Raw genomic sequence first — 51,034 nt, 5'->3', positions numbered from 1 at the left:
ACCCAGAGAAAATCATAATTCAAAAAGACACATTTGGGCTTCCCCGGTGGTCCAGTGGTTAAGAATCCACCTGCCAATGCAGGGGACATTCGATCCCTGGTCCAGGGAGATCCCCCATGCCACGGAGCAACTATGCCTGTGCGCCACAAATACTGACTTGTGCTCTAGAGCCTGGGAGCTGCAATTACTGAGCCCACGCTCTGCAACAAGAGAAGCCACCACAGTGAGAAGCCTGTATCACAATGAAGAGTAACCCCTGATCACAGCTAGAGAAAGCCCAAGTGCAACAGTGAAGACTCAGTGCTGCCTAAAATAAATTAAATATATATATAACTGAAAGTGAAAGCCACTCAGTCGTGTCTGACTGTTTGTGACCCCACGGACTGTACAGTCCATGGAACTGAATAATGGAGTGGGTAGCTGTTCCCTCCTCCAGGGGATCTTCCCAACCCAAGGATCGAATCCAGGTCTCCCACATTGCAGGTGGATTCTTCACCAGCTGAGCCACAAGGGACGCCCAAGAATACTGGAGTGGGTAGCCTCTTCCTTCTCTAGTGGATCTTCCTGACTCAGGAATCGAATTGGGGTCTCCTACATTGCAGGTGGATTCTTTACCAGCTGAGCTTTTTATTGATTTCTCTGTTAGAAAGGAAGTCTGTAACTGGGAAGGTCATTTCTTTCCCTCCTCCAAGGTATGCAATGTGCAGTTTTCGTGGCTGTCCTTTTTTTGGCCACACCACGTGCAAGTGCAGGATCTTAGTTTCCCCCACTAGGGATCAATGAACTTGCACCCTCTGCAGTAGAAGGACTTAAACACTGGACTGCCCAGGATGTCCCCTTTTATGGCTCTCCTTTTAATCGCATTCACAAATTAAATATAGCTCTTATTCTTAGAAGTCTGTAGCATATCCAACCACCTGTTAGAAGCCTACACACCTCCTCTCAATCTTCTCTCCAGGGTCACTCCCCTGGGCAGGAGAGAGGGGAGGGGTTCCTCTCCAGACTGCATTCTCATTCCAGCTCATCATTTCATTCACTCAGCAAACATTTATTGGTGCAAGTACCAGTCATATTGCCAGGCACCAGGCACTGAAAGATGAATAAAACCAAGTCCCTGACCTCAAAGTGCTTACCATCTAATAGAGGAAGTCTGTCATGAATAATTCAGCCTTGCCCAAAGAGAGGCTGGCCTTTGCCCTTGGCTCCTGGGAAGTAACCTCTAAGCCCTTGGAATGTCGTGACTAACAATAATGTCTTTGTTTGCATGGGTATCTTTTGTCTCACCAGATAATCCAACAATGTGACATGTTATCAGCCAGACCTCAGGAGCGGCTGGAGAATGAGGTCGGCCAACCAGGTCTGTATGACCAAGTTCAACAACAAACTTCGGACACCAAGGTACAGGTGATATTCTCTGGCTGGCAATATTCCATGAGTTTTGTCACACAACTACTAGGAAATTTAAAGCTGTCCATGATGCTAATGGGACTTAAATGTTTCATTTCTCTGTGACAAACTGTAACTGGGAGTAAAACAGTTTTCAGTGAGTGTGCGGAGTCTTTCTGGTAAATTACCAAATCAAAGTACAGTCTTGGAGACTATCCTAACTTTGGGAAATAGATACGTAATGGAATGGGGAAGGCACAAAGATGAAAATGGCTAATTGCACCTCCAGAGGTAATGTTCCAAACAGGTATCTGTCTATTCAACATGTGGATAGGTAGGGACTTCCCTGGTGGTCCAGTGGCTAAGACTTCATGTTCCCAACACAAGAGGCCTGAGTTTGATTCCTGGTCAGGGAACTAGACCCTACATGCCACAACTAAAAGTTTGCATGCTACAACTCAAAAGATCCCGTGTGCTACAACTAAGACCTGGAGCAGCCAAAAACACAGATGGGTAGGTATATTCATCAAGTGGATGAAATCAGAGCGAGGAGGGCTGGTTTGGGGGTGGGAAGAAGTATGAAACAAGTGTTTATACTAAACCATAAAGCAGCATGGCTAGAGAGGAGGCAGTAAAAGCGGCAAGGTATCCATTGAGACGAGACAGATTTAACTAAGGCCAGGTCATGAAGAAACTTGCACAGCAGGCCAAGGAGCTTTAAGTGTACCTTGTAGGCCGTGGGAAGTCCTTGAAGTAGCATGATCAGATTTGCATTTTTACAAAGGGTCACTCTGCCAGTTGTTGCGACAGAGACAGATTAGAGCTGAAGGGGAGGTGGGGAAGACTGGTGTCAGGAAAACCAGGTGAGAGACGCTAGCAGTGCTGCAGCGGAGAAATGATGAAGACTCGAATTAAGGCCTGACTACTGATGTGTCAATCTCCCACTCATTTCAAACTCGGCTTGTCCCAAACTGAGCTCATTATCATTCTGCCCCAGAGTCCCTCCCAGTCATGTTCTTCCTGAGATGCTTGTCCTTGTTAATAGCATTTAGGCACCCAAGTTAGGAACTTAAGAATCACTCTGATGATTCCTGTCCATTTCTTTTTGTTTCTTAATGTCTTTATGCATAATTTATGGCAAGACAATTACTCAGTCCTCCTTTTTCACAGATTTGGTATTTGTAAATTTGCCTACTTGCCAAAACTGGAAACCTCCCAAATCAATACTTCACATTTTTTACATTTCATTCACATTGTGTTGTTGTTGTTCAGCCCCTCGGTCATGTTCGACTCTTTTCCGACCCCATGGACTGTAGCACACCAGGCTCCTCTGTCCATGCGATTTCCCAGGCAAGAATACTGGAGTGGGTTGCCATTTCCTCCTCCTCCTGTCCATTTCTTTCATTTCACAGCTAGCGAGTCACCATGTCCTTAAGTCCCACCTCTCTCTCCTTCCATTTCCTCTACAATCTAAATTTGGAGTTAACATTAAAATAACGAGTATGCAATCACAGAAACCAACAACACAACTGTCTTTGAAATGAGTGGCAGGGGGTGATTTCATAATTCAGAGAGAAATATGACCAGGAGACACATTCTATTCAGTGACTGATAAATCATACTGGCTCACTGAAAAATATGAGGGCATATCCCTGAGAAACATCCTTCAAGGTACCATTTAACAGTATCAAATTGTACATGGTGACGTTTGGCTATGGTCTTTGATTCATGCATCTGTCCCCAGAGAGCATTCTTTGAGGGAAGTAGTCCTTCTAGACCTTATTATTTTTGGGCAGAGCCTGGTCAAGTCTCTACTGATACTGGCATGCACAGCTCCTGAAATGATACAGTTGGCTGCTGAAAGCACAAACTAGAGCATCCAGAAGATCATTAAACAGAGACTAAACCTCTAAGCAGCCTACAACATGCTTTTTGGCAAGGGGAACACGATGTTCCTATTACAGAATTGACCTAAATTCAGGAAACAGCTTACTGATGTAGGCATGCTTAAATCTGTGGCCAGCTGGGTCATTATTGGGTAGGGAAGGGGGTTTCTTCCTTCTCCAATTTTACAGTGTCAGCCTGAGTGGCCCTCTAAGAGCCCAACACTGAGGCTAGTTCCAATGGGGCGCTGAATTTGTGTAATTAGGCTCTGCTTAACCACAGCTTCTGCCCAGATCCGTTCCCAGAACTGATCAACACAAAGAAACAACTGCATGTCAGACAAGATCTGACCTGGATCCCTCTGAAAATTTCTCCGCAGGATACTAGTACATTGGAGTGGAACAGTGAAGACCTTTTGTCTACTAAGAGAAGTCCTAGAAAGTGGAAAGCAGTATGGGAAGCAGATTGAGGCCACGGGAAATGGGACATATTTCCTGAACAAAGAGCAGAAACTAACTGGTTGGTGTTAGAGGCCACCTTCCACCCTTGCAGCTGCCACAGAGCTCTTGTCCACAAATCTGAGTGGACCTTGCCTGTTCAAAGTGCTTCATCAGCTCCCTTTTATCCATGATATAAAATCCAAAACCTCTGTAAAACACACCTTAAACACATAGGCCACTTTGGGTCAGGGCCATCTCTTTCCAGCCTCCTTTCCCACAGCCTCCCCAGCCCCACTTTACCCTCGAGCCATGCTGAACCAACTTCAGGCCCCAGAGCAAGTCCTGCTCAGCTTTGGAGGGGTGCAGCTGCATAAACTCCTGCTTCTGCGAGAAACTCCCCCCTCCTTGTCCACAGAGCACATTTCTGTCCCTCCTCTGAGTCTCAGCCCAGCTCTGAAAGCTCCCTCTGCTCCTCCCAGTCTCCCCTGCCCCCCTTTCTGCACTAAAGCTATCATCCCACTATCTAGATGCTGGTGAGTTTATTTTCTCACTGGATCCTGAGCTCAAGGGCAGGGATGAAATCCTGTTCCACACCACAGCCTACTCTACACCCCTGCACCTAGCACAAGGCTTATTTTCTGGAAGGTGTTCAAATGTTGGTGGAAGCAGTGAATGAACTCTATTTGCATTTTATCTCTGGCTGTGTCGAAACCAGAGAAAATCACACTTGTCTTCTCAGAAGAGGGAACATATTCAAATACCAAGAACTGCAGTTCCTGGTAAGACCTTTTAGAAAATGATGTTACCAGCAGCAGCAACTAGAAACTCAGCAGAATGCTTAAGTGCTAAACAGAGTGAAACGGGCCAACACTTGAACAGTCATGGTTTAGGTAGCCTGAAGGAGTGGAGGTGGGGGAGATTCCTGACAGTCTAAAGTTTAAGAACCACAAATAACTTCTCAAGAATGACATATATTTACACTGTGGATCTGTGATACATTTTCACAGGAGTTGCTGCTCAAGCCAAAGACCACCCAATGTGGGAACCTCCCCCTACTGTTAAAGCCAGTATTTCAGATAGGAGACAAGCTCTTTCCAGCTGGAATGGCTTTGGAAGGTCTGCCCTAAAATGAAGTCACTTTGTTCTTGTGACTGTCCACCTCCTCAGCCTTCCTCTGAGCCAACCACCATCCTGTGGCTCCCAGAGGAGGCTGCCCTGCCTAGTTCTCCATGAGGCTCTCCGGGTGCTTGGGGCTCTGGGGAGGGCTCTTCAGCTTGGGGGTAGATAGGTGCTCCAACTCATAGTGTCCATTCTCAGAGGCCCTGGGTGTGAGCTTCCCCATTATGCCCTCCTTCTGGCTCTTCTTGTGCTCAATAATCTGCTGGAGCTGGTAGCCAGCATATTCTGGCTTGGTGGTCAGTGGGCAGGCTGGCACAGCTATGCCAAGAACATCTGACACCATGTAGGGGCGCAGCCAGCCCACCAGAGGAGTGCTTCCAGGGCTGTAGTGGGTCTGCTTGTGGTAGAAGAGAAGCCCATCCACCTACAAGAGAGGAAACCTGGGATGAGAAGGGATTCGGAGGCCCATGTCTCCGGGAGAGCTAGGTACACTGTGGCAGTTCCTATGGTCCAGTTCTTTTTTCCTGGGTCACTGCCAGATGAAAGACAGTCCTCCTTTCTCACACATGCATTTCTCTAAATGAAAAAATGGCCTAGAAAACGAAATTTTAATATATAAAGACATACAAAGTACTTTCCCGTTTACAGGGTGCTTTCCTATCCATTATTTCACCCTCTTGAAGTATGTGTTAGTCACTCAGTTGTGTCCGACTCTTTGCAACCCTATGGACTATAGCCCACCAGGCTCCTCTTTCCATGGAATGTTCCAGGCAAGAATACTGGAGTGGGTAGCCATTCCCTTCTCCAAGGGATCTTCCAGACCCAGGGATGGAATCTGTCTCCTGCACTGCAGGCAGATTTTTTACCATCTGAGCCACCAGGAAAGCCCCATTTCACTCTCTTATCCACCATGAAAGTGTCTGAGAGCTGCTCCGGCTCCAGTTCTGGGGCCTCCCCCAAACACACTGAGGATGAAGGAAAAATCCACCTTGAGCCCAGGTCTTCTCTCCTGATTCCATGTACTTACTACCACCTGGAGGTCCCAGGAGTGGGGGATGTGCCCCACACAGGGAACAAAGCAGGGAAACTGGACAAGCCCCTCCAAGATGCCAGACTGCTGAGTGCAAGGGAAGCAGCCGGTCAAGCAGCCAGCATTTCTGGCTGCCTGAACCTCCCCCTAAATTGTTTGAGAGCTACGTTCTGGGAAACTCAGTTTTTCTCAACGGGAAGACCTCCCACAGTCCCATATTTTCTTTTCTCTGATTCAGTGACTCATCTTTAAAAAGCATTTATTGTCACTGGGGCATAAGGGTTATAAATAAAGATGGTGTTCTTACCACCTTCTTAATTGACTCCCAGAAATGAAGGCAGCTCAGCCTTTGCTATTTCCTTATTCGGGAAGCTGTGATTCTTTTAGCAAGATTATATTCAGTTCAAGCAAATACTTGTGGGTGACTAGGCAGAATTTTAAAGAATATGATGGGCAAAGGAAGTCTGTGTAGAGGGTACGGGCACATTCTGGGGAGGACAAAAGGCCCCAGGGCTGAGCAGACCCTGAGGGCCTGAGACTTTGAGTTGAGCACTAAAGCCCCGGAGGTCCTAGGCAACCTGGGACAAGTTAGTCACTCTGCTGCCCTGCCACTGCTCAGCATGCACTGCCATCCCCGGGGACCATCTGCTGGTCGGAGGAAGGAAGGATTAGGAGTTCAAAGCCCTGCAGTCTGTCAGCCACAGAAGCGCCTTTACATCATCAGCCGTGGCAGTCAAACATGGGGCTGATTCTCACGCTTGTAGCACACAGAGGACAAAAGGACCCAGGAATGGAACCCTCACCTCTCTCTGGGCCTCAGTTTCTCCAGCTGTAAAATGAGGGAGTGAGATGAGCTTTCCTTTCAGGGCCCTTCCAGCTCAGGCCTTCTGACTTATCTGACTCTGAAGGGTCATGAGCACATCCTTTCCCGAGAGTCAGCTTTCAGCCCTTTTTCTGACGCTTTGACTCAGCAAAGTCAGAGGCACTCTTAAGACTCCATGTAGCCGAGTTTCCCTGTGTCCCACAATCACATCAGAGCAATAAAGACAATGGTTTTGTTACCTCAAAAGGGAAGTCCATAGATAGCACCTTACACAGGCTCTCAGGGGTACAAGGGAAATTCTTCAGTCCCACAAATTTAAACTGAAACATAAATTAGAACAAATAATTAGTATATGTTACAAACAACACTGGTTCCGGCAGTTGAAGAGCTAACAATATATCAAAGAAGAAAAATTTAAATCTCACCCTAACCGGCCCCCTCTATCTATCCTCTGAATTACTAGGCATAGAATTCTCAACCTTGTTTTTTACAGGAGAACCATCTGGGAAACTCTTAAAAATTACTGATGCCCAGGCCTCCCCCTGAAATTCTGACTGAACTGCTCTGGGGTGGGACCCAAGCATTTTTGTTTTTTAAACTCTCCAGTTGATTTTAACATATGGTCAAGACTGTGAACAACTACCCTGTACTAGGTGTGGGGATTCTGTTATTCTCCCAACACTATGACAGCTGCCCCAAACATAGGGCTGGTGAAATGCCACAACAGCAAAAAATTTTATACTAAAGCAACATAACAAAGTGATGAGGATTATGACAACCTCTCAGTCAGATTGCTTGGGTCTGAAGTGCATCTCTGTCAATCATGTAATCTACATATGCCTCCATTTTCCTGTCTATAAAAAGCTTCTACTGCGTAGGGCTGTCATGCAGACTCAGTGAGACAGGACACGTAGAGCACACAGAACAGCGTCTCAGAGGAAGCAGCACCCGTGTTCTTCCTGGACTTTATTGATAATGTCACTGGAAGTACTGGCTTCATTTACTGTCCTGTAACTGGTTATCTAGTTGCCTTTAAAAATGCTGTAAGCAACCCAAGCAAATGCCAGTCTATAGAGCTTAACAAATAAAACACAATGAAAATAGCCGTCCTGTGCTTAATCCCTGAGCGAATAGCAAAGACCCTTGGGCTATCATCCTGGACTGTGGGACCTTGAAGGCAGCACCCTCTCTCTGAGCCTGCATCCTCATCTATAAAAAGGGGGAACTCACTAGATGAGGTCACTCTTAGCTCAGATATAAAAGCAGGGGTTCTCAAAGTGTGATCCATGGACCAGCAGTATCAATTTCACTGGGGAACTTGTTAGAAACGCAAACTCTCAGGCTTTACCCCAGACCTACTGAATCAGAAACTCTGGGGGTGAAGCCCAGGAGCTTGAATTTCAACAAGCCTCCAGTGGCTATGGATGCAAGCTACAGTTTGAGACCCACCATGCTAGCATTCTAAACAGCATTATTAATAAAAGACGTTATTAGCACTTTCTATCAACTGCTATTTTTGAGTGCTCACCCTAAGTATTATGCTAGCAAGACTTGCATCATTTACATCATTTGGGTCACAGAACCAAATAGTTAACTTACTGTACCATCTATGTAAGTCAGATCATTGTGCTCTGTAAGGTAGGTGTTATTAACCCTACTAAACTGATGAAGAAATTAAAGCCAAGTGAAGATATTAACTTAACCAAATAATTGTTAAAAGCCAAAACTGGAATCTGGATAACTATTAAGTCCATACTTTTCCCACTATGCCATGCTGCCTCAAAAGGAAAAAATAAAGATAATTTTATCCATAATGATTGAATTCAGACAACAGAGCACTCCAAACTGATCCCCAGAAAGAGCTCTGCAGTCCTAACACCAGGCCTTACTGGATTGAGCTTGGTTTTCTCTCCCAGTCCTTCTTCTTCTGGTAACTTTGAATGCAACCAGTAGAATCGGAAATCAGTCTGCCAAAGAGACAGGGAAAGATGACATAAGGCTCACTGTGTCATGAACAAAATATTGTTTTACGAACAAAAACACCCCATTCTAAAAATCTGCTTGAGGCTCCAAAGGCACAGATGTCCAGTTATAAGATAAATAAGCACTAGACACTGAAAGCGCAACACGATGACAACGGTTAACTTTGCCGTCGGGTATATATAACAGCGGTTGCGAGCTGCTGATCCTAAGAGTTCTCATGGCAAGGAAAAAAAAACTATTTTTTTCTTTTTTGGTGTCTATATGAGCTGATGGGTGTTAACTTACTGTACTATATATGTAAGTCAGATCACTGTGCTGTGCACCTTGAACTTACACAGTGCTGTATGTCAGTTATACTTCAATAAAACTGTGACAAAAACAGTCACCTGAATGATGAAAACCTAAGCCCTCCTCTCATTACCCTCAGTTCTGTTAAAACACTGCTATGAGGTCAGGAAGATGTCATAAAATCTTTGGATATATTTTCCTTAAATCCAAAAGGATTATTAATAGTAGTAATGCCAACATTTATCACTGAAGGCCTACTATGTCTCAGGCTCCATGCTAAGGACCTTACGCACATAATCGTATTAATCATCAACCATCCTCTCCAAATTGTATTGTTACGATCTCCATTTTATGGGTGAGGACTCGGGCGTCACCGGGTGAGATTGCGTCACTCACCCAGGGGCACACAGCATTACCACAGGACCAGGGCTTTGCAACTCCAAAGCACATTGAGTTAACTTTTGTCTTACTTTACCTGAGGGTTATAAACTACTTTGTAGTTGTAACTTCTCATAAACTACTACTTCTGATACATACCCTTCTGTTGATATTTAGGGGCTTTTCTTTTTCTTTTCAAATTTCCAAAAACAAAATAAAAAAACCAGTCTTTTTTCTTTATATTATCAAAATATAGGTGGCTTTAGTTACCAAATTTGTAGGTTGTGAATGTATGTTATGAAACATCCTTCAACAGAATTAAAGAAAAATAGGTTCTGGATTGAATTTGTGAATTCTGAGTTTGGGACTTGGCTCTGCGTTTGGGCAAGGTACTTAACATCTGTGGCTCTCAGCTTTCATATCTAAACGATCAGGAGTAAAAACAATAGTACGTACTTATCTTTCAGAGTTGTTGTAAGGGATTCGGTGAGATCATGCTCACAAAGTGCTTAGCGATGCAGGTCTTGGCTGTTATTTTTTGAATTAGATGCATGTTAAAATTCTGAACTATCACCATCTGGCACGATTTGGAAACCCAGGTTGGGGTAATGGCTAAGGAAAGCAGCAGCCTATGGTGATAACCTGTGATTCGCATGCTTGGGCCTCTGTGAGGATCACTTGGAGGCTTGTTAAAACATAAGCCCCATTCCCATAATTTCTGATTCAACAGGTTGAAGAATTTGCATTCTGAACAACTTTCTGAAGCCACACATTGAGAACTACAATGATAAAACTATTAACAACTGAGAGGGAGCATTAAAAACCCACTACTATAAAACTGGACAGAGCTTGCCAGGAGGCTCAGCGGTGAAGAAGCCAATGCAGGAGACGTGGGTACGACCCCTGAGTTGGGAAGGTCCCCTGGAGGGGGAAATGGCAGCCCACTCCAGTGCGCTTGCCTGGAAAATTCCGAAGAAGCCTGGTGGGCTACAGTCCATGGGGTTGCAAAGAGTTGGACATGACCTGGTGACTAAACAACAACAAATAAAACCGGGACAAGGATGGGGGAGCACAGGAGCAGAGATGGACCCTGCGGGGTGACCTGGCCTCTCTCTTGATGACTGCTTGTTACCTGTAAGTATCACCAATCTGAGAAAAATGTTGTGGGAAGGTGAAACTTGAGGGGAGAATACTGGGTGGGTAGCATTTCCTCACTTGGAAAATCTGCTTCCAGAGCTAGCCCCTCAGGGACTCATGCCCTTATCGTCATACTAAGGCGGCCTTGACATTCAGGGTCAGGATGCGGCTGGCAAGGAGCAGGGGTGGCAGAAGTCTACCTGATGTGCTTACCATTCCACTTTCTCTTCCTGGTGCCGCCTGCACGAGGCAGCATCTCCTCCACCCGCAGCCTTCCCTGCAGCAAGCCTCCCACACTCTGGAGAGAGGGGAGGCTACAGCGTCCACGAAGTCCCAGCCTATCCCTCCACTCTGTTTCTCCTTCCTCCCCTCGAGAATAGCTATGCTCCCTTAGTTCCTCCTACCTCTTTTTAGAAATGAAGCTAATTTAAACACACTCAAAGATGCAAGGAACATTAGGTGATGTTCTTGATATACCACATCCTGTAAACACCAAGAAGCTGGTCACGGACCAAACCCATGTGCTGAGCCACTTTCCTGGGAAAAGAGGAGAAAGCAGGAGAAGACATGAGGAGAGCATCAGTCCTTACCTGGCAGTCATAAAACGGGTGTCCCCGCCAGCACATCACGTCCAGAACGTAGTAGGTCTGGTTCACCTCACTGTAAATGCAGTCCAGGATGGTGTAGTCTGCAGGCAGAAAGTCCGTGCACGGTTCCCATCAGGGCTCCCTCCACCATAATCTAGGGAGCCCCATCTTCGGGGCTTGGGAACTACATCCAACAACCCTCAGTGATCACAGGAAGCCCCAGCACTAAGGCACAAAGTTCTTCACAGCCTTTTCTGGCTGCCTGGTATAGCCCAGAGGTGGCCTGAGGTGTGTCAGCACAGGAGGGGTCAAGGCCATGCCACATGGGATCTCTCAATCTTTAGATAAGGTTTAAGAGAAGCTCAAGTTTGAAGGCAAGTAACTTTCCGTTTTAGTTGACAATTACTTTTGAGTTCCTATCATAGGCACTGCTTTCTGTGGGGAGTATTAACTGTAAGTCATCCCTGCCTTTAGGGAAGTTACAATCCAGTTGAGGAGATAAGGTGATCAAAGAGAAAACCAAGAGCTGCACTGTGTAGCACAAACTAAGAGAAATGAGAGCTCCAGGAAAACGGGACTGGACATCAGGAAATGCTTCACGAACAGACAGGATATGAACAGTCTGGTGGGATCCGAGGACTAAAATAACAGGGCAGGGGACAGGGGAGGGCCCATTTCAGGCCAGAGTGAAAAAAAACAACGGAGGGATCTGGGCTCAGGACAGAGGACAGCAGGAAGCACCAAGGGAGCCTGAGCCGGTAGAGACAAGAGAATTGTGTAGGCCCAGCTCTGCCAACTCCTCGCTGAATGACCGCGGGCAAGTTATTTAACCTTTAGTCTCCTCAGCTGGGCCCAAGTGCAGGGGAGAAGCTAAGGTGAGGACAAAGATAAAGGAGAAAAGGGAATTTGGCAGGAAGCCCCAGCAACAGCTTACTGTATGTTACACTTGGGTCTTCTGAGGGACCTTTCCCCAGAAAATCGCACCTGTCACCTTGTGACGGAAGTCCACGGGGAAGGTGCACTGACTTTAATTCAGGGGTTTAATTCAGCAGGCCTCACAAGTGCCAACTATTCTGCAACTGAGGAGCCCTGACCCTGAAGGAGAGCCCAGTGGGCAGAACAGTATCCTTGTGCAGTTTCAAAGGTGTCCTTTCAAAGTGGGTCTTTAACTCAACTAAGCAAGTAACCAAGCACTGTCTCTTACTGATTATAAAACTTAATAAACAGACATCTTTATGTAGGCACCTTTCTCTGTTGTTGAGTTTCGCCTGTTGCCTCCTGGCAGAAGGGAAGGAAACGTGTTGACACAGTAGCCACTCTTGGTGTAGGCACTGGTAGAACCCTGTGGGGAAACACAGTTCAATCAGGCATCAAGGTCTCCTCCCCTTTTTGCTTCCACACTCTGCACGGGTGCCATCAGGCCAAGGATGGTTCTCACCAAATCCCTCCCACAGCAAAGCATTTCAATCCCTGGGCGGGCACAGCTGCCTGACAGATAAGGAACACAGAGCGTGCAGAGAACCCCTAAAGCTGCAGGCCAGGCCCACTGGCACGGGTGTGGGAGCGGCTACTCACCTGGGAAGCCACGATAAGGGCTCTTTTTCCAACAGGGCACACGACCACAATCCATTCCTGGCCCAAATCTGAAGGGACGTCAATTAACCACTCTGAGAGCATTAACTGGGAACACAAAAAATGGTGTTGAAAGTGAACGAGGCTGATGATCCGACTAGAGAACGGACTTGGGGCGAGAACGGCGACAGGTGAAGACGGGATGAACTGAGAGACAGCACTGACACACACGCTATCGTGTGTAACAGAGACAGCGGTGGGAAGCTGCCGTGGACATTTAACACAGGGAGCCCCACCTGGCGCTGTGATGATCCAAAGGCGCGCAACAGGGGTGGGAGGGAGGCTCACGAGGGAGGGGAGAGAGATATATGTATAATTATGACGATTCGAGTTGCTGTATGGCAGAAACTAACACGACATTGTAAAGCAATTTTCCACAAACTAAACAAACAAACAAAAACAGTCAACAGGAGTGCGCTGCTCCTGTGTTTACAGTGACAAAGAATTTATGTCCTGGGACTTCCCTGGTGGTTCAGTGGCTAAGACTTCTCCTTCCCAATGCAGGAGGTTCAGGTTCAAACCCTGGTTATGGAAGATCCCACAAGATGCAACTAAAGATCCTGCCTGCCACAATTAAGAACTCCAGGCAGCAAATAAATATTCAAAAGAAAAGAAATATATATATATATATATATATGGCTTCCCTGGTGGCTCAGATGGTAAAGAATCTGCTCCAAGGCAGGAGACCCAGGTTCAACTGCTAGGTCAGAAAGATCCCCTGGAACAGGAAATGGCAACCTGCTCCAGTATTCTTGCCTGGAGAATTCCATTGACAGAGGAGACCGAAGGGCTACAGTCCATGGGGCTGCAAAGAGTCGGACATGAGTGAGTGACTAACACTTTCACTTCATGTATATATTATAATAAAAATACATGTAAAAGAATGAGAACAGAAAACGGTGACAGTGGAACCTCCACCTCACTAGCTCTTAGTAATCAACTCATCTCCTGTTCACCTTGAACTTCAATTTCTCGCCTTCATTATCTGCATCCACATACATTCTCACTACCTCACCTACTATACTGGAGGATGCGACCCTCTTTCTTTCCTTACTTTGTCCCCTCAACTACCTTTATCACACCATCATGTTCTAGGGATTATACCTCAGAGATGAATAAAATCCTTTACCTTGAGATGCTCTAAACTAGATCAAGTCCCAAACTACTGACCCAAATACTGCACCAAAAAATGTTAGGAAATCTACCTCAAAAAAAGAAAAAAAAAAAAAAAGGCTGTGGTAAAAGGAATTTGAAAAGATCTGCTTTTCCATGCGGAGAAGGCAATGGCACCCCACTCCAGTACTCTTGCCTGGAAAATCCCATGGATGGAGGAGCCTGGTGGGCTGCAGTCCATAGGGCTGCTAAGGGTCGGACACGACTGAGCGACTTCACTTTCACTTTTCACTTTCATGAACTGGAGAAGGAAATGGCAACCCACTCCAGTGTTCTTGCCTGAAGAATCCCGGGGACGGGGAAGCTGGTGGGCTGCCGTCTATGGGGTCACACTCTTCCATTCATCACTGGTCCCTCCCATCAATACCAAGACTTTGGCCTATCAGGTAATCCCTCCCACTCAATCTATGTCTCTCCCATCTCTCCTTCCCTGTAGGAGGCAAAAATGAAACTTTACACTCTACATTTCTATTAAGCTCTTCCACTTCCTCTAACTATGAACACTTCATATTTCCTGCTGCTGCCTTCCCACCCACTCTGACACCCTCAGTCCAGGTTTCCCACCTCACACCCCTGCCTGACCTCGCTGCAGCCGAGCATCTCTATTCCCGCATCTCCCCCTCCTTCCTCCACTCCTGGTGTGATGCTCCAGTCACATTCTCCTCGACACACGCTTCCTTGGCCCCGTGACACACCACTTTTCTATTTTTCCTCCAAACAGTCCTCCGCACACTCTCCCAAACATGTAAATAATCTTCAGAGGGCTGTTTTAGGTCGCCCTTTTCCTTCCTCTTAGATGCTGTCCCCCGTTGGGGTGAATCTCATCTACTTCTGTAGCTTTACTTGTCATTCCAAAGAAGATGCCTCCTAATTCTCTTCTTTTTCATCTCCAGAATTCTTTCCTTTGCTCCAGTTTTGTATTTCCAGCTGTCCACTTGGTATCTCTTTCTCTGCTGGTCCTCTCTGTACCTTAAACTCAGCATATCCAAAACAGAATTCACTCCCTTCTGTACCCCAAGTACTTCCCATCCCTGAAACACCCACCCTTCTCCTTCTGCATTCTGTGCCCAATTAATAATAACATCACCTCCCTCTGTGTTATTCAACCTTAAACCCAAGGCATAATCAACAATCCCTTAAACAATAGTAGTAATATAACATCAAAAGCACAAATGATGAAACAAAAGATAAGATTACATCAAGCTGTGAAACTTCTGTGCGGCCAAAAATAGCATTAAGAAAGTGAAGACAACCCACATAAAGGAAAATATCTGCAAATCATGTATCTCATACAGAACTTATAAAGACCTCTTACAACTCAATAACAGAAGACAAATAACTCCACTTTTATATGGGCAAAGAATTTGAACAGACATTTCTCCAAAGATACTGGCTAATAAACACATGCAAAGAAGCTCAATATCATTAGTCACTAGAGAAATGCAAATCAAAACTATGCAACACCCACTAGGATGGGTATACTCACAACGCTGGACCATAACAAGTGTTGGCAAATATGCGGAAAAACGAACTCTCACACATCATTGGTGGGAATGTAAAATGGTACAGTCACTTTGGAAAATAGTCCGGCAGTTCCTCAAAAGGCTAAACACAGAGTTATCATACGGCCTAGTGACTCCCTCCCAGGTATATATCCAAGAGAAATGAAAATGTATGTCCTCACAAAAACATGGTAAACAAATATTCATAGCAGCAATATTCATAACAGCCCCAAAGTGGAACAATTCAAACGGCCATCAACTGATGGATGGAAAAACAAACGTGGTATATCTATACAACAGAATATTACTTGAAAAGGAATGAAGTTCGGACACATGCTACAACATAAATGAATCCTTTTGCTAAATGAAAAAAGCCAGACACACTTTTACTGCCCTTAGTAAACTCACCATCAGCTCTTTTAGCAAACCTAGCTCCGTACCACAATCTCTCTCTTCCAGGCTGTTCTACACACTGATGTGGGAGTCATCCCATGAAGTCCCACCTCTGCCCCTAGCTCAAAAATTCTCAGTGCTTCCTCACAGTCTAGGCCAGAGTCTAAATCCCTGTACATATTTCTGCTATATACCTCCCCCAACCCTATGTTGCTCCATCCGCACACACCCTCTGTACATCCCTCCTGAACACATCATATATTCCTCTCCCACCTCTGGGCTCTTGTTCAGCCTTATTGTGCTGCCCGAAACACCCTGAAATGCTCTGTACCTCTGCCTGTCCTACCCACTATTCAAAGCTGTCTTCTCTTTCATTAACCTTTTCCTGATTTTGAAACCTTGCTTCCTTCCCTGCTGGAAGTTAATATCACTTTCTTACTGAAAAAAACATACTCTACACTTACTCTAGAAGTGCACGGGCTATTTCCAGCCCATGTCTACTTTCTGAGCATAGCCTAGCTTAACAAAGAACAGGGCCTTCAACAATGTTTGCTGGGGACTTGCCCAGTGCCCCAGTGGTTAAGAGTCATGCTTCCACTGCACAGGTTTGATCCCTGGTCAGGGAACTAAGATTCCGCATGCACAAGGCTTGCTCCACAGAACTCAACTGTACTTTGTCACAGAAGATGTCGTCTGTGCTATATTTGAGGCAGAGAAAGAGGAGGGGAGTGTGTGCACCCAGGAACCATATTCTGAAAGTAGGAGAGGATGCTGAGGTGACAAGACACTTGGGTTACAGAGAGAAGTATGCAATAGCAGGGTAGACCCCTGGCCCCACTCAGATACATGCCCTACCTCTGCAATACCTGGGTTGCCTAGAGCACTGGACAGTCTCCATGCCTGCCTCCCCTCTGGCACCACAAGCCACAATGGTTTCTCCTCTGGAATCAGCAGGGCACTAAGTGAAGTTTGCTATAGTGTCTGTTATACTGGTCTCAACTTCAGCTGGCTAGCCTGGGGGTGCTGGGCAGTTCCCAGTGTTCAAGGGCAGCTGTACTTCCAACCACCAACCACCTGAATGTAAAGATCCAAGACTAGCATATTAGTCCATCACTTGAGAAAGAAACCTGGGAGGTGGGGTGGGGCACAGTGCTGGGCTGGGCAGGTCTAATCCAAAACATCTGCATAATGACTAGTAAAGAAAGACAAGAATGGAATCAACTAGCTTATCAATAGCTCAGGGGGGTTTTGGCAGCAGGCCAGAAGCCTTTGCTAACAGCATGGGGTGATGATTCTGAAACCCACTATTCAGATTCCATCAGCGACACCCCTCAGCACACAGAGCTGTAAGCCATCTCTTCATCTCAGAAACGTTCTGTACATCAGCACTCTCAATGCAGTTCCTATTCTTCCTATCTCGTTCCTCTCTGTTCATGGTAAGTAAAGCACTCTGACTGCACAGTAAATGGAGCAGGACCAGCTACACCTAATCTTCTCTGGGCCACTTACTTGATTAGCATAGCGCTTTGGTAACTCCTTGCCAGTGTCAATGTCCATTTCCTCATCATCTTTCTTTTCTTCTTCTTCTTCACTCTGCATCCCCGTCCAGTCATCTTCAGCCAGTCTTCTGGCATGGTTCACGTAATCCAGCCGCTTTCTGGGGGGGTGGAGGGGGGCAGGCATAAGGCCAGGTCTTTATGTCTCACAGGAAGACACCCTACAATGTGACAGATGTAATTCAAAGTCTTTAAATTCAGGAGCAATTTGGAAATTGTGGTGGGAGTAAGAGATGATAGAATTTCCTTTGTAAGCCTTAACTAGTGACCACCTCCTCACAGACCTTAAATAGGAAACCCAGTTTGAGCACACTCGGCTTTCTTCAGAGTTTCCTAGGAACAAGCAAAGTACAGTATTTAAAGGAATTTTCAAGTTTTGCTAGTGGCTGATCCCACTCCCTCCCACTCCACCCTAGACGCCCATCTCCATGTAGTTGAGAGCTGACACTTCTCTGCCTGGCAGACTTCAGTCTGAAGGCTCTCAGGGACTGCAAGGAGGAAACCCTGGGATGCAGTGAGAAGTCTGAGACAGGCACAGCCTCTGTGGCTTTCTGAGAATCAGCAATGCATCCCTCCTAACTTTCAAAAAAGACCACTTAGAAGAGCTAAGGAAATCTAATAATAATGTATCAACATTTATTCATCAGCTGTAACAAGTATACTATAAGATGTGGGGAATTCCCTGGCAGTCCAGTGGTTAGGACTCGGCGTGTTCACCACTGTGGGCCTGGGTTCGATCCCAGGTCGGGGAACTAAGACCCTGCAAGCTGCTCAGTGTGACCAAAAAAAAGAGTGAGAGAGAGAAAGGAACTTGATGTCTAAAAGACAGATTTTTCACCATGTACTCTTTTATGTATTGTGAATTTTGAACCATATGAATGTATTATCTATTCCAAACTAATTAATCACAATTAATTAACTGTGGAGGTTATGGAGAAGGAGCAATCTGAGAATGTAATCTGCAAGCAACCCAGAAGCCACAGGGAACCATCTCTGCTACACACATCTAGCAACGAAGCAGTGGGCAAAATGGAGACTGCATCGAAACTGCAGCTGTTGACAGTTTCTCCTAATTCTTCATTCCTTACCTAGAAGAGGCCTGTGCTGCACTGAGAATAAAAGAACAGGCCTCGCCTTCAGCGCGGCCCAGTCTCAAACACTCGCTATCCTATAAACTCTCTTTCCCTGTTTGCTCAGCTTGGCACTGAAGCTGAAGTGTATGGAAGACATTTCCTCAGATTCCCTGTGGAATTATTTGTCTGGAACTCCCAAGGGCTCCACAGAAACATCTGGGCTGAAGGAAGACAGGAAGCCCACACCAAAGCCAGAAGTCAGAGTGCAGGAGAAGCCACACAGGGAATGTGGGGAATCGAAGTCTGGGCGTGACTTTCATAAGCCCTTAAACTGCAAAGCTCAGTACTGCTGCCAGGAAAAAAGAAAAGAAAAAGTTAACCAGATAGTTGAGCTTTTGCTTTCAAACTTCAGTCTCTCCCTACTTCCTCATCTTTTCCCAAGCTCTGGATGTCAAGGATGTCTACCTCTGCCGGGATTTATCCCTCCCGACCTTGTGAGCAAGAACAATCTACAGAAGGTCCACTTTGAAGGGGGTTCTGTAGAGACAAGCCTGGAGCCTCCTCTGTGGTTCACAGCTGCCAGCCTACAGACAGAAGCTAAGGAGTTAAAACCTCTCTTACAATTTCTGCAGTTCCAGTAACTGGCGCCGCCGCTCACTCTGCTCCAAGGAACTGTACTTGGACTTGTACTGGGACAGGCGGGGGTGTGGGGCGGCTGTGCTGTTCAGATCTTGAGACACAGAAAAGCTACCAGCCAGGGCTTGACTCAGTTCTTCCATCTTCCCTACAAAGGAAAACATAAGAAAACGGTTCATTCATTTTGTATCCCCTCCTGGGTACAGGCAGTTATGACGTAACATGATGGCTACATTCCTAAGAAACCTCACTTAATCCAAAATCACAATTATTTCCATCGGGAAAAAAAGGAAATTAAAGGGTGAGCTACATATCAGCAAAAACTTTTTTCCTCAGATATTTTAATAATGATCATTTTGATAGTTCTGAGTGTATAAACTTCAACATCAATCACTAAGCAAATCTACCTGGTGACTGAATCTAATTTTTGCTCTTTGTCATCATTCATCAGGGACCTTGTCACTAATTCCTTCTTACTATCATTGACATTCAGTGATGTGATCAAATATCTAGTTTTTTCCTGAATAGTTCTAAAAATCTGTTTTTTGATAACTAATGTAATCGTCTTTTTAAGACAATTTTTTAAAAAGTAATTTCAGATGCAAGTTTGATGGGCTGTTTAGTTTTCTAATAAACGCCAACTCACATCAAGAAAATCAAGCTCCAGGAGAAGTGCTGGTTCTGAAGCCTTGAGAGGAAGACAAGGAGCCAAAAACCCAAACCTGGCAGTTACTTTCTTGGTCTGCAGTTTGTTCTGTATGTTTGTTTGGGGCAGGCAGAAGCAAAGTTTCAAGGTCACATATGCAGGACTCACTTGGAAAAGAACTAGAATATGGAAGGCCACCTCCCACTTAACACCAGCTGCCCTAAGAGTGTAAAGGACTAACCTGTGGCACATTCGGGAGACAGAGGGTAGATGTCATACTACAGACAGACTACCAAGGGCAACTCTAAAGAATGGGAGTGGAAAGAGACGACTTCACACTTCACTCACCCTTCCCTGAATGAAAGCACGGGGCAGTACTGAAGCTTGTTGCTGTTTAGTCTCTCAGTCAAATCTGACTCTTTGAAACCCTATGGACTCTATGTAGCCCACCAGGCTCCTCTGTCCATGGGATTTCCCAGGCAAGAACACTGGAGTGGGTTGCCACTTCCTGCTCCAGGGGATCTTCCCCACCTAGGGATAGAACCTGAATCTCCTGCTTAGCAGGTGTATTCTTTATTATTGAGCCACCCAAGAAGCCCTACACAGGTGCTTACCCAAGGATTAAATGTGTGCCTCAGGGAATTCCCTGGTAGTCCAAAGGTTAGGACTCTGCTTTCCCTGCCCAGGGCTCAATCCTTGGTCTGGGAACTAAGATCCCACAAGCCGCTACGGCCAGGGGGAAAAAAAGTGTGCCTCAGACTGTAAAAAAAAAAAAAGGAATATTTGGGAGAAACTGGACTCACACAGCTGGGCTGGCCCAACCCTTCAAGTTCTAGTACAAACCAGAGGGCACCACTAGTGCTTAACTCCACCCCAGGCCAGGTCCAGCATCCAAACCAACAGGTTCATTTCAGAGCCTCCATAGTTAAAAATACAACTCTATGGGTCTCTACTTGGCAACGAGTTATTTTCCATTGCACACTTGAACTCAGATTTTATTTCTTAATTTATAGCACTAGGTTTTTTTTTTTTTTTTAATGCATGCCACAGAGTTTGTGGGATCTTAGTTCCTCAACCAGGGATGGAACCCCACTGTGAAAGCACCAAGTCCTAACCACTGGACAGCCAGAGAATTCCCTAGTTTTTTTCTTCTAATTTGAAAGGACATTTTGTGTGTGTGTGGTTAAAAACACATGACATAAAGTTTACCACTTAATCGTTAAGTGTACAATCCAGTTGTGTTAATTACATTCACTGTTGTGCAAGCAATTTCCAGAACTCTCTACCCCTGCAAAATGGAACCTTTATACCCACTAAACATTAATGGAAAAAAAAGCAAAACAAGTTTATGAGTATGGATTTGAGGCGTACTGACACGTGTATGTTATGCAACTGGGGGTGGCCATTCATGGTTGAGGTTAGGTGGTAAGTACTTAGGATTCTAAATTTTATACTATTTTCTGTATTTTTCTATACTTCTGTGTAAGTCTGAACACTTTCATAATAAAAACTTTAAAATATTCATTATGTCTTCGGTTTACCGAAGTAATGACCAAACCAAAAATACATTTATTAGGCCTCATCATGCCTTATCGTGGTGTGGGCTCATGCTCTGCCAAAAACTATAAAATCCTTAAAACTGATGCGTTATATACTGGAGCGGGGCGGCTCCCCTCCGCAGCCCCCCTGCCCCGCCCCGCTCCCCAGTACCAAGCTTTTATGGCTGTCCTTGGCTAGCTCCTGCTCTTTCAACCCATTCTTCGGATGGAGATAACTCGAGGGTTTTGACTTGGCGGTCTCATCCTCCACCTGCATTCATCCTCTAACTCAATTTCCGACCAGCTAAGGCCTCTCCTCCGAGCTCCAGACCCCGCGTGTTCCCCGCCACGGCTCCTTCCTCCTTTCCCTCCCCCTCCGGGGACTCCCGCGTCGAATCCTCCAGCCCAGGATTTGGGCTTCCTCGGCGTCTCCCATTGGGCTTCAGTTCGGGGGCCTCTACCTGCTCCACTCGACAGTCCTCCCCGCCACATCCCCGCACTGTTTTTCTCTATGGACCGAGTGCATGACTCGTCCCTCCCCCACAAAAGTATCCCCGAGGGGTCCTGGCTAGACAGCCGGGAACTTGAGAGTGGAAGCCCGCCCAAGGAGAGGCCCCGGCCTCGCTCGGCACCCCCACCCAGATCATGCCTCGGGAGGCCAGGAGCGTGGAGCCGGCCCGAGGGAGTCACGGCCGGGAGCCTAGGGACAGTCGCGGAGCCGACGAGGCCCAGGCTCGAACTCAGGACTCACCAGGCCGAGGTGACGATTCCACGCGCAGCCTCCACCAGCGCCGGGCCGACCAATCAGCTGCCGTGAGAGAGCCGGCGCCGCCCCCTTGGCAGCCGCCGGGCCCACCCACCTCGCGCTGGTAGTTTCCGGCTCCTCCCGCCGTTGAGAACGCTGGGAGTTACTCTGCGGTTCGGTCACAGGTTTGCGGTTACTTCCGTCCTTAACGGCCGGGTATTTTCCAGTCCGCTTGGATTTGGGGTCCGCCTTCTGCTTTTGTGTTGTGACCCGCCTGCAAGGTGACTTGGCTGGGCCGAGGCCTCACTCCTTGGCACAAGCTGCTCCAGGTTTCTTTGGCTAACAGCAGGAACTCCGATCTCGTGGCGGGGCATTCAAGTTCCTCCAGCGCCTGCGTCCTGTCGCCTCCCCCAGATCCGCACAGTCCTTAAGGGTCCAGCTGCAGTCCGCTCCCACTCCCCTGCCCGTGCTTATACAGGCAATGCAAGTTGCCCTGAATGACTGCCTCCTCCCCACTCGCCCCGCGGATCCCTAAGTCTCAGTTAGTCGTCCCCTCCCCATTTCCTCCTTAGAACACTGGAAACCTTGATTACAGCCCGTTAGTCTGCTGTGAGCTTGGCAATGGTAGGGACCTGGTTTGATTTCTGCCTCCGGCAAACGGCAAGGTACTGGTGAAAGAATGATTGAATTGGTGCTAAGGGGTAGAGGGAAGCAGCTGAGGTTTAGGAAGTTAATCAAACTAGACAACAGCCTTTGTAAACTAGGACTGCAGAGATGCAAAATAGAAATGTGAATAGCCATTTATTGAATACTTACTTTGAGGCGGATACCGTGTTTTACACGCCCTATCTTATTTAAGCTTACAGTAATACAAGGAAGTAGAGACTGAAGCGAGAGAGGTTAAGTAACTCGGTGGAAGTCACGCAGCTTTTGAGCCAAATAGTAAGTTTGCGGCATGGTTGTCTTACAGGGAAGTTGAATATTTCTATACTACAGAAACAGTGTTGGCACATTTTGAGTCCAAGGAATGCCAAGGTGTGGATTTGTTGCATATTATATACACGATTCCATCCTTTTGGAGGTCAGATTGATGGAAGGGCAGAGGGGTCCTGGAAGACCAATTAAAAAAAAATTTTAGAATTTATATAGGTGAGCTTTAAGTTGCAATGATTAGGCTGTGCACTAGGTTATTTGGTGCATTGGCAGATAAAAGCTGACTTATGAGACTGACTTTGACACCAGGATATTAAGTATTTTCTGTCTTGGAACCACAATTCTCTACCCACCACCACGGAGGTCACAGAAAATAAAAGCCCTATACATTGGAGGAAAATAGACTGACATGGACAAATTCATGCACTGAGGTCCAAGAGAACGGCTCCAGTCCATCATTCACACCAGATACATAACTTCCCATGTCACTGAAAAAAACTAAATGGCTCTCAGCCCAGGGGCTCATCTGGGGCCAGTTTACCATAAGGGGAACTATGCTCTACCTGCAACAATGATACCATAACTGTAGACTCTTGCACTCCACAAGGTTGGCCACATACACCTGTATTTAATGTCTTTAAACCAATTTACTTTTTAGAAAAGCCTAGTACTTTAATTGTGCCCATCTTTGCATGATATGTTCCCTTGGTATCTCTAACTTTCTTGAGATCTCTAGTCTTTCTCATTCCATTGTTTTCCTCTATTTCTTTGCATTGGTCACTGAGGAAGGCTTTCTTATCTCTCCTTGCTATTTGGAATTTTGCATTCAAATGGGTATATCTTTCCTTTTCTCCTTTGCCTTTAACTTCTTTTTTCAGGTATTTGTAAGGCCTCCTCAGACAACCATTTTGCCTTTTTGCATTTCTTTTCCTTGGGGATGGTCTTGATCACTGCCTCCTGTACAATGTCACAAACCTCTGTCCATGGTTCTTCAGGCACTCTGTCTATCAATAAAGGACAGAAATGATGTGGACCTAACAGAAGCAGAAATATTAAGAAGAGGTAGCAAGTATACACAGAACAACTATAAAAAAAAGATCTTCATGACCCAGATAACCACGACGGTGTGATCACTCACCTAGATCCAGACATCCTGGAATTCAAAGTCAAGTGGGCCTTAGGAAGCATCACTACAAACAAAGCTAGTGGAGGAGATGGAATTCCAGTTGAGCTATTTCAAATCCTAAAAGATGATTCTGTGAAAGTGCTGCACTCAATATGCCAGAAAATTTGGAAAATTCCGCAGTGGCCACAGAACTGGAAAAGGTCAGTTTTCATTCCAATCCCAAAGAAAGGCAATTCCAAAGAATGCTCAAACTACCACACAGTTGCACTCATCTCACATGCTAACAAAGTAATGCTCAAAATTCTCCAAGCCAGGCTTCAACAGTACGTGAACTGTGAACTTCCAGATGTTCAAGCTTGATTTAGAAAGGCAGAGAAACCAGAGATCAAATTTCTAACATCTGTTGAATCATTGAAAAAGCAAGAGAGTTCCAGAAAAACATCTATTTCTGCTTTATTAACTATGCCAAAGCCTTTGACTGTGTGGATCACAACAAATTGGAAAATTCTTCAAGAGATGGGAATACCAGACCACTTTATCTGCCTCCTGAGAAGTCTGTATGAAGGTCAGGAAGCAACAGTTAGAACTGGACGTGGAACAACAGACTGGTTCCAAATCAGGAAAGGAGTATGTCAAGGCTATATATTGTCACCCTGCTTATTTAACTTACAGGCAGAGTACATCACTCGAAATGCCGGGCTGGATGAAGCACAAACTGGAATCAAGATTGCTGGGCGAAATGTCAATAACCTCAGATACCCAGATGACACCACCCTTATGGCAGAAAGAGAAGAGGAACTAAAGAGCCTCTTGTTGAAAGTGAAAGAGGAGAATGAAAAAGTTGGCTTAAAGCCCAACGTTCAGAAAACTAAGATCATGGCATCTGGTCCCATCACTTCATGGCAAATAGATGAGGAAACAATGGAAACAGTGAGAGACTTTACATTTTGGGGCTGCAAAATCACTGCAGATGGTGAATGCAGCCATGAAATTAAAAGATGCTTGCTCCTTGGAAGAAAAGCTATGACCAACCTACATAGCATATTGAAAAGCAGAGACATTACTTTGCAAAGGTCCATCTAAAGCTATGGTTTTTCCAGTAGTCATGTATGGATGTGAGATTTCGACTATAAAGAAAACCAAGCGCTGAAAAATTGATGCTTTTGAACTGTGGTGTTGGAGAAGACTCTTGAGAGTCCCTTGGACAGCAAGGAGTTCCAACCATTTCATCCTAAAGGAAATCAGTCCTGAATATTCATTAGAAAGACTGATGCTGAAGTGGAAACTCCCATACTTTGGCCACCTGATCCGCAGAACTGACTCTTTGGAAAAGACCCTGATGTTGGGAAAAATTGAAGGCGGGAGAAGGGGACAGCAGAGGATGAGATGGTTGGATGGCATCACCAACTCGATGGACATGAGTCTGAGCAAGCTCCGGGAGTTGGTGATGGACAGGGACTGGTGAGCTGCAGTCCATGGGGTCGCAAAGAGTCAGACATGACTGAGCAACCGAACAACCAGTGGTTAGGACTCTTGAGTTTTGTTTTTTCTATTTTGATTCATTTTTGTTGATTATTTATTGGTTGTGCTGGGTCTTCATCACTGTGAGTGGCGGCAAGTTGTGGCAAGCAGGGGCTGCTCTCATTGCTTTGGCTTCTCGTTGCAGAACTTGCGCTCCAGGGTATACAGCCTCAGTAGCTGCAGTGCACTGGCTTAGTTGCCCTGAGGCATGTGGAATCTTCCCAGTTTAGTCACTCAGTCGTGTCCGACTGTCACTTTTTTTTTTTAACTGAATTGTTCTCCTTTATAAAAATAATGGAACGCTTCACAGATTTGCATGGCATCCTTGCACAGGGGCCATGCTAATCTTCTCTGTATCGTTCCAATTCTAGTATATGTGCTGCCAAAGTGAGCACTTGACTGTCACTCTTTCGTCCCCTTATCCTCCTGCCTTCAGTCTTTCCCAGCATCAGGGTCTTTTCTAGAGAGTCGGCTCTTCACATCAGGTGGCCCAAGTATTGGAACTTCAGCATCTTCCCGGACTGGGGATCAAACTGGCAAGCAGATTCCCAACCACTGGACTACCTGAGAAGTCTGTTAGAACGCTGATCTTTCACCGCCCAGGATCCCATAAGCCTTGAGACATGACGAAAAAAAAAAAAAGCAAATTCTCAGGCCCACTCCAGACCTCTTAAATCAGAAACTCAGAAGGAATGGGAAGCATCTGTTTTCACAAGCTCTCCGAGTGATTCTGATCCTAGCTCATGTTGAGAACTGCTCTAAGCCATAAGTGTATGGAACTTGGAGCCAGCAGCAAGCAAATCCAAGGTGCATATGTTTGTAAATAAGTGACTGGGGTTTCGATAGTGGCTCAGTGGTAAAGAATCCACCTGTCAATACATGAAACATGGGTTCGATCCCTGATCTGGGAAGATCCCATGTGCCATGGAGCAACTGAGCCTGTGGCTACAACTATTGAGCCTGTGCTATGGAACCTGGGAGCCGCAATTACTGAAGCCTGCAGGCTCCAGAGCCTGTGCTCCAACAAGAGAAGCCACAATGCGAAGTCTGTGCACGGAAACTAGATAGTAGCCCTTGCTTGCCACAGCTAAAGAAAAGCGTGAGCAGCAAGGAAGACCCAGCACAGCCAAAATAAATAAAAATATTTTAAAAACTTAAATAACTAGAACTGAAGAAAAAAAAAAAAAGAACCAGAACTGAAACAACTGAAACTGTAAGACTTGTAGAAGAAACCACAAGGGAAAATCTTTATGACATTGAATTTGCCAGTGGTTTCTTGGTTATGACACCAAAAGCACAGGCAACAGAAGAAAAAGGTAGATAAATTGGATTCCATCAAAAGTAAAAACTTCTGTACATCAAAGGACACTATGGGGAATTCCCTGGCAGTCCAGTGATTAGGACTCTGTGCTTCCACTCCCAGGGGCCCAGGTTCAATCCTGGTTGGGGAACTAAGATTCCCTAAAGCCACATGGCATGGCCAAAAAAAAAACCAAACAAACCCAGAAAGCAAAAATAAACAAGGACGTTGTCAAGAGTGAATAGACAACCTACAGAGAAAATTTTGTAAATCAAATATCTGACAAATGGCTAGTATCCAGAATATAAAAAAGAACTACAGCTTAACCAAAAAGACCTAACTTAAAACAGGCAGGAGGGGACTTCCTTGTTGGTACAGTGGGTGAGTCTGCCTGCCGATGCAGGGGACGTGGATTTGGTCCGGGCTCTGGGGAGATACCACGTGCCTCGGACAGCTAAGCCCACGCACCACAACTACTGAAGCCCACGCTCTGGAGCCTACGAGCTGCAGCTTTTGAAGCCAGCAGGCCCTTGAACCAGTGCTCTGAAACAAGAGAAACCACAACTAGAGAGTAGCCCCTTCTCGACACAACTAGAGAAAGCCCGCAAGCAGCAGGGAGAATCCAGCACAGCCATAAAAAAAAAAAAAAAAAAAAAAAAAACACAAAAAACATACAGTAACCCAAGGGAAGAAGCCCAGATCTAAGATTTTCCATTGCCCTCTCCCTGAGGGGTCAGGACAGTATTTTTCTGCTAGCTTCCATGGATGACAATATGCACAGAATGCTGCCACCTAGAGAAGATCACCAGGCCAGAGTCTTTATTGAGGCTCCATTACATAGAAATGGTTAACTCTTAAAATAGGTAGCTAGTTGGAATTTGCTATATGACCCAGGGGGCTCAAACTGGTGCTCTCTGACAACCTAGAGGGATGGGAAGGGGTGGGAGGTGGGAGGGAGGTTCAGGAGAGAAAGGACATATGTATACCCATGGCTGATCCATGTTGAAGTATGGCAGAAATCAACACAACATTGTAAAGCAATTATCCTTCGATTAAAAATAAATTAAAAAATAAATGGTTAACTGTCCACCTCGGGGCAGTTTTCAACCCCTTCAAGACTCCAGCTATTACTCCAAAACTCCCACCCTTCATCATGGTGTGGGTGTGGCTCAGAGCCCCACCCTAACTCACACTGCTGTTATCTGACCGTGCCAAGGGCACCAGGCAAACAAAGACATTCCTATCAGACATGACCAAAGGTTTACGGATTACCTCCCAGAAGAAAGGGTGATGACCTTTTGGGGCAAAGTTGTATTCTTTTTTTCTTTTTTAATATTTGTTTGTTTATTCTGATTTCCCCGGTGGCTCAGACAGTAAAGCGTCTGCCTGCAGTGCGGGAGACCTGGCTTTGATCCCTGAATTGGGAAGAACCCCTGGAGAAGGAAATGGCAACCCACTCCAATATTCTTGCCTGGAAAATTCCATAGACTGAGGAGACTGGTAGGCTACACTCCATGGGGTCACAGAGTTGGACACGACTGAGCGATTTCACTTTTTTTTTGTTTATTTTAGCTGTGGTGGATCTTTATTCGTTGTGACATGTGGATTGTTTTTTGTTTTTTAGTTGCAGTACGAGAACTCTTAGTTGTGGTTCATGGGATTTAGTTTCCTGACTGGGGATTGAACCCAGGGCCCTGGCATTGGGAACACAGAGTGTTAGCCACTGAACCACCATGGAAGTCCCCAAAGTTAAATTCTTTACTACACCCTAATACCAGTGGGAAGTGGCTATGGCAAATGGTGTGGTAACGGTTCAGAATGACCAGACCCTGGGAGACCCATAGTGAGGCCTGTTAGATTCTCCTCTGGGTTGCTCAGCTCCCAAACCCTCAGCTGCTAGTAAGTCCAGAGATGTAAACAGCCAGCTTACTGTAGCCTCTGTCTTCTTCAGATAGGGACCGTGACTTCTCTGTACTAATTTCTCACGAGTTTTGAGAGCACCACGCCTATCACCAGGGCAGGAGCTAAGGAGAGACAAATGAAGGGTGCAAAATTTAAGCAGGTGCTCATTTTTGGGGGTCTAGCAAGTGCCTTGGGTGCCTTCTCCCCTTTAAAAAATATATATTTATATGGCTGCACCAGATCTTAGTTGCAGTATGCGGGATACAGTTCCCTGTTGTTGTTTAGTTGCTAAGTTGTGTCCAGCTCTTTGCGATCCTATGGACCATAGCCCGCCAGGCTCTTCTGTCCATGGGATTTTCCAGGCAAGAATACTGGAGTGGGTTGCCATTTTTCTCTCAAGGGGATTTTCCCAGTCTAGGGATTGAACCTGTGTCTTTTGCTTGGCAGGTGGTTTCTTTACCACTGATCCACATGGGAAGCCCACATTTAAGGCTGAGTTGTGAGGCATGAAGGATCTTAGTTTCCCGACCAGTGATCAAACCTCTGCTCCCTGAATTGGGAGCCCACTAGATCACTAGGCAAGTCCCTCCTTTGCCTCACTTTGATCCAACCCAGCTGGTCACTACAAAGAGGCTAAATTTGAAGCATTTATTAAGCATCTACTGTATGCAAGGCCTCATCCTGGGGCCCATGGTGATGACACAGCTAATTTTCCATCATGCCTGAGCCACACTCTTGGGCAGTCACACTAGCCACAGGCAACTTGAGATTAATATTAAAATACCATGCAAGTTAATTGCTGCTGCTGGGGGATGAGACAAATGCATCTCAGCCAAGCTGCCAGTTTTCACAGCCAAGACCAGCTGACAGCCAGCCAGCCTACCCCCAGACTTAAGAGACAGCATAGTCAAAAGTCAGCAGAGTCATTAATCCAATACACATTCAATCACAGAATCTAAGTGAGCCCAGCAAAGATCTGAAGTGCCAGGTGACCTGCAAATTCATGAGCTAAATCAATGCTTACTGTTTTAACTCTGAGTTTTGGGTTGGGTTTGTTATACACCATTATTGAGGCGATAGACAACTGATACAGAAATTGGCCAGACCAAACCAACACAATAATGTGAAGCAATTATCCTTTGATTTAAAAAAAAAAAAAATTGCTCAGCCCAGAGGTGCATGTGACTAAGTAGGCACAGAACTGGGCAATACCAAAAGCTCTGACCTAAGTACTTACAGAATGAGGCCTGAGCTCTCTTCTTCCCTTTTGTTGCTACTCCTCTGGCTTGTACAGCTCTCAAACCCTCAGTTGCTCTTGACTACTTTGGTCAGAGACATTTTTACCTTGACATAACTCACAGGCCTCAGGCGGAATGGCAGCCTGGGAGCTGCTTTTATCCACAACGTTCCCAGGTCAGCTTGGTCCTATAATTTTTTTTTTTTTTTGGCTACGCCACAGGGCATGTGGGATCTTAACTTCCCAACCAGGGATCGAACCCACAGCCCGTTTTGGAAGCTCAGAAGTCTTAACCACTGGGCTGCCAGGGAAGTCCCGGTCCTATTGTTTTGATTCTTCAGATCCAGCCAGAGTCTCTTGGACATCCCTTGACAGTGAGGCCTGCCCAAGAGTCCATCTGGGCACACAAGCTCATTAGAGGGCTTTCTGATATCGTCACATTATCTTCATTTCACAGATGAGCAAACAAGGCTCTGAGGTGGGAGGAAGCTTGTTTGTGATTAAATGGTCAATAAAAGATGGAGCTTATGTTCTGACCCAACAGATGGGAACAACAATTTCTTAAATATTCCAAGTTAAAATACCATAGTAATTTGAAAAAGGTTGAAGTGTTATTAAGGGCACGTTTTCAAACTTTAACAAAGGTTTTGACTCATCAGTGGATTGTTAAATTAACTTAGTAGGTTGGGATCAGCATTTTAAAAAATTAATAATGACACATATTTTTATAAAACTTTTGTTTCAGTTATCTACATATTAGTACTTAACCCCTCGAGGAAGCTGGCCTAAGTTGTGATGGCACACCAGGCTCCCAGAGGCTGAGGAAAGCTGACCATTCCTTTTTTTAAGTTTCTTTCTTTTCCCCTTGCGATGAGAAATTTTAGCATCTTACCTAGCATGCAGAGTAGGGATCAAACCCAGGCCCCAGCAGTGAAAGTGCTGAGTCCTAACCACTGCCAGGAGGGAATCCCCAAGCTGACCTTTCCTTGATTCACTGAATTTGGGGAAGAAATTATTTTCAGTTCACTGGGCTCTTTGTCCAAGCCTCTTTCTAAGAGAGGTTAGTGTCACTCCTTTTCTCTTTCAGTCACTCTTTGATTAAGAACACTGCTTTTTAAAGCTGTTTCTTTCCCCAAAACTTGCTGCAGGTATAAACGTCAGACTGAGATCACACAAAACTGTAATTTATCTTAGCATAATGCACAATCTTCATAGAAAAGTTGGAAAATACTGAAAAGCACAAAGTAAAAGACTAAAATCCCAACACTACTACTACCCAGAGAATATTTTTTCCATTACTTTGTCTACGCTGATATGTCTTCAAAAAAATGGGACAGTATTAGTACTATTTTACATTTTATTTGTTAACTTTTTGAGTCCTTAAATATCTTGTTAAAATAATTTTTAATAGTTGTGCTTCATCATAAAGATATCCGGTAATTTAATAGTTCCCATTTGGACATATTTTCAGTTCTTCCTTATTATTCTATTTTGGGGGCTTCCCTGGTGGCTCAGACAGTAAAGAATCTGCCTGCAATGCAGGAGACCCAGTTTTGAACCCCGGGTTGGGACGATCCTGGAGAATTCCCCTGGAGAAGGGAATGGCACCCCACTCCAGTATACTTGCCTGGAGAATTCCATGGACAGAGGACCCTGGCGGGCTACAGTCATGGGGTCGCAGAGTTGGACACGACTGCGCAACTTAAACACACACATACATGGTGATGAAGATCCCTGTAATTAATTTTTTGCAAATATCCATAATTTATTTATGCTGAATTCTTAAAAGGGGCAGTTCTAGGTCAGAGGGTATATAATATATGTTTATAAGTTTCTTAATACATGTAAAACCACTCTCCTGAGAGCTTGTACCAATTTGCCCTCCTGGCCCCTGTGTAATAAATTTTTTAAAATTATTTAAATTGGAGGATAATTACTTTACAATATTATGATGGTTTTTGCGATACATCAACATGAATCAGCCACAGATATACATATATCCCCCATCCTGAACCCCTCTCCCACCTCCCTAGTCTTAATATCAATTTTGCCTTATATATTACCACAGAGACATTACTTTATCAACAAAGGTCTGTCTAGTCAAGGCTATGATTTTTCCAGTGGTCACTTATGGATGTGAGAGTTTGACTATAAAGAAAGCTGAGTACCGAAGAATTGATGCTTTTGAACTGTGGAGTTGGAGAAGACTCTTTGAGAGTCCCTTGGACTGCAAGGAGATCCAACCAGTCCATCCTAAAGGAGATCAGTCCTGGGTGTTCATTGGAAGGACTGATGTTGAAGCTGAAACTCCAATACTTTGGCCACCTGATGCGAAGAGCTGATTCATTTGAAAAGACCCTGATGCTGGGAAAGATTGAGGGCAGGAGGAGAAGGGGATGACAGAGGATGAGATGGTTGAATGGCATCACTGACTCGATGGACATGAGTTTGAGTAAGCTCTGGGAGTTGGTGATGGACAGGGAAGCCTGGCATGCTGCGGTTCATGGGGTCACAAAGAGTCGGACATGACTGAGCGACTAAGCTGAACTGAATTACCACAGAATCTTCTTTACTTCTCTATGGTTAACAGATCAGAGACAGAATGCCCATTCTATTTTCTGTAGGTTTCAGTTTCCTGCTTAGCATGCTTGATTCCAAATTCTTGGTCAGTTTCCAGAGGTCTGGATTGTGGCTCTGTTGCCACAGGGTGCAGCAGCAGTCAGTTGGAAAGAGTCAGGAAAATAATAGAGCCATATGATGATAAAATGACCTGATGTACCAGTGAGATGTTATTCTTTCCGAAAAGAAAGAACTATATTGGAAATTTCTCCAAGTCATTGTGTAAAGAAAGACATGTTTCAAAGCTCCACGAAAAATAGGCAAGTAAGTGGGAAGAGAGTAAAGGACTAATCAAAGGCAGCAGAGAGAACATGAAAAATTAAACTTTTTACAAGTTTAATCTGGAGCCATTCTGTCAAACTAGAGGTCACAGATAAGAAAATTTATATTGTAGTTCTTGAGTGTGTTTGGGGATGTTGCTCATTTGGGTGCATCAATTTGTTGCCTGGCAAGTCATAAACTTGTTGTTGCTTAGTTGCTAAGTCGTCTGACTCTTGCCACTTCACGGACTGTAGCCCACCAGGCTCCTCTGTCCATGGAATTCTCCAAGAAAGAATACTGGAGTGGGTTGCCATTTTCTTCTCCAGGGGCACAATTCTTAATCCATTAGGCTTTTTTGTGTAATATGTTTATCCCCCTGCACTTCTGTGACCTGGGGAAAGAGGATGGGAGCTCAGCTCACATGCCAGGAACTTCTGTAATGGCTTTATAGGAATTATGCCATTTATTCCTCTCTATAATTTTTAATGTCAGTACTATTATTACCCATCTCCCTTTTCATTCTTATAAACTGTGGTATGTATATGGTGGTGGTTTAGTCACTAAGTCGTGTCCAACTCTTTATGACCCTATGGACTATAGCCTGCCAGGCTCCTCTGTCCATGGGATTTCCCAGGCAGGAATACTGGAGTGGGTTGCCATTTCCTTCCCCAGGTGTGTATGTGTGTGTGTATAAAACAAAATTTGTCATTTTAGCCATTTTTAAGTGTACAATTCAGTGGCATTATATTTGCAATGTTGTACAACCATTATCACTATCTATTTCCAATTTTTTTTTCATTGTCCCAATCAGAAACTCTGGACCCATTAAATAATAATTTCCCATTCTTCCCCCCCACTCTACATAACCATATTTGTGACAAGGAAAATGGAGGTACATAGAGGCCAAGTAAAATAATCATTACACAGCTAGTTGGGCACAGACCTGGAGGCCTTCTGAATCACTTGTTTTGCAGGGTTTGTTTTTTTTTTTTTGGTTTGTATTTTAAGCCCAAAGTTTCTGGTTACAGGTTCCGCACTTTCTCCCCAAAGAGAGAAGAAATAGCTTTTCTAAAGAATCTTGAATTTTACTCCTAACTTTCTAAACCAAGTTTCCTTCACAAGAACTTTGAAGTTGTATCTGCTTGAGTGATAAGGGCAGGATTCAACTACTCCAAAGGGACCACCAGTCTGCCTTGCCCTGTGGGGTCTAGTGAGAGCTGGAGGGCTGCAGGCGGTTTCTGCCTTTTGGAACCGCCAAATCCTCCCCCGTAAGATCCCTAATTCTAAGAGCCCCGAGGACACTCCTCAAATGGGCAAGAGATTCTGCTCAGCCACCAGAGCTGAGGAGTGGGATTCTTTCTTCTTCCTTTCTTAAAGGAATGGCACTGAAAAGAAAACAGCCTTTGGAGCTGCATGAGCCTAGACCCGAACCCCAGCTTTGGACAAGTTCTCCTCCCAAATTTGTTTGCCAAACTGAAAATGTCTAAATACCACCACCTACCTGTAAGGGTTGTTAGGAAAAGAAATGGCAGCCTAGCATAGACAGGACCTCAATGAATGTTAGTCAAACCTTGGCAACTCAATGCCTGTTTCTTGTTCAATTCAAACCTTTACACCCTGTTGGGGACCAACCATGTTGTCTAGAGCTGCTGCTTCTCTGCTGGCTTGGACACTGAGGTTCAGGAACTCTCTCTAAACCCTGATGTTTCCCAAGGGCTGGCTGTGACAATGTTTGCACTTCTTTTTGTTTGTTTGGACATGCCCTGTGCCATGGGACATCTTTGTTCCTGACCAGGGATTGAACCAGCATCCCCTGCACTGGAAGCACAGTCTTAACCACTGGCTCGCCAGGGAAGTCCCTGTGTAACTCTTTTTAAAATTATTATTTGGAGGCTAATTACAATATTGTATTGGTTTTGCCATATATTGACATGAATCCGCCATGGGTGTACATGTGTTCCCCATCCTGAACCCCCCTCCCACCTCCCTCCCCATCCCATCCCTCTGGGTCATCCCAGTGCACCAGCCCTGAGCACCCTGTATCATACATCGAACCTGGACTGGCGATTCATTACACATATAATAATACACGTTTCAATGCCATTCTCCCAAACCATCCCACCCTCGCCCTCTCCCACAGAGTCCAAAAGACTGTTTAGACATCTGTGTCTCTTTTGCTGTCTCGCATACTGGGTTATCGTTACCATCTTTCTAAATTCCGTATATATGTGTTAGTATACTGTATTGGTGTTTTTCTTTCTGGCTTACTTCACTTTGTATGATAGGCTCCAGTTTCATCCACCTCATTAGAACCGATTCAAATGTATTCTTTTTAATGACTAAAGAATTTACCACAGCTTTCTCATCCATTCATCTGCTGATGGGCATCTAGGTTGCTTCCATGTCCTGGCTATTATAAACAGTGCTGCGATGAACATTGGGGTACATGTGTCTCTTTCAATTCTGGTTTCCTCGGTGTGTATGCCCAGCAGTGGGATTGCTGGGTCATGCTGGGTCATATGGCAATTCTGACTGTTAAAAGCATTCCAGCTCCACCACCTATTGGCTATGCAATCTGGGGTAGTTTGACCCATCTCTGCCTCAGTTCCCTTATTTGAAAAGTAAAGAACTGGGCTCCCCACATCATTGAATTGTTGGATTAAATGGATTGAGATATGTAATGCACTAAGTGTCTGACATACAGTAGAAGCATTTGCTATTATTGTCATCTCCAGTGTCACCTCCTCTTGTTTCTTCACCAAATGTTGCCTTACACCTGGGGAGATGGAGATGGTACAGGTAAAAGCAACCCACTGGTCTTGGCATTCTGTTATTTCCCTTGTAGTGGTAATGAGTAAATTCTTCCTTCCAGTGAGCTGGCTGCATTAGAACAGATCCTCTCCCTTCATGCTCTTCCATTGTCATCAGGCTAGGCTCCCTGACTCCCAATCCATCCTTTGTGTCCCTCAATAAAACCCACTCTAACTGGGGAACTAACCTTTCTCTAAATTAAAGGCTGGGCAGGTAGTGATGGTGGGCAGTGATGGATAATAGCTGTGCAGCTGCTGCTCTGGGCAGGCAGCCCTGGAGCCTCCCGAGGGCTCCACTCCTAAGAACTTTCCAAGACCCTCCTGGGCTACTTCTAACCGCTAGATAAGCTACAGGGTGATTATTTCCTTAGGCAAGCAAACACTTCAGCCCTCTAATATGGTATTTCCTGAGGCTGGAATAGCAACAGGAAGTCCTGTGGGGAAGAGTTCTGCCAAAACACTCATTCTGAGGAAGGATCAGTAAACTGACAAATCTGGTCAGCCCTGTACAACATCCTGCAACCTCCACACGTGGAACCCAGGGCAGGTCTCACCCACAGGCAGCTCGCTGCCGTCACTATTCTTCTGTGGGTTCCTGAATTCAGAGAGACCTATAGATGCGATCCTATGTGACAAACCCAGACAAAAATTTGCACTTAAAAAGCAGTTAGGCCATTTATTGGCATTAGGAGAGCATTCCTTTAAACAAGAGAAAGAGCTCTGAACACTAAAATCTCATCTATTTTATGAAAACTTGAGACCAACCTCTACGACATCTGTACAGTTTAATCACGAACAAGAGCAAGGATTCGAGTTAAATAAATTAAACCACACTGTCCTGTTATAAGAAAATGAAACGAAAGCTGGGGGCGGGGATAGGTCCTCCCCAATCCCAAGTCCTTGCATTCACACCGCAGTATTTCAGGTACAAGAACAAAACAAGTCCCCAGTGCAGCACAAAACCGCTTCCCATTGTTTCTTATGGCAGTCACTGAATTACCAATTGTCCGAAAGCTAAGAAAATTTCGTGGAAAAGGGTGTACCCTTTGGCTCCATGCGTGGCCTGTAGCTGAGGAGGCAAGTTCTTAAGAACCGACGACTGGCTGATACACTCTTGGGCAGATGCGCCTTCACAGACTCTCAGGCTTGTGTCTCAGCTTCCCCATGCAGTCCTGGCGAGGGGAGATGCGCTAGGCGTCCAAATCGAAGTCGTCACGCTCCTCATTGTACTCCAGCACGTGCCGCTTGATCTTGGACGAGTCAACCCAGGTGACAAAGTCCTCCATGCTTCGCGTGACAAGGAAGGCGGGGTCGGTGACCACGTCGGGGCCCACACGCACGTGGCCCTGCTCCACGAATGCCACGGCGGCCTGGAGGTGCTGCGCCATGCGCAGCTTAAGCAGCACAGTGGGCAGGCGGCGGCGGCAAAAGGACGAGGCCGTGACGAAATCGCAGAGCTCCAGCGATCCCCGCGTGGGCACTAGGCCGAGAGCATACAGCTTATCCAGCAGCGCGGCCGAGGAGCGCACGCGAAACGGGTCGCGCTCCGGGAGATCGCGCAGACGCCGGGCCAACTCGCGCACAGCACGGCTCAGCTGGTTGTAGCGCGTATAGTCCTCGCGCCGCTGCAGCCGATAACGCCGCAACACGCGTAGCTCATGCAGGTTGTGATCTGTGACCTCCCAGTTCAGGAAGTCCACCTGCTTGAGCAGCTTCTGCTCGTGAAACTTAAGCTTCCGCACCATGATGGCGGCTCAAACGTTGCCGGACCGGAGGCTCAGCTCGCATTCCGGCTGCAGCGCGACTTCCGCCTCAGTACTGCTAGACCCGGCCGTCTTGGGGACCCTGCGCCAATGAAAGGAAGACTCAGGGCCAGGCCTCCCATTTCCATTGGTCAGGGTGAGGCCACGCCCCGTGTTCGTATCTCGCGTTTCTTCTCCGCGTTCTCTGAGGGAGGCGGAGGGAAGAAACGCCTGGAGAGGCCTGGGATGGGAGGGGCGGCTTCCTAGGCGAGTCTGCGCTGTTTTAAGTTACCTAGTTCCGTAATTATTTCCTCTCGTTTAGGTTTCTGTCATTCAGGGCCTCTCTGGAGAGCCTCTTCCAGAAGAGCTAAAGAGGATAGTTCCGGGAAAGAGGGGTGACCGCCGCGCTAATATGGATATACTGTGCTAACAGACCTTGGCGGGGGTTGGGGTGGGGAGGGGCTGTCCTCCCACCGTGTTGGGGCTTCTCAGAGCCGACAGGGGCTGATCGGATATCCCCACGGCCTACTAACCGCAAGTCCATTTACGAGGCGGGCGGAGCTTTTTCACCCTACCAATTAGGGCTTGAAGCCACTGAACCTATCAGTAGTGATTCCCAGGCTACCTCTGCACGCCCAGAATCAGGATCTACACAGGAGTCACTTGAAAATCTGTATTGTTAACAAGAATGTCAGGTGATTCATAAAATCCAGTAAATTTGAAAAACTTGGATAGTACAAATCCTGCCTCTCTAATCCGAGCTGAAAAGAATTAGCCTGACAGGTTGGATTTCTGGAGTATTTAGTGAACGGACAACACTTTTTCTGCAAATTGTATCTGTTTTAGTTTAGTGTAGCGCTAACAGGACTAACTTCTTTATTTACCCAAGACTTTGACGCCACCTAGCTTCTTTGCCTATAATTTTATTTTTGTACACTTTTCATTGTTTTTTAAAGATACAATATTTGATATGGGCGATACTATATGTAACATATGTGAGATACAAGAATACTTGTGGACCCAACAGCCAGTTTAAGAAAGCATCATCAGGACCTATTCAACCACTCTCCCAGTCAGAGGTAAAAATATCTGCTCTCCTGAATTTAGTGTGTATCTTTGCCTTTTGTTTAAAAAGAAAAACAGTTTTATCATTTTATGCATCCCTAAGTATACTGAGAATTTTCTTACTTGAAGCATAGCCCATGGAACAGCAGAGAGCTGTTGAAAATGCAGAATTTCAGACCCCATTCCGGACTTACAGGATCAGAATCTTCATTTAACCAGATCCCCAGCTAATTTGGGTGCATGATATTTGATATTTCCTGTTGCTTAGATGATATCCTATATGGAATTTTTTAATATTAGCTGCAGTTGCTTTTTAAAAACTGCTGCATTATATTCCATTGTTTTGTTGTTAATTCACTTGCTCAGTTGTGTCCGACTCTTTGCAGCCCCACAGATGGCAGGCTTCCCTGTCCTTCACTATCTCCTTGAGTCTGCCTAAACTCATGTCCATTGAGTTGATGATGCCATCCAATCATCTCATACTCTATTGTTCTCTTCTCCTCCTGCCTTCCTAGCGTCAGCGTCTTTCCCAATGAGTTGGCTCTTCGAATAAGGTGGCCAAAGTATTGGAGCTTCAGAATCAGTCCTTCCAGTTAATATTCAGGGTTGATTTCCTTTAGAATTGACTGGTTTGATCTCCTTGCAGTCCAAGGGACTCTCAAGAGTCTTCTCTAGCATCACAGTTTGAAAGCATCAATTCTTCAGCGCTCAGCCTTCTTTACGGTCCAACTCTCACATCCATATATGACTACTAGAAAAACCATTGTTTGGTTCTATCCAATTTATTAATCCATCTCCTGTTGGATTTTTTTTTTTTTGGAGTGACTATTTTTTAGCAGTGCTACATTCCTATAGGTTTCCTGTTGCACCTATGCAGTAGCTTCTAGTATACATCTTGAATTACTGAGTTGTAAAGGATGCGTGCGGAGGAGGTGATGGCACCCTACTCCAGCACTCTTGCCTGGAACATCCCATGGGCGGAGGAGCCTGGTGGGCCACAGTCCATGGGGTTGCTAAGAGTCGGACACAACTGAAACGACTTAGCAGCAGCAACAGCAGCAGCAGCGGATTCGTGAACATGTAAAGCGCATGCTCAGCTTTACTAGCTGTTGTCAAATTGGTTTCCAAAGGGGCTGTACCAATTTATTTTCCTTTGTCACTACATGAGGGTTCCCTTTGCTCCTCATTCTTGACAGTGCTTGGTTGGTAGACTTTTTAAATATTTGTGAATCTGATGAGTGTGTGATGGTATTTTACTGTGATTTTAATTTACATTTCCTCATGAATAAAGGTTTCATATATGTTTCTTCCTCTGTGGAAAGCCTCTTTGTGTATTTTTCTATTGGTTTGTGGGGTAGGTAGAATAGTGACCCCTCTCCCAAGATGTCCACCCAGAGCCTGTGAATGTCACCTTATAGGAGAAAAGGGATTTTGCAGATGTGATTTAATTAAGGATCTTGAGACAATGACATTGTCCTGGATTAACTGAGTCAGTCTCATTAATCACAAGTGTCCTTAGAAGTGAAAGAGAGAGGCAGAAGAGTCAGGGAGATACGATGATGCATGCAGAAGTCTGAGGTGTGATTTCTGACTTTGAGGATGATTGGGAGCCAGGAGCAGAGGAATGTGGGCAACCTCTAGAAGCTGGAAAAGGCAAAGAAATGGATTTTTTACCTAGAGCCTTCAGGAGGAACATGGCCCTTGCTGACACCTTGATTTGAGCCCAGTGAGATCCAGTTTGGTTTTCTGGTCTCAAACACAGTGAAAGAATAAATCTGTGTTGTTTTAAACCACTAAGTTTGTAGTAATTTGTTGCAGCTGCAATAGGAAACATACAGATTGTTTGTTTGTTTTCTACTTTATTTGAAGGTGTTCTTTGTATATTCTAGATAGTAATCCTTAGCTAGTTATCTATGGTGTGCAAATATCTTTTCCCAGTTTGCACTTCATCCCCACACTTCATATTCCCCCAGCCTCAGTCCCTTCCATCTTCAGCCTTTGTTCAGTGTGTGCGGGAGGACTCTTGGTTAATTCCCTTCTCCCCAGACAATAAACATAATAAATAAGTAAATTATATTTGTTGGCAGGTGATAAGTGTCATATAACAAAATTGAGCAGGATATAGGAGAGCTTGGGGTGAGGATGGGCTGTAATTTTAAACAGGGCATGTGAAGGTAGGTCTTACTGAGAAGGTAATATTTCATGGTGGGTTAGCCATGTGGATATCTAGAGAAAGAGCATTTCAAGAAGAGGAAGCAGTGAGTACAAATGCCTTAAGATAGAAATGTGCCCGGCATCTCAGAAGAGGAATAACAAAGCCATGTTGGCTGCAGCAGAGTGGGCTAGTAAATGAGGAAAGGGGGCTCAGATAACAGAGGCTCCACAGGCTCTCTTAAGGTCTTTGGTTTTTAGGTTGAGTGAGATGAGGACATTGGAGGGTTTTGAACTGAGAACTGACATCTAACTTATGTTTTAAAAGAACCACTCTGACTGCTATGTTGAGAACAGACTGTCAGGAGGCAGAGGTGGAAACATAGAGGCCATTAGGAAGTTGGAGTGATGCAAGTGAGAAGGGTGGTAGCTGGGACCAGGAAAGCAGTTGTGAGATGCCAATGAGAGAGGAGTTCCAGGATAAGGAGAAAGGTCAAAGGATGGCTCCAGTTTTGAACCTAAGCAAGTGGCAGAAAGTACTCATTACCTGAGTTGGGGGATATTGCCAAATAGAACAGATTTGGGTGGCAAGATTAGAAATTTAGCTTTGGACATGTTGGGTTGGAGATGTCTACTAGACATGCAAAGAGAGATGGCAAGGAGAATGACTTGTAAGTCTGGTAAGTCTGGGGTTTTATTTTTTATTTTTATTTTTTGCCAAACCTCGAGGCATGCAGGATCTTAGTTCCCCAACCAGGGATAGAACTTATGCCCCCTGCGTAAGTCCTAACCACTGGACCACCAGGGAGTTCCCTCAGTTTGGTATCAGCCCAGAGAAAGGCCTGGGCTGAAGATTTAAAATTTTGGATACTATTGGCAGAAAGATGGTGTTTGAAGCCATGAGTCTGGGTGAAATTGTCAAAGAAGTGAAAATAGAAAAAGACAAGAGGACCACACTACTAGTATGCACTCTGGTGTCAAGAATTATTGACTTTTTGTCCCTTTCTGGCATTCAAGATGTCGAAGCAAGGTGGGAAATTCTAGATTTCCTTGGGTCTTCCCCTTGGAGCCATGATCAACTGTGCTGACAACACAGGAGCCAAAAATCTGTATATCATCTCTGTGAAGGCAATCAACGAATGACTGAAGAGACTTCCTGCTGCTGGTGTGGGTGACATAGTGATGGCCACAATCAAGAAAGGCAGATCAGAGCTGAGAAAGAACATACATCCAGTGATGGTAATTTGATAATGAAACTCATATAGGAGAAAAGATGGTGTGTTTCTTTATTCTGAAGATAATGCAGGGGTCACAGTAAACAATCCCTGGAGGAGGAAATGGCAGTCCACTCCAATATTCTGTCTGTGCTCGGACAGAGGAGCTTGGCGGGCTACAGTTCATGTGGTCACAAATAGTCTGACACGACTGAGGAACTGAGCACATAGTAAACCGTAAAGGCAGGATGAAAGGTTCTACTGTTATAGGACCAGTTGCAAAGGAGTGTGCAGACCTGTGGCCCGGGATTGCATCCAGTGCTGGCAGCATTGCATGCTTCTTCGATGTATTTGTAAAAAAGATGTAAAATAAAAATTATTTTCTTCCCCCCCCCCCGCCCCGGAAAACAAAACAAAATAGAATTATTGGAGAGAAGTGGATGAACCCGTGTAGTAGAAGGGAAACCAGGAGAGCATGGCTGGCCAGTGAAAATGAAGAAAGTGTATCCAGGGGGAAGGAGTGATCAACCTGGTCAAATGCTATAGAAAGCCTAAGTACAAGAGAAGGGCTGAGAATAACCATTAGGTCATTGATGGCTGATAAGAGTTTCAGTGGAGTGTGAGATTGAAAGAATGGCTAGAGGGGTTTAAGAAGAGAAAGGGAGGAAAAATGTTGGAAGCAGCTGTTAGAGATGGCTATTTTGAGGAATTTGCTGCAAAGGTGAGCAGATAAAGGGACTTGCTAGATGGTCCAGTAGTTAAAAATCTGCCTTGCAATGCAGATCCCTGGTCAGGGAACTAAGATCTTACGTGCCCGGGGCAACTAAGGCCACAAGCAGCAACTTCAGAGCCCTTGCTCTCTGGAGCCCATAACATGCCATAACAAAGAACAAGACCTGATGCAGCCAAAAAAAAAAAGCAGAGGTGGGGTGCGGGGGGCAGTAGTTGTTGGGAGGGAAGTGGAGTCAAGAATCTATTTTTTAAAGGTGTGCATTGACTCTTCCCTCAATACCGACATCTCGTTGGTTGTCATTCCAGTCTGTTCTACCCCCATAAAATCCCAAATTTGCTTCTCCCCAGACCATTACCTCAGGCCTTCATCATCTCTTGAATGCGTTTCTGTAGTAATAGTCCAGTGTGTCTACCATGCTAGCCGCCAGCGGAATCAGCCTGGAAACCACTGGCCATAGTTCTCCCTTGCTGATTCCTTTTCTAAAGGAGGAAAGCTGGGATGGGAGATGGATGCTGTTTCCTGTGTCTGAGTCAGGGTCCCAGCAGGAAAGAGAGAATACGCTCCAATTAGAATAACACGAGGAGAATTCAATAAAAATTTTCCCAAAGGAATGGGCAGGGTGTGGGGAAACCACAAAGGTTAGTGCAGTTGCCTGAGAGTAGTAACTGTGGGTCCTGTTACCCATAGGTTTGAAGAGAGTTGAGAATAGAAAATATAGGTTCTGGAAATCTCTGTGAAGCTTAAGAGTGAGCTTTCCTCATGAACCTGAAAATAGGGTGGCCACTGTGAGACAGAAACCACCTCCTCCCTCAACATACGGAAGTAAATCTAAGGTGTAAATGTGTATACATATGTGACTTGGGCTTCCCTGGTGGCTCAGTGGTAAAGAATCCACCTGCCAATGCAGGAGTTACGGGTTTGATCCCTAATCTGGGAAGATCCCCCATGCCATGGAGCAACTAAGCCCGTGTGCCACAACTATTAAGCCTGTGCTGTAAGCTGGTACTCCACAAGAGAAGCCACTGCAACCACTCTAGAAGCTTCTGCACCACAACGAGAGAGTAGCCCCACTGGCTGCAGCTAGAGAAAGCCTGCGTGCAGCAACAAAGACCCAGCACAGCCAAAATAAATAAAATTATCAAGATGTGACTGAAGCATTTGGGAACCAACTAAAGACCATCAAGGTGGTGGCTGGGGGTCCCTCTGAGGGGTGGGGTTAGACTGAGCGCCGGAGATACTTTCAAACGGTGGTGTTGGAGAAGATTCTTGAAAGTCCCTTGGACAGCGAGGTGATGAAACCAGTCAATCCTATAGGAAATTAACCCTGAATATTCACTGGAAGGACTGATACTGAAGCTCCAATGCTTTGGCCACCTGATGTAAAGAGCCAACTCATTGGAAAAGATCCTGATGCTGGGAAAGATTGAGGGCAGGAGGAGAAGGGAGTGACAGAGGACGAGATGGTTGGGTGGCATCATCGACTCAATGGACATGAGTTTGAGCAAATGCTGGGAGACAGTGAAGGACAGGGAAGCCTGGCATGCTGCAGTCGATGGGGTCACAAAGAGTTGGACACAACTGAGCGACTGAACAACAACTAGTAGGGTGAGTAGAAATCCCATCGATTGTCAGGAAGCAACAGTTAGAACTGGACATGGAACAACAGACTGGTTCCAAATAGGAAAAGGAGTATGTCAGGACTGTATATTGTCACCCTGCTTATTTAACTTATATCCAGAGTACATCGGAGAAGGTGATGGCACCCCACTCTAGTACTCTTGCCTGGAAAATCCCATGGACGGAGGAGCCTGGTAGGCTGTAGTCCAAGGGGTCGCTAAGAGTTGGACACGACTGAGCAACTTCACTTTCACTTTTCCCTTTCATACATTGGATAAGGAAATGGCAACCCACTCCAGTGTTCTTGCCTGGAGAATCCCAGGGATGGGGGAGCCTGGTGGGCTGCCGTCTATGCGGTCGCGCAGAGTCAGACACGACTGAAGCGACTTAGCAGTAGCAGCAGCAACACTCAACAAGCACTAAGGGAGTAGCTGCTTCTGTTAAACCAAGTTTGGAGAGAGGTTCTGCAAATGGAAGAGAGATCACAGAAAAGGGGTGTCCCAAAAGCAGTTGTGGGAAACATATTCAGGCTCTGGTCCTGGCGATCCTAGGCTGAACTGAGTCCTCAGAATCAAGGCTGCACCTATGGTTGAGGGGACCAGACCTCAAGGTTTCTTGGCTGAGAGAACCATTGGTTCTTCCCATCCTGGGGCATTCAGTTTCACTGGACTCAAGTGGGTAACCAGAAGTTACCCACTTCTGGTAACTGGGTTTCCCGGGGAGCAGCTCAAATTCCCTTGGTCTATTGATGCGTAAATTCAGGTGTGCCTGGACAGTTGAATTTCTCTTTGCAAAGTAATACCTGGGCTTTTGGGGTTTGCACATAAACCTTTATTCTGGTCAAATGCCAGCTCTGTGTGGGGCATTGGATCTACTCACTGAACCAGTGAAATTGGCTTTTGGAGCCAGAAGCCTGCAAATTACACCCTTCAAAACAACTCAAGGTGGGGAATTCCCTGGTAGTTTAGGGGTTAGGGCTCTGCGTTTCTAGTGCAGGGGGCATGGGCTGTATTCCTGGTTGGGGAACTAAGATCCTGCATGCTAAGCCGCCAAAAGAAAAAAACAAAACAACAGCCCAAGGTGCCCAACTTTACAGCACCACCTTGTGCAAGTTAATCTACAACAAGTGGGAAGTATGAGCATGAGGGAGAAGGAGGTTCTAGTTAGAGGAGGTAGACAAGGCTCAGGGCATAGCCAGGAAGGGGAGTAGGGGCTGAAGTCTTTGTTCATCTTAGGTACCTCCTGTCGACTTAAAAACTTTGCACAAAATGAGAGTTGCAAGTTAAGTTTTATCTGGGGCAAAACGCAGATTGTAGCCTGGGAGACAGCACCTCAGATAGCTCTGAGAAACTGTTCCATAGAGGTGGGGGTTGGGGGGAGGACAGTATATGTGTGATTTTGGTAAAGGGGGAGTACATTGTAATCAAGCAAATATTTTTTGTAGAAGTTTCTGCTAGTCTTGAGAAGCTTCTGTTAATCAGCATTAAGGATTTTAGTTTTAGTGCTTTTCTTAATATGAGGAGATACAAGAATTGGGCTCATAAAATCAGCTCCTGAGAATATCTATCTGAAGACCTGTCCTGCCAGTTTTTCCCTCAGCACAGAGTGCATCATTACTGCTTTCCACCCTGAACTGCTTCAGGGGTGTTGAAGGTCAGTGTTGCAGCAGCACATGCTTTAATCCTTATAGAGTTAGATACGGAGAAGGCAATGGCACCCCACTCCAGTACTCTTGCCTGGAGAATCCTATGGGTGGAGGAGCCTGGAAGGCTGCAGTCCATGGGGTCGCTGAGGGTCGGACACGACTGAGCGACTTCACTTTCACTTTTCACTTTCATGCATTGGAGAAGGAAATGGCAGCCCACTCCAGTGTTCTTGCCTGGAGAATCCCAGGGATGGGGGAGCCTGGTGTGCTGCCGTCTATGGGGTCACACAGAGTTGGACACGACTGAAGTGACTTAGCAGAGTTAGATAGGTAGATGGCAAGTGCCAATTTGTAGTTGACATTCCTCCTCCAGGAAGAGTTCCTTGATCCTTGCTCAACCCAGGTTGGGATAGGTGCCCTTCCCGTCACATTTCATGGCACATCGATTTATTTTCCTGATCCATCTGAACTTCCGGTAGGTGAGGACAATGCCTTATTCCTCTTTGTAGCCCAGGAGGCCTGGTACAGAATACTCAGTTAATGTTTCCTTGAGTACATGATCAAATGAATGAGACAAAGACAATGAATGAACAGAGGACAAGAGTTGTTAGGTCGCTCGGGTGTGTCCAACTCTTTGGTACACCATGAACTGCAGAATGCCAGGCTTCCCTGTCCTTCACTATCTCCTGGAGCTTGCTCAAACTCATGTTCATTGAGTCGGTGATGTCATCAAACCGTCTCATTCTCCTCCTGCCCTCAGTCTTTCCCGGCATCAGGGTCTCTTTCAATGTGCCAGCTATTCTTATAAGACAAGAGGGTAGATTGTAAACTCTCCAAGTCAGGCACCCCCGCTACCTTCTGGTACCCTGATCCCCAGTGCCCAGCACAATGTCTGGCAGAATCAATGACCAGGGTCAAGAACCCTTTACCTCTTCCCAGAGCCCCAGCCCGACCATTCCTCTCGTCCCCGTGGTGTTAGCAAAGACGAGACACCGGTCTCCGCCAGCCGCCGCTCAAAGCACGGCGGAACCTGGTCGTGCCTACTCTTGTTACCCGTCACTGCAGATGTAGTCTTGTCTTTCTCCCCGGAGGGAGTCGCCCAGGACAGGGGTTCTCCTGGCCCTGTCCGTCTAGGGTACTAGGACCCGCAGCGGCCTGTATCCCAGCCTGCTCAAGCTTTTTCCATGAGGGCACCGCTGGCTCTGGGGCCCCCTCCAGAAAACAATCCCCAGGCGGCGCCACGGCGGCGTCCGGCCGGAGCGGTGGCGGGGCGGAGAAGCGGGAGCGGGGGTCTGCGGGTTTCCGCGCACCCTTCCTCCACCTCCCGGGTCCCGGCTCTGGCGTTCTCCTTGTAGCCCCGCACGTGGCAAACTTTCAGAGTTTTCCTCACTTGCGTCACGGAAAAGGCAAGAGGGTGACGGAGCCCGGGAGGCGAGGCGGCGGCTGGAGAGCTCCCCCGCGCGGCGCTTGAGCCCCTCGGGGCGTGAGGTGTCTCCCTGAGAGCGTGGACAGGCTGCGGGGGTGCGGCTGCCCTAGGGTCTGGCCCCGGAGGCTGCCTCGTCCGCCACCGATCGTCTTGCTCTCGCATCCCGATCTCCCCGCGAGTGAGTAAAGGCGCCCGCCACAGGAGAAAAGAGAGGAGTAGGCGGGAGCCAGGCTGCTGCGTCCCAGGCCAGCGGGAGGGCGGAGCCGGGCCGTCCCTGGCCAGCCAGGACGCAAGGAAGTGCCGCGGAGTTTGCCCAATTCCCCAGCCTGCTTTTCCTTCTCCCTCCCTCTCCCCACCCCTCAACCCCCCCTCCCCGTCCCCCCGCCGGCTATTCCCTCCTTCCTCGGGACGCCACCTCCCGGAATCGCCTTTTTTTTCTGTTGTTTTGGATCTGGCTTCTCGCTGGCGGCGCCGAGGAGCCGCGAACGCTAGAGAAGAACGCGGGCTCGGGGCTCAGGCCGCCGCCCACCGGCGGGATCCCGCAGGGCAGAGCGGAGGACGGCCGGACAGACGGCCGGACAGACGGCCGGCCGCACCATCAGCTCTCCAAGCTCACTCTCCAAACTCCTGTTGAGTGTGTGCGTGCACGCGAGAGGGGGAGGAGGGGGTCTACGTCCAGCGCTCCGGGGCCGGTTACCTTTGGACGAGGGTCCTTGGACTCAGATCAGGGTCATCTTCAGGCTCAGAAACTGCTGAGGAATTAGACAAAAGAGGCCACTCAGCTAGTGGCCAGGAGTCGCCCGAGCGCCTCGTCGCGTCCCCTCCTTTCCCCCGGGTTGGGGCTGGCCGCTTGGGGGCGGGGAGAGGGCACCCGAGCCGGCTGAGGGCTGGGGGCCGGGCCGGGCCGCCGGGTCGCAGAGCTGGCCGGCCTGTTGTGTAAGCCTCAGTCCTTGTTTTCCCGGCCTGGCTTGTTGTGAAGCCGGACACATCCACCCCTGGATTCGATTCAGGAGGCTGCCGCTTTTCTCCTTGCCCCTCTTGGATTTTCTGGATTTTTGAAAACCCAGTGGCCCAGGAAGAGGAGGAGGAAGGAGGAAAGAGATCTGCAGAGGAATGTGAGAGCCTCCCCAGGCCCAGGCTGGAGGAGCCAGAAGGAGCTGGGAGCCAGAGCTACCGGAGTTTCTGGGACGGTGGTTTCCAAGTGATTCTCTTCTATTTTAGAACATTGTTCCAGCGGAGAGTGTCGAATTCTTGCCTGCTCAGGGCTGGTTTTCTCCGAGTCACTTGACTTTTCTTCTAGGAGTGGGAGGAGGAGAGACTCTCTCCTGCAGGGGCTGCGGAAGGAAGGGAGGAAGACCAGGGACATGAGCCCTCTCGACTCACAGGCATGTGCGGGCAGACCTGGTAGGGCCGATTCTGGGCCGTGGACATTGCTTTGAAGAGAGGAGGCTGGATACCTTCTGTGGGTGCTCAGACCCCGCAGTAAGGGCTGAGAGACCGAGGGCTGTGGCCAGCCTTGAGTTGCTCGTGCATCCTCGGACACCCTAACAAGTGTCCTCAGTTCTGGGCAGGACTCTCCTCATCATTCTCTACCACTGGCCCAGACATGGCACTCAAAGGGCGAGCCCTCTATGACTTCCGCAGCGAGAACAAGGAGGAGATCAGCATCTGGCAGGACGAGGACTTGGTCATCTTCAGCGAGACCTCGCTGGATGGCTGGCTGCAGGGCCAGAACAGCCGTGGGGAGACCGGGCTCTTCCCTGCCTCTTACGTGGAGATCCTCCGTTCTGACATGGGCTCCAACCATGCCGACTACTCCAGCAGCCCCGCAGGCTCTCTGGGCACCCAGGTCAGCTTGTATGACAGCTCCAACACTTCCAGGAGTGGCGGCGGCAGTGGCTTTCTGTCAAACCAGGGTAGTTTCGAGGAGGACGATGACGATGACTGGGATGACTGGGATGATGGATGTACGGTGGTGGAGGAGCCACGGGCTGGTGGGCTGGGCACCAACGGGCATCCTCCGCTCAACCTCTCCTACCCTGGTGCCTACCCCAGCCAACACATGGCCTTCCGGCCCAAGCCACCCCTGGAGCGGCAGGACAGCCTGGCATCTGCCAAGCGAGGCAGCGTGGTGGGGCGCAACCTCAACCGCTTCTCGTGCTTTGTGCGCTCTGGCGTGGAGGCCTTCATCCTGGGTGACGTGCCCATGATGGCCAAGATCGCTGAGACATACTCCATTGAGATGGGCCCTCATGGCCCCCAGTGGAAGGCCAACCCCCATCCGTTTTCGTGCTCCGTGGAGGACCCCACCAAACAGACCAAATTCAAGGGCATCAAAAGCTACATCTCCTACAAGCTCACACCCACCCACGCCAGCTCACCTGTCTACCGGCGCTACAAACACTTTGACTGGCTCTACAACCGCCTGCTGCACAAATTCACTGTCATCTCGGTGCCCCATCTCCCGGAGAAGCAGGCCACAGGTCGCTTTGAGGAGGACTTTATTGAGAAGCGGAAGCGGCGGCTCATCCTCTGGATGGACCACATGACCAGCCACCCTGTGCTGTCCCAGTACGAGGGTTTCCAGCATTTCCTCAGCTGCCTGGATGACAAGCAGTGGAAGATGGGCAAGCGCCGGGCCGAGAAGGACGAGATGGTGGGTGCCAGCTTCCTGCTCACCTTCCAGATCCCCACAGAGCACCAGGACCTGCAGGATGTGGAGGACCGCGTAGACACCTTCAAAGCCTTCAGCAAGAAGATGGACGACAGTGTCCTGCAGCTCAGCACGGTGGCCTCGGAGCTGGTGCGCAAGCATGTGGGGGGCTTCCGCAAGGAATTCCAGAAGCTGGGCAATGCCTTCCAGGCCATCAGCCATGCCTTCCAGATGGACCCCCCCTTCAGCTCTGAGGCCCTCAACAGCGCCATCTCTCACACGGGCCGAACCTATGAAATGGTTGGTGAAATGTTCGCGGAGCAGCCCAAGAATGACCTCTTCCGGATGCTCGACACACTGTCTCTCTACCAGGGCTTGCTCTCCAACTTCCCCGACATCATCCACCTGCAGAAAGGTAAGAGCCAGTGTGGGCTGGAGACCCTGACGGCGTCTGCACTCTGCAGGGCACAGGGGCTATGAGGATGGCCCAGATGGAGCAGAGCGGCTCAGCTAGTCTTTCAGTCGCTGTCTCATCTGCTCATTCAGCAAGGGTGTTGAGCACCTAGTAGATGACAGGCACTATTCTAGGTACAGGGATATTTATGGGCAGGTCTGGTCCCTGTCCTCTTGGAGTTCACTGTTTACCTTCTTGTCTGTTCATTCATTCACTCACTCACTCACTCATTCATTCATTTATTTTCTCTGTTTTTGTCTCATATACTTGTCTACCCATTATACACTGAGTTCTCCAAGTTATTAGGCTGGGTTCTGGGAACATGGAGCTGACCAGGGCCCAGGCCTTGCCCTTGAGGAGCCCACAGGCTTGTGGGGGACATGGGCACAGACCCAGATAATGAAAGCACAGAGCGTAGCCTGTCTTCCCGCTTGTCACCAGCTCACCTCCCTGCCTTTGCAACTTCAGAGACTGTTCTCATGGCTGTACATCCTATCTGTGAGCTTCCTCCCTATCTGTGTTCAGGAGGGTTGGCTGTCCCCATTTTGCAGATGAAGAAGCTGGGTCCACAGAAGGGTGGCTGCACAAGGAGTCCTTGGCCAGCTGGGACTGTCCCTTCCTTTTGCACCTCCCCAAGGACACATGCATTTTGGCCACCTTCCAAGCTCAGCCGTGT

At 46.9% G+C, this 51,034-nt stretch overlaps 3 protein-coding genes and 1 non-coding gene across 4 annotated transcripts in view; 1 reads left to right on the top strand and 3 right to left on the bottom strand.

The window, feature by feature from the left end:
* Window positions 1–4,787: 4,787 nt before the first annotated feature.
* SNUPN (snurportin 1) lies at window positions 4,788–22,025 on the bottom strand. Its single transcript, XM_068991447.1, has 9 exons — window positions 21,956–22,025; window positions 19,006–19,168; window positions 17,265–17,412; window positions 12,631–12,735; window positions 12,301–12,397; window positions 11,059–11,156; window positions 8,572–8,649; window positions 6,922–7,002; window positions 4,788–5,253 (listed from the first exon to the last, which is right to left on the bottom strand). Exons 2-9 carry the CDS (start codon window positions 19,161–19,163, stop codon window positions 4,930–4,932), a joined length of 1,089 nt encoding a protein of 362 aa, XP_068847548.1. The 5' UTR covers window positions 19,164–19,168; window positions 21,956–22,025; the 3' UTR covers window positions 4,788–4,929.
* A 3,792-nt stretch (window positions 22,026–25,817) lies between these two features.
* LOC138095647 (U6 spliceosomal RNA) lies at window positions 25,818–25,924 on the bottom strand. Its single transcript, XR_011146392.1, has one exon. It is a non-coding gene; the product is annotated as a U6 spliceosomal RNA (small nuclear RNA).
* Window positions 25,925–36,344: 10,420 nt separating this feature from the next.
* IMP3 (IMP U3 small nucleolar ribonucleoprotein 3) lies at window positions 36,345–37,452 on the bottom strand. Its single transcript, XM_068990933.1, has one exon. The coding sequence runs from the start codon at window positions 37,401–37,403 to the stop codon at window positions 36,849–36,851; it is 555 nt and encodes a 184-aa protein (XP_068847034.1). The 5' UTR covers window positions 37,404–37,452; the 3' UTR covers window positions 36,345–36,848.
* Window positions 37,453–47,952: 10,500 nt separating this feature from the next.
* Window positions 47,953–51,034, top strand: part of SNX33 (sorting nexin 33) — a 10,219-nt gene continuing 7,137 nt past the window's right edge. The window contains exon 1 of the mRNA XM_068990932.1: window positions 47,953–50,319. Within this exon, the coding sequence (XP_068847033.1) occupies window positions 48,858–50,319 (1,462 nt within the window). The 5' untranslated portion in view covers window positions 47,953–48,857. The remainder of the gene's footprint in view (window positions 50,320–51,034) is intronic.

The sequence above is a fragment of the Capricornis sumatraensis genome, chromosome 19, assembly GCF_032405125.1.
Source record: "Capricornis sumatraensis isolate serow.1 chromosome 19, serow.2, whole genome shotgun sequence".
Taxonomy (NCBI): Eukaryota; Metazoa; Chordata; class Mammalia; order Artiodactyla; family Bovidae; genus Capricornis; species Capricornis sumatraensis.
Note: the sequence above shows the minus strand (reverse complement) of the source record. Positions and strands in the feature narration are given on the sequence as shown.

What these genes read in the sequence shown, in the direction of transcription:
- SNUPN (XM_068991447.1), bottom strand. Translation starts at nt 19,163, where the DNA reads ATGGAAGAACTGAGTCAAGCCCTGGCTGGTAGCTTTTCTGTGTCTCAA. An exon ending in CAAAGCGCTATGCTAATCAA is followed by an intron (nt 12,736 to 17,264) that starts GTAAGTGGCCCA and finishes TTGTGTTCCCAG; the next exon opens with TTAATGCTCTCAGAGTGGTT. An exon ending in AAACTCAACAACAGAGAAAG is followed by an intron (nt 11,157 to 12,300) that starts GTGCCTACATAA and finishes TTCTGCCTGCAG; the next exon opens with ACTACACCATCCTGGACTGC.
- IMP3 (XM_068990933.1), bottom strand. Translation starts at nt 37,403, where the DNA reads ATGGTGCGGAAGCTTAAGTTTCACGAGCAGAAGCTGCTCAAGCAGGTG.